This window comes from Rattus norvegicus (genome assembly GCF_036323735.1).
Source record: "Rattus norvegicus strain BN/NHsdMcwi chromosome Y unlocalized genomic scaffold, GRCr8 chrY_unlocalized_23, whole genome shotgun sequence".
NCBI classification, from domain to species: domain Eukaryota; kingdom Metazoa; phylum Chordata; class Mammalia; order Rodentia; family Muridae; genus Rattus; species Rattus norvegicus.
Window position 1 is genome coordinate 446,732 of NW_026947382.1, and position 72,089 is coordinate 518,820.

General features: G+C 37.3%; 2 long non-coding RNA genes across 8 annotated transcripts; one reads left to right on the top strand and one right to left on the bottom strand.

Annotated features, from left to right (window-relative positions):
• Window positions 1–2,292: 2,292 nt before the first annotated feature.
• LOC134484650 (uncharacterized) lies at window positions 2,293–40,988 on the bottom strand. Of its 7 annotated transcripts, XR_010062230.1 has the most exons (7): window positions 40,486–40,980; window positions 40,132–40,196; window positions 35,500–35,559; window positions 33,989–34,119; window positions 21,440–21,553; window positions 14,642–14,829; window positions 2,293–2,449 (listed from the first exon to the last, which is right to left on the bottom strand). It is a non-coding gene; the product is annotated as an uncharacterized LOC134484650 (long non-coding RNA). The 7 variants fall into 7 exon arrangements; XR_010062228.1 differs by lacking the exon at window positions 2,293–2,449 and having other exon boundaries at window positions 14,209–14,829; window positions 40,486–40,974; XR_010062229.1 differs by lacking the exons at window positions 2,293–2,449; window positions 14,642–14,829 and adding an exon at window positions 34,581–34,746 and having other exon boundaries at window positions 18,475–21,553; window positions 40,486–40,985.
• Window positions 34,589–45,288, top strand: LOC134484651 (uncharacterized). Its single transcript, XR_010062233.1, has 3 exons — window positions 34,589–35,324; window positions 37,226–37,296; window positions 44,893–45,288. It is a non-coding gene; the product is annotated as an uncharacterized LOC134484651 (long non-coding RNA).
• The last annotated feature ends 26,801 nt before the right edge of the window (window positions 45,289–72,089 follow it).

The following is a 72,089-nucleotide window of genomic DNA, read 5'->3' on the forward strand; positions in this document are numbered from 1 at the left end:
CACTCTCATGTAGAAGACCAAGGAACTTTCTGTACTTGCATGTATTTGCTCTTGGGAACATGTAAATATAACTTTCAGTTCCAAGAACCAAAACCTGGCTGTCCAATGGGACCCATGTAAACCAAAACCTGGCTGCCATCAGTGAACATTAGCACACTGGTAACAGCGCAGACAATAATATAATGGAATTACCCTGGAATAATAATAATAATAATAATAATAATATATAATGATGATGATTATGACAACAATAATAATATATATTGATGATGATGATGATGATGATGATGATGATGATGATGATGATGATAATAATAATAATAATAATAATAATAATAATAATAATAATAATAATAATGGAATAATCCCCTCAAGGGGTCACAGACTAAGGAAAGTAAATTTTGAGACATGTTTTTCAAGAGTAATTGTATCCATGAAAGCAATTTTCACTAGGATAGACTCCTCATACATGAAAATCACTCAACCTGTCATGGCTTCTCAGAGAGAGTTGAGAACCAGGGTGTTGTTTTCTTAGGACAAGAGAAAGATTTGCCAACCTTCCAAAAAGAAAAGCAATCCAGTCAGTCTGTGTGTGAGGATGGTTAGATTGTGGGTGACTAACACACACACACACACACACACACACATACACACACACACACATACACACACATATGCACACAAACACACACAGACACACACATGTACAAAAAGACACACACAGAGAGACATAGACAGATAGACAGACAGACACACACACAGAGACCCACACACACAGAGACACACATATACACACATATACACAAACACATACACACAGAGAGACACACACAGACACACACACATACAAACATTGACACACAAAAAAATACACACACAGAGAAACACACAGGGACACACACACATACACTTATAGAGACACACACAGAAACACACACATAGAAACACACACATAAAAATATACACACACACAAACACACACACACACACACACACACACACACACACACACACACACACACACATCTCTGTTGTATGCTTCCTAGAGTGTCCAGGTGCAAAAGTGTGAAGAGGCCCCAGGAACTAGTCGGTCAACAGAACATTGGTCAGCCTGCAAGTGAGTTGGGGGTTGCTCCAAGATATTCAGTGTCACAACTCTGTTAGAAGGTATTCAGGGACGCGCTGTGTGCATATATTTTACTCGGGTTGAACAAAGGCTACACAAACCTTGGAGAGCGGGAAGGGGTTTTCGGGTGCATTGATATCGATGGAGGCTTAAGGTACCACGAAGGCCTCGTTTGCTTGAGCCTTTATAATCTCTGTCCCAGCATCGGTCTGTTGTTCAGAGATCTCCATTTGACCTTCTCAGAAACAGGCTCTACTGAATGTGCCCCGTCCCAACCCTGAGGTCGCACTTGCTTGATTTCAAAGGATTGAAGTTTCGAACTCTGCGTTCTCAGTCAAATTAAATCCTCTGGAGTTTGCCCTTTAGATTCCATGAATTAACCAGTGCATCCATCGAGTTTCTGCATTAACCTGTATGTCCCCTAAGTCTGTCCCGTTCTCTCTGTACCGTGCTATCCCTCCATCTTCCCCACCAACATTCCGCTCCTGTCCTCAGTCATCCGCACTCACCCACAGAATCTGTTCCAGTTTTCCTTTCAGAGAGGTCGATGCTTTCCCCCTCACCGGCCTTCTCCTTTTCTGTGTCCTCTCTGCATTTGTAGATTGTAGATAGAATAACATTTATCTCACAGCTGATACCAATCATAGGTAAATGCCCGCCATGTTTGTGTCTCTAGGTCTCAGTTCACTCTTGGGATGGCTTTTTTTTTTTTCTAGTTTCATCTATTTTCCCTGAAGCTTCATGATATCATGATATCATGCCCCTATCCCTATGATATCATGCCCCCACCTCCATTAGGTCATGTCCCACTCTCATAATGTCATGTCCCACCCACACCATGTCATGACCAACACCCATGATGTCACACCCCGTCCCAGTGATGTCATGCCTGTGCCCCCTTGCAAGAATAGTTGCATCTATTCAACAGGTAACATTCTGAATGCTGCCCTGTCACCACACTCCTCCAGGGTCCCACCATTTACAGTCCCTCCTACTAGCCTCTCCCCTTTTTTCTCTGAGAGAGTGGAGGACCCCTCTGGGTACACCCAATCCCCTGGCACATCAAGTCTCTGCAGAACTAGATTCATCGTTTCCCACCAGGTCCTGGAAACGCCCGTGTGGGAAAACAGGATCCACAGACAGGCGACAGGTATAGTGAACCCACGTGAAGACCATTGTGCTCCTCTGCCTCTCTCAGTCCTTCCTTCAGCTCTTTGCTGAGAATCACTGTGCTCCGTCCGATATTTGTCCGTGCGCCTCTGCTTCTGTGTCAGTCGGCTGCTTGGTGGAGCCTTGCAGAGGACAATAACGCTACCATCCCGTCTGCAAACACAAGAAAGGACTATTAATGTCAGTGTTTGTCGTTTGCCATTAGGATAAGGCTCACATCCGGCCACTTATCCTTTGGCCATTCCCTCTTTTCCTGTTCCATTTCTGTCCCTGTGTTTCTTATGGTGGAGGCAATTTCTGGGTCAAAATTTTGGGGGTGGGTTTGGGTCCTTATCCTTCCACCTTGGTTCCTCTCTGGCTACAGAAAGTGACCATTTCAGTATCTGTATCCTCACTTTTAACAGTCTCAGCTAAAGTCACCCTCATGGACGCTGGGGTAGCCTCACACTTTCCAGATTGCAGGAAAATCATAGAGATAGCACCCATTCTGCACAGTCTTTGATTTCAGTTTATTCTCTTGGCCCTCTGTCCCTCTTGCCCGTCTCTCCCAAGAAATGATTCTCAAACCCCATTTCTCTTCCCATCCCCTTAGGCAGACAATCTTTTCCTGCCATCTGCCTCCTCTCATTAGTTTATTCCTCCTTCTGAGTGAAATTCAAGACTTTTTCTTGGCCCTTTCTACTTGTTTATCCTCTTTGGTTCCGTAGATCTTAGTGTGTGAGATCTGTACTTTATGGCTAAAACCCTCTTTTAAGTGAATATCTACATGTTACTTTGGGTCTCAGTAACCTCATTAGGACAATACTTTCTTATTCCATCTACTTGACCGCAGCTTCTCAATGTCCTTATTTTTCATATGTGTGTAGTATTCCATTGTGTAAATGAACCACATTATCTGTAGCCATTGTTTATTTGAGAGGCATCTGGCTTATTTCTATTTTCTGTTCATTGTGAAGAAATCCACTAGTAACATAATGGAGTATATGTCCTTGCCGTATGGCCGAGGTCTTTTCAGATATAAGACCAGGTGTAGTATAGCTGGGTCTTAAGGAAGAATATTCCCCATTTTCTCAGAATCCACTGGATAGATATGGAAAGCATTATAAGGATTTGCTCTTCCCCCAGCAAATGCAATTTGTATCCTGATATTTATCTGCTTCCTCAAAGGACGTTTCCCCCTGACTGGCCCTCTATCAAGAACTCAGGTGATTGTGCTCGCATATGAACCTTCTTCCCATTTTAACTGGTCAGTAGATGCTAGAGCCTATTACTGATAGCCGGAGGGGAAAGATGGTACTGGAGGTTTGACTGTGGGTTTAGGTAGAGAGGCAGAAGAGGGTAAGAGGGGAAGGGAGAGGAGTGAGGAAAAAGAGGATGAAGTAATGATGGAAAGAATCCATATTGCCTGGAGAAAGCACATGTAGCAAGGGGTTTTATGGTTGGGGAATTCATTATGATAGGGTTTGATCTACCCAATACACATTTATAGATTATAATCATACTAACCAGATTGTGTGTTTTCTTTATGGACACATTGGGTTCAGAAATTTCAACAAGCTTTCCTCAACAGTATTTCTGGATCAAATTTTCTGTTAATAGAGATCTCCCCTTGTAGTGGCTCTAACTATTTCTCAATAGTCCAGTAGACACAGCTGTTTCTTCCTCAGTCATGTCTGCTGTATTTTCTATGGATATCTGTCTTCAGTGACCAAGGCCCAGTGTTGCTTTTTCTCGAGGTCTTCAATGATCTCACCCAGAGGAGTTTCAGGTTTCTCAACTCGTTCATTCTAGTTGACCGCAGCTTCAGAATGTCCTTATTTTTCATACCTGCATAGTATTCCACTTCAAATATTTCCTGATAACAGTGAACTGTCGCGAGCAGGCTAAAATTTCCCAAGAAAACATTAAACATTCAGTCTCTAAATCTAGATCTCCTCATCCCATGATACTTGGGCTGACTGGAAGGCGTGGCATGAGCAGTTTGTTCTTACAGATATCAAAGCCATTTCCTTCTCCAGTAATGCCTGCCATCCCTCTGTCAGAGATTTTTACCCTGGTTATTTTCGGTGACTTATGTGATTTAGAAATTGTGACACAATCTGCATGCTAGAAAGCCGGAGATGTTTCAGGTTGACCCTGCTTCCTCAGCCAATGATGTCACATGTGCCCATTGGGCAACCATGTCACACCCAAACAGCAAGATGTCTTCTTTGACTCCACACAAGACTGTAAGATTGCCTTTAGTCCTGCATGCACCTTGGCAACCATGTCACACCTGACTGCAAGATAGCAACTTTGTATCTTCACCCAAAAGTAAGATTGCCTCTTTGATTCTCTTAATTCTACCCATCCGTGAGCAAGGGAGGTCTTTCTGTCTTCTGCTACCTTCCTCAGTTTCTCTCTTCAGAGACTTGGAGTTCACAACAGACATGTTTCTGATGTGCTAGGTTAGAGTTGTTTTATATTTCATATTTTATATTTTATATAAATAAAATATACCCATTGTGATTGGTGTTGCTTCCATAATTTCTTCTCAGCCTCTATGTCATTTGCATGACAGATTATTTTCATTTAATCTGTCCACTTGGCTGAAGGTGTTTTTCATATATAGGTCATTTCTGGTAAAACTTTGGGATCAAATGTGTTCACTATTATATGATGTGTGAATGGCGATACACTGAGTTCTCTATTTCCGATATCATCCCCTCGACTTCCTTTGATTGTCTTTTTGCTCTAGCTGGGAATTTAAGGAATTTACTGAAAGGATGCTGTGAGATTAGAAGTCTGTTCTCATTCTCCAATTTAGTTGAATTGCCTTTTGCTTTTCCCCCCTTATTTTGATATGAACAGTTGCCATGCTATATTGCATTTTGTGTAATATATTTTGGATTTATTTTAGTATTTTATTGCATTAGGTATGTGCCTGACATCCCTGGTCTCCCTGAGACCATAAATAGGGAAGGACGATGGATTCTTTCAAAGGCTTTTCAGCATCTAAAGAGATAGTCTTGCAATTTTTTCCTTGTTTCTTCATTCAGCTCCTTCACACCATTTTGTAATAGTGGATATTAATAATTCATATTAATATATTAATACTTACTATATTAATTTTGACATATTAATGTAATATATCAGTTACAATATTATATCACTATGTATTAATTTAATATAGTAACAATATAATAATATTAATTATATTTAACATATGAATATAATAATTTATGTATAAATACAATATGTTAATATTAATATAATATATTAATATTTGTTATAAATTATGTTAGGATATAACAATTTAATATGTTACTTTACTAAAATATATATGTACAAATTTATATATATACTTGTCATGATAAGCAACTACCACAAAGTTAAATTCAAGGGGCGCTCCCACATAAATGTGAAATGCTGTGGGCAGAATATTTTTTTTCAGTTCAGTTTGTTAATATGGTGGATCACTTTGATGGGTTTTCATAGATTGATCCACTCCTGCATCCTCAGGAAAAAGCCTAGTAGATGGCGCTGGATGGCACATTGATATGTCCTTGGATTTTGTTTTGGTGCATTTTACCTAGTATTTTTTCCACCGATGTTTGTAAGGGAAATTCGTCTGAAATTCTTTCTTTTTTGAGTCGTTTTGTGATATTGGTGTCCGGGCAACTGTGCTGTCATGGAATCAGTTTGGCGATTTTCCTTCTGTTTCTGTGTTTTGGAGTAGGTTGAGAATTCTTTGAAAATCTGGTAGGAGTCTGCACTCAATCAATCTGGTCCTGGGGATTTTTCAGTGAGGAAACTTTTAATTACTGTTTGTGTCTCTCTTGGGGTTGTAGAGCTATTTACATAGTTCATCTTACCTCAGATTACTTGTGGTCAGTGGTATTCATCTACACAATCATCCATTTAGTTCAGAGATTTTAATTTTGTAGACAGCAGGTTTTTGAGACCTAATGATTCTGTGCCTTCCATCAGTGTCAATAGGTTGACTCCCTGTTCATTTCTGATTTTGTTATTTGGATGCTGTCCTACCTTCTATTACATTATCTGTTTAAGGGTTTGTCTGTCTGGTTGATTTTCCCAAGGAATCAGTTATTGTTTTTGTTGATATTTGTATTCTCTTTGTTTCTGATGGATCACTCTCACCCCAAGTCTGATCATTTCTCTCTGTCCCCTCCTTTAATATGTATTTGATTCTTTTTATTCTAGAGCTTTCAGGTGTGCTGGGAAGTTGCTAGTATGGGGTCACTCCGGTTTCTTTATGAAAGTGCTCTCTGCTGCATGTGCACGTTCCTCTTAGCACTGCTTTCCTTATTTGCCTTAAGTTTGGAGACGTTATGCCATCATTTTCACTGAATTCTAAGAACACTTTTTTTTTTCAAGTCTTCTCTGAACTGGTGGTGCTTCAGTTTCCAGCTATTGAATTTCCATGAGTTCATTGACTTTTTGTTATTGTTTTAATCCATGGTGTTCTGAGATGTTTCAATGGTTAGAACAGTCTTTCTGTATCTGCTGTTGCTTGTTCTGTGAGGGAGAACATGTTCAGTTTAGGATAAGGTTCCGTGCAGTACTGAAAAGAAAGTGTGTACTTTTGTGTTCATGTGAAAAAATCTGTAGAAATCGGTGAGGTCAGATTAATTTAAACTCGTGTCAGTTATATCTTTATTTTTATTGTTTTCTTTTTTAGTTTCTGTCTCAATGACCTGCCCTTGTTGAGATGTCACATTGATGTCCCCCACTATTAATGTGTGAGTTTCGATGTGATATTTGAGCTTCAGCAATATTTCTCTCACTAATGTTGCTACTTTTGTCTTTGGGATATAGACACCCAGATTTGAGATGACATTTTGGTGGATTATTCCTCTGATGAATATGAAGTGTCCTTCCCCTTCTCTTTTGATTACTTTTGGTTGAAAGACTGATTTGCTGGATGTTAGAATGGCTACACCATCTTGTTTCTTGTTTCAATTTCTTGGAAAACCTTTTCCAACACCTTAGTCTGAGGCTTTGTCTATCACAATTGCTGGAGTGTTTCTTGAATGCAACAGAATGACAGATCCTGTTTTTAAATCCATTGTGTTATCCTCTGTCCTTTTATTGTTTAATAGAGGACATTAATGGTTAAAGGTATTAGTGACCAGTGATATTTACTTCATGCTATTTTGATGTTGGGGGTGTGGGGTTTTCTTGCTTGCATGTATTTTTGTTTTTGTTTTTGTTTTTGTTTTTTTGTGGGATGCTTGAGTGTGTATGTTAGTATAAAATCTGTTCTGTAGGGTGCATGTTTTTTTTTGTTTACATGCTGTTTTTGCTTTTTTTGGGGGGAGTGGTTTTAGAGTATGCAGGCGAGTATGTGCTCCCTTTCATAGGTTATGCTGTGTAATTTTTAATTTCTAGTGGGATGGTTCAATTTCTGAAAATCCATCAATATAATCTACTATAAAATGAAACTGAAAAAAAAATCACATGATAATCTCACTAGATGCTGAAAAAGCAATTGCAATCCCTCTTTATGCTTAAAGCTTGAAAGTGATAAGGGAGACCAGTCCTATGGAGAAACATAGTAGAAGCAATGGACAGCAAGCCAGTAATGAACATCAAGCTAAATATAAAGAAACTTAAAGTAATTCCATTAAAGTGAAGGACAAGTTAAAGCTGCCCACTCTCCCTATTCAGTATATTATTTCAAATTCTATCCATGGTGAAAGCATTGTTTAAATTTGGTTCTGGCATGGAGTATGGCCAAGGCCTTTGAAGGAGGAATGGCACAGTGTTTTAGAAATCCTGGAGTATGGCCCACTGTTTAGCACTGACTCATTGCACCTTGGTGAGTCATAGAACCAAGGACCAAGTGTACTGAGAACTTCATGAAGTGTTTCATTCGGTTTTTCCCCTCATATCTCTCTAATTCTAAGAAGTACATAAAAATCGTCCCGTAGCTTCCCACCACTCAGGGAGCAAAATCATTGGCATTTGCAATAATAGTGGTGGAGGTCTTTTAGGAGTTTCCTCTGTGGCAGACCAATGCTTCCACCATCACCCAAGGAAATGTAGAATAATGAGCAATGGCCATCACCCATAAAAAAATTTGGAAAAATAAAATTGTTCGTTAAGCTGTCTAACATGATTTAACTACTGGCTCTGATGTAAAAAAAAAAAAAAGAAAAGAAAAAAAAAGAAAAAAAAACAATTTAGGGGACAATTTGAAGTTCGGAAAAGCTGGGACTTTTTAAGATCTGGCATCAAGTACAATGGTGGCACCGGCTAATGGTGTGACTGTCACAGAGGCTGGACTGCTGAGGACAGATTTCTGTCCCAGTTGTACCCTCAGCTTCCTGATAGGACTTAATAAGGTTTGACATTCACAGGTGTGCATTCTGATCATTTAAAGTAGATATGACATTCTTATAAAGATATTTAGATTTGTGCTTTTTAAAAGATTCTTATTAGAGTATATTTAAAGATAAATAATACAATATTAAACCATTTCTCTCTAAATTCAAATTGCTTACTTATGAAGTTACGCTGGCCTTGGGAGTAATTTGTTTTCTTTACGTGTACTATGTAATATTTGTTCTCATACACTATTGGGTATCACTTTTCTCAGCATCAAGGACAAGAAGAAACTAGAACCTGATCACATTTGCAATTTTACATGGATTTAAAGATATCTCTAGGATATCAAAGCTACTTGTTGTGGTTTGCCATGAAGTTATCTGTATTTTGATGCTAATTCCACTACCCTAATGACAGCTGCCTACTCATGTACTCAGAACTCAGGTGACTTCTCCAGAACCACCTCCCATTGAATTTGTAAAGTACAGGTGAAGGTCAGGTACAGGATAGAAGGAGGCCTGCCATTGAAGGAGAAGGAAGGATGGGTGAGAGAGATGTTTGAAGGAGGAGGAGGAGACTAGAGGAAAAAGGAGATATAGGAAGAGAGGGTGAGAAGCCATGGCAGGTGAGGTTACTATTATGCTCTGTGTATGTACAGGTTGTTATTAATATTCCTAAGGGATGGATGGTAAAGTGTTTTGTATATTTAAGTGGGCAATTATATCTTATCAATTGGGTCAAAATGATTGTGTTATGTGTTCTTCTATGTGAGAGTTTGAATATAGAAAAGTGTGTGGCGGCAAGGGAAACTGGACGGACAGGGAGTAGGGATGTGTTTTCACCAAGATATGTACCAGATATATTGGGACACTCCGGTGCTAGTGATAGCAGGGTAAAAAAAACAAGTTTTCTTTTTTCTTTTTTCTTTTTACAACAACAGATGGCAAACCAAGGTGATGGGCAAGAATCCACTAGTAATCATAAAAATAAAATTTTTATTTTCTAAGTAAGAGGACTCTGGTGCCCTATTAATTCTTGATAACTTAAGAGCAGAAAATCAAACAAAGAAATGGGGAAACATCCTGGGCTGACAGGATGTTGGTACCATTCTGTGTAATAAGTAATGGCAGCTCAGAGAGTTAAGATATTAAAGCTGCTTTTTAAATAAAGTTGTTTAGAATGTCTTTCAGGATACTCATTTTCTTTTTAACATGGGATCCACATGGGAATTTTTGGTGGAAATCCTAGTTACACAAGGTTTTACTTCTTTTCAGGTATTATTAACAAGTGATTAAGTTTGTTTTTAGAAAGAAGAGAGTAGAGAGATTACCTGAATTAGGTGGGGATTTTCATCTACTGCTCAGAACTTAGGGAAAAAATTAGGCACTACCAAGTAGAGAGTTGTGATGAAATGTCTGTAACACCAGGGAAAGTGAATGCAGACATATATTGTAGAAGTTATTAAGGGTAAAGAAAAATCTGTGGCTTCCAGTTAGAGAGCTTAACAGATTGAGATATTTTGGGCAAAAGTCCTGGTTTAAAGTGTTCCTTATTGATATTAGAATTGATAGAAGGTATGAATTACCCCACTATATGGCTCGTTGATGAAGTCTAGTGATGGTTTTCGGTTACTTTTGATATTTACGACAATAGCAAGCTCAAATTCTCTTAACATGGGCTCCATGGGAATTTTGGGTTTATTTCCTGATATCACCAAGAACGGATTTATATCAGAATCATTTTTACATAAATTCCTTTTTTAAAAATTGTTTAATCTTTATGATGGGTGTGAATTTGAGTTTTATGCTTATATTATTACTCTGGGAGGGAGTGTAAGATCCAAGCTTCTCTTGTTTCAGATTAAGTAACAGATTATTTTGGGAGAAAGATTTTGTCCTTGTGTTTTTAAAAATTTTGCTTAGGATTCTGGAAACCTCACAGAGTCATACTGATCAGGTTTGATAGTGGTAGACCGCCTGAAAAATATATTCAGGAGAATCAAACAAAAAGATATCTCGATTCTAAACCTTTGTCTTGAGAGTTGTGTTTTGCAGACTGTGACTACTTGGAATCCTGGTCTCAATGACTTTCAGCTGGGACCAGTCAGGACATATCGGCTATTGCATTTGCTTCATTCTTCCTACCCCCTACCCCTAAGGATATCTCAACGCCCATGTACAACTCATTTCCCTGGAATATTTGGGGTGGGGCTGGAAGTGTTTATTCTAAAGTTGTTTTTTATGAAGAATTGAAAAATTGGTTGAAATTTAGCAAGGAGTAATAAGCTAGATTGAGTTATACAGTCATAATCGCCTTTGGTAACTAAGCTTAATCTTTTCTTTGTTTAGGTATAGAAATTATTGGACAGAAAAATTTAAAATTACAAGAGACAGTCCTATTATTGTTTTCATTACAGACTTCTGAGGTGCTTACACCTGTGAGTTAAGATTCAAATAGCGAAGTCATGGCTCTGACTTTGTAAGAGTACTATCAAAACAAAATTAATATATAAAGACAACAGTCCAGATTGTCTTAGATAGATAGATGCTTTTCAAAAATGTCAGAAATCCACAAAATTTGAGATTTAAAGTTATTACTTATCTTTTGTTATTACTTATCTTCTCCTAACTGTTCCCCTTTGGCAGATTTAATGATGAATTTGAACATCTCTACCTCCAAGTGAGGCAATACTTTGTGGCTAGGCAGTCACTGGAAAAAATGCCTGTTTCATCTGCAGATTAATACTATCCAGAAAAGGACAAATTATCCAGAGGATTTGACTGATAAACCCTGCCAATACAGGATAGTGAGCCCTTCCGAGTCTACATTTCAGTAGGCTGTCAGTTGATCTTGTGTCAGAAGGCTGAAGACTAAAACTCACCTGTTGCTAACAGTGGACTGTGCTAGTGGAGATTTGTCTCTACAACCTCTCAGTTCTAGAAGTCCTCTTAGGCTTCCTATGTGTATAGATATTTGGTCATTCTCAGATTTCTGACAGGGTTGGATACTGATTATAGTCTCATTGTTTATCAGGCTGTATAACTCTGACTATACATATTTTATTGGATAGTTATCAGATAGTATACAAGCTAGCCAAGACATACTATAGATTTTAAGCCTTGATGAAGCTGGAATGAAAAACTAAATGTACTTTCTAACTGGTATAGTTTTGGACTGGGTGTTGAGTATATCAAATGCTTTATAAATTGCAGAACGGTAATTATCTTACTCAATTGATATATAAATGACAAGTCTGTTTAACTGGACAAAAAGGGAGAAACGTTGTTTACAGTGAAGTTATCTGTATTTTGATCCTGATCCACTGCTTCAAGGACAGCTGCCTTGTCCTGTACTCAGAACTCAGGTGAATTCCCCAGAACCAATTTCCCATTAAATTTGTGAAGTACAGGTGAGGGGCAGGTACAGGATAGAAGGAGGCCTATCATTGGAGGAAAAGGAAGGATGGGCAGGAAAGAAGTTTGAAGGAAATAGAAGAGACTAGAGGAAAAAGGAGAGACAGGAGGAGAGGTGAGAAGCCATGGCAGGTGAGGTTAGGATTCTGCTCTGGGTATTTACTGGTTGGAATTAATGTTCCTAAGGTATGGATGGTACCAGGTTTTGTATGCTTAAGTAGGGTATTAAATCTTATCAATTGGATCAAAGTTTATTGTGTTGTGTGTTCTTTCATGTGAGGTTTTGAGTGTAAGATCATGTGTGGGACTATGAGACACTGGGCAGCTGAGGAGTGGGGATGTATTCAACCAAGATATTTAGCAGAGACTTGGGAAACTACAGTGCCAGAGATAGCGGAATATAAGACAATTTTTTTTATTTTTATATTTTTGCAACAACACATTCACTTCTGTATTTGACATGCTCTTGGTGTGTCCCTTAGGAAAGATCTATATCTGGTTCCTGACAGAATGTGCTTCTTAAGATCATCAATCTTATCTAGTTTTGGTGGCTGATTATGTCTAGCTACAGGAGGCAGACTCTAGTGGTTCTATCTCTTTGCTGCTTGGTATTTCAACTACCATCATCCCATTAGGTTTATCAGAACCTCTTGCATACCTGGCACCTGTGACTTTTCTGGGGATACCCAAGTTCACCCCCAACCACTTATGTTTATTGTCATTTATTCCACTTTTCCTACAGCTATGAGATTAGATGGAATTTAACATGGACTCTGAGCAGGTATATCAAGAATGTAGAATCCACAAATGGCAATGCCAAATAGACTCGCTCCTGTTCTTATGATACTAATAAAGTTGAGGTTTCATTGGAATTCAAATTCTTCCCTCCCTGGCAATCCTCCTGTATCTTATCTTTGGCCTGAAGAAAGAATCATCTTAAAACATCCAAAATCCTGAAATCTCACCCTTGGAACAAGGGAAGGTAGATTTTACAGAAATGATATCTAATGGGACTACATAGTCCACGCTGTCCTTTTATTTACTCAGGCAGTTATTTTTTTGCATAAAATAAAAATTTGGGAGTTTATCATTTTATGTAGGTACAAAATATTTACACTGTTAAATTCACTTCATAGTTTGGCCATGTTTGTTTCCAAAATCATTGCCAAAAAACTGGAATTTGAAAACAGTATATTTGAGTACACATTCAGGAAAATCTATAAAGTCCCCTTTCAAGGAATGAACAATTAGAAAATGAAATAAAAAATTCACTCAATTAAACATCTGTAGAGAAAAAATAGCCTGTGGGAAACAGGGAAAACCTAGGAAATTGAACTGTTTGTCACAGGAATGGACGTGGGAATAGAATTATTATCCAGAAGAATCTCCTACATCCCATGTTTCTAGATCTTTTCTACTCAATACAAGCCCGTAACTGACTTTCTCCATGTAGATCCTGTAACCACTGATGAAGCAAGAGAAGTTTCCAGCTGTAGAGAGGTGTAGTACATAAATGTTACCACTGTGTCACAGTAGACATTCCTGGAAAAGGCAAACTCGAACCTGGTGAATGTAAAGAAAGCTGTTTAGCAGGTAGGTCATGGCAGTTCTAAGTGACATCGTCATTTGGCCCTCCCTGAAAAATATCTTGTACCCTGGAGAGCCCTAGCTTTTGTGATGTCACAAAAAAAATGCATAACATATATTCCCGCAGTACCTCTAGGGATTACTAAATGGCCTCTATTTCAGTGCAAACAGCCATTTGGGAAAGAGAACAAAGACGATGTACATAACAAAATGAGTAGAAGAATGTTGGCCTTCTGTTTCAGTTTTAAAAAATGAAGAAATATGTGGAAATATTTGGGAAATACATGGGAAAGCGCAGTGAGTGCTGAGCAGGGTTTGTGAGGGTTCACTGAACACACAATCTTGATTTGAGCCTTTCACATATGGCATTGAGGAAGTGGTAGCCTTTTAGTAGCATCTGGATTTCCTTGTTTGTTATGGTTCCTGGAAGTCAGAGATTTTATTATCATTAATTTCATTATTACAAAAGCCAGGTGTTGGGACAGGTACAGTTTTTTTTGTTTGTTTGTTTGTTTTTTTTTGTTTTTGTTTTTGTTTTTTTTTTCTTTCTGAGAGTGCATGGGTTTTATTTTTTCTCCCAGAAGGAAAAAGTCCCAAGGAAAGAGGGAAAGACAAGTATTGTATCCTCAGCTCGTAGTAAACTCCTCCATGTTTTTGATTCCTACATCGCAGTTTGTGTCTGACACAGATATCTGGGAGAGAGAAATACTTCTAGTTGAGAGTTCATCATCTCAGTCTTTCCACTAGTGTTATGCTGACTACCATTCCCTGACAGTGTCCCTCTAGATTTATGAATCAATATGTCTGATTACCTTGCAGTTTTATTTACTTTTATTTCTTTCATTTTTTTTAAATTTTAAGTTAATTTTAATACTTTTTGGATATTTCTATATCTATATTTAAATGTTATTTCCATTCCCAGTTTCCTCTCCGTAAGAGACCTAAATGTTTCCTTTCCTTTACACTTAAACCACCCTTACTACCCGTTGAAATTTCCTTGAACTGGGAGTCAAACCTATGGAGAACCAAGGGCCTCTCCTTCCTTTGGTGTCCAACAATGCCATCCTCTGCCACACATGCAGTTGGAGCAATAGGTCTGTCCATGTACAGTCTTTGAGTATCTTTATAGTACCAGAAGGTTCTTGTTCATTCGCATTATTCTTCTGATGGGGTTGATAATGTCTTCAGCTCTTGTAATCCTTTCTAAAAATTTAACAACAAGAGGTCCGTTACACTTCTCTGGTTTGCCACTAGCATTCACTTCTGTAATTGACATGCTCTAGCTGTGACTCTCAGGGAAGATATATAACCTGTTACTGGCAGCATGCACTTCTTAGCTTTATTAACCTTAATCGTATCTAGTTTTGGTGTCTGATCTATCTATCTATCTATCTATCTATCTATCTATCTATCTCTGTCTCTGTCTCTGTCTCTAGCTCTATCTCTTCTCTATCTCTATATCGATTTATCTATATTATATATATATATATATATATATATATATATATATATATATATATATATATATTTGGTGGCTTATACATCTATGAATTTAGTTGAAATTTTAACATGGATTCTGAGGTCCTAGGTCAAGAATGGAGAATCCACAAATGACAATATCAATCCTGGTCTTATGTACCTATTGAAGTTTAGCTTTTACTGGACCTCAAGCCATTCCTCTCCCTTCCCATCATCCTGTATCTTTAGTATGGCTTGAAGAAAGAATCATGGTAAAACATCCAAAAGCTTGAAGTCTCACCCTTGGAACACAGGAAGGTAGATATTACTGAAATGATATCTAATGGGACTACATAACCGCATTGTATAGTCCATGCTGCCCTTTGATTTACTGATATCAGGTAATTTTTGCATAAAATAAAAATTTGGGAGTTTATCATTTGAAGTAGGTACACAATATTTACACTATTACATTCACTTTTTAGCTTGGCCAGCTTTTTTGCAAAAATCATTGCAAAAAACTAGAATTGCAAAACGGAATTTTTGAGGACACATTCAGGAATATCTATAAAGTCCGCTATCAAGGAATGAACAATTAGAAAATGAAATTCAAAATCCACTCAATTAAATATCTGTAGGGAAACAAAGGCCTTTGGGAAACAGATAGAACTTAGGAAATTGAACTGTTTGTCACAGGAATGGAAATGGGAATAAAATTATAATACAGAAGAATCTCCTACGTCCCATGTTCCTAGATATTTTCTACACATGCCATACCCTTTATAGCTTTCTTCATTCAGAGCATGTAACCACTAATAAAGCAAAGAGAACTCTCTAGCTTTAGAGAGATGTTCTACATAAAGTTTTCCACTGTGTCAAAGGACACACCTGGAACATCACCCTAGAATCTGGTCGATATAAAGAAAGCTCTTTAGGAGGTAGGCCATGGCAGTTCTCAGTGACATGATCATTAGGCCATCCCTGAATAATCTCTTGTATACTGGGGAGCCCTAGCTTCTCCTGTGATGTCACTAGTGTTTTCCTGACTGCAACTTCCTCTCAGACATTCATTCAGTACCTCTAGATTTTATTAATAGGCCTTTATTTCAGTGTAAACAGCTATTTGGGAGGGAGAACAAATAGAATGTAGATATGAGAAATGGGGAGAAGGAAGTTGGCCTAGGGTTTTAGTTTAAAAAACGAAAAATATATGGTACATGGAAAAGCACAGTGAGTGCTGTGTAGGGGTTGTGAGGGTTCACTGAACACATAGACTTGATCTGAGCCTTCCACATATGGGATTCAGAAGGTGGGACCCTCTCAGTAACATCTGGATTTCCTTGATTGTTATGGTTCCTGGAAGTCAGAGATTTTTTATCATTAATTTCTTTATTCCAAAAGTCAGGTATTAGGAAGTGTACAGTTGTTTTTCTGATAGCTCATCGCTTTCATTCTTTTTGCCCAGGATAAAAAGGTCCTAAGGAAGGAGGGATGACAAGTATTGTATCCTCAGCTCAATGTAAACTCCGCCTTGATTTGGATTCCTATACTGCACTTTGTTTCTGACACTGATATTTGGGACAGAGATGTGCATCTAGTTAATATATCGTCATCTCAGTCTTTCCACCTGTATTACTCTGATTACCATTCCCTGATACATACCCTTTAGATTTCTGCATCAATATGTATGATTCATTGATAGTTTTCTTTTCTTTTACTTCTATCATTTTTTTAGGAATTTTTAATGCTTTTTTAATTGGATACTTCTTTAATTACATTTCAAATGTAATTTCCTTACCCAGTTTCCTGTCCATAAGAGCCCTAACCTGTCCCCTTCCCCTTTTTCTATAACCCATCTTACTGTCTCTTTACATTCCGTTGAACTGGGAATCAAACCTAGGGAGGATCAAGGGCCTCTTCTTTCATTGGTGCTCACGAAGGCCATCTTCCGCTTCATATGCAGTTGAAGCCATTGGTCTGTCCATGTGCAGTCTTTGAATATTGATTTAGTACCAGAAAGGTTTCATTCATTGGCATTGTCCTTGTGGGGATTAAAGCCCCATTCAGATCTTGTAATCATTTCCCAACATTTACCACAAGAAGTCCATTTTCATTCAGTTCATGGGTTTGTCACTATCATTTACCTCTGTATTTCACATATTCTAGCTGTGTCTCTCAGGAAATGTCTATATCCGGTTCCTGGCAGAATGCACTTCTTAGCTTCATCAATTTTATATCATTTTGGTGGCAGATGTATATATATACTTTTTGTGGCTCCTACAGCCAGGTGGTTAGTTGGAATGTTAACATAGAATCTGCCCAACTAGGTCAAGAATGTAGAATTCAGAAATGACAATGTCAAATAGACTCCCTCCTGTATTATGAACATATTGAATTTGAGGTTTGACTGATAACCATGCCGTTTTTCTCCCTGCCTATCCTCCGGTATCTAAGGTTTCTACTTAAGAAAGAATAATGATAAAACATCCAAAACCCTTAAGTCTGGCCATAGGGACACAGGAAGATAGGTAGTGCAGAATTGATATCAAATGGGACTATAGAACCGAATTCTGTACCCCATCTTGCCCTTTGCTTTGCTGATGCCTTGTAATTATTACATAAAAGAAGCATTTAGGAGTTTAATATTAGAAGTGAGTACACAGTATTCATACCGTTATGCTCACTCTAAAGATGGGCACACTTTGTTGTCAAAATCATTGCAGAAAATGGAATTGGAAAACAGAATTTTTGAGTACACCTTCAGGAATAATTATGAATTCCCCTGTCAAGGAATGTACAATAAGAAAGTGAAATACAATATTCATTTAATTAAAGGTCTGCACGGAAAATACTGGCCATTGTGATACATAGATAACGAAGAAAATTGAACTCTATGTCTCAGGAATGAACCTGGGAATAAAAATATTATCTAGAATTATCTCCTACACTACATGTTCCTAAATCTTCTACCCATGGCAAGCCCCTGACATACTTTCTCCATCTCAAGTAACAGCTAATAAAGCAAAGAGAAGTCTCTACCTTTAGAGAGAGGGAGTACATAAAGGTTTCCCCTGTGTCACAGGAGACATATGTGGAATGGGCACCTTTGAATCTGGTCAATGTAAGGAAAGCTTTTTAACAGGTAACATCTCAATGACATAATCATGAGGCCCTCCCTGAAACATCTATTGTAACCTGGAGAGGACTAGCTTCTTCAGTGATGTCACAAGTGTTGTTGTTACTGCAACTCCATCCAGATATCCCTTCAGTACCTCTAGTATTTACTAATTAAACTCTAATTCAGAGTATCCATTGTGGAGTGAGAAGAAAGAGGATGAAGAGACCAGAGATGGGAAGGAGGAAGCTGGTCTTCTGTCTTGATATAAAAAAAGGAAGAAATACACGGTCCTTGGGAAAGCTCAGTGAGTCCTTGGTAGGAGTTCAGTAGGATCACTGAAGAGATAGACTTGTTCTGAGCCTTCCACATATGGGAATCAAAAGCTGTGAGCCTCTCACAAACATCTGGACTTCGCAGTTCTTATGGCTCCTGGAAGTGAGAGATTTTATATCATTCATTTCTTTATTCCAAAGTTTTTGGAAGGTCACAGATGTTTTCCTGAGAGCTCATTGCATTTATTCTTTTTGTCAATTATAAAAATGTCCTAAGTAAGAAATGAAAGACAAGTATTGTGTTGTCTGCTCAGAGTAAACTCCTCCATTCTTTGGATACCAATAGTGCAGTTTCACTCTTACACTAATATCCTGGAGAGAGAAGTGCTTCTAGTTGAAACATCATCATCTCAGACTTTCCACAATTATTTCCACTGAATAAAACTTTAGATTTCTGAGTCAATTGGTGAGATAAGCTTGCAGTTTTCCTTTATTTCTTTTCTTTCCTATTCTTTCTTTCTTTTTTTAAATTTTTTAGCAAAACTCTCAAAACTCATCCTTGGTGATGATGTACATTAGACCCATCAGATGAAATGAATTGAAAAACTCTCTAGGGAATGAGAGTGGTAAGGAAATCACATTGATGTATCATAAATGCAGTGCTAAGAGCAATATTCAGACTAGTCTGTGGAGATGCTGCCTTCATCAGAGACCACAGACCTTTAGTGGAGAATGATTCAGAATTAAACTGGGAAGGGAAAATGATGGTTGATATTGTTCTAGTAGATCTCACAACATTAAATAAGTGTTTCTTCCAGATCACTGAATGATTACTGTAAAGCAAATCCCGGAATGAACTTATGAGACCCACCATCAGACTGTGAAATAATTTGTGAAAGAAGAAATCTGTGTCTCTCCAGGGACAAACTGTTGCTTTCAAACCAACAGTAAAGTGTCCATTCTATGAATGATACATAGATATATACATATTATAGCAGGATGGATACAGAGTTTCTTCAGGTCCATGAATGAAGTATTCAGCAATTGTCCTGGCTCAGCAATAAAGGTAATTTTTGCCAACTCTTGAGAACTGAGCTCCTTCACTAGGAGCCCCATGATTGAAGGAAAGAACAAACTTCAGACAACTTGTTTCAGATTTTTATGTAGTTCAGGTTTCCTGGTCTTGGTCCTCAGAAGGAAGGACATCTTGCTTTCCAATTCTTGTTTATCCTATAATCCTTCTCTCTGCTGCACTCATGCAAATAAATTACTGTGCATTTCTTTAATAGGATACAATGCTCTTTTAATTCGGTTGACAAGAACTATAGAATATAAGTAGGACTGTATCAAAGCAGCGTATGAATATCAGACTAAGGGTATGTGGCCATTGGAAATTTGTAACTGAGCTGAAACTCTTGCTAGACTCAAACTGCAGTAAAAGGTCTTCTCTAGATACCTGGTGTAGTAGTTCGTGTTCCCTAAGAGATAGTAAAGGATGAATCTCTCTGTACAGAGCTATCGAACTAGTCACAATTATCACACACTATGGACCACATACTTTAACACTGGCTGACTATTTTTAAAGTCCTAGAATCCATTATTTTATTAGTTCAAAAGGCTAGATGTCACATCTGGTCATTTGTATATGGATACATCTTCAGTATGCAGGTTCTAATGTCTGTGAGTGTTTGGTAGCATTGTTAGTGCAAAAATGAAAAAGTAAATGCTTCTTTCTTCCATGTTTTCTATAGGGATTCAACTAGAATGCATGGTTTAGAATACATTGGGTTTGCCACTCTCAAACAGACCAGTATCTTCAACTGAACATTCTATTCTGGGAAGCTGCACCCTGTCAGCATGGCTCACGTGTATGTGAACTGCAAGATCTAGTCTGAGAAAGCGGTCCTGTTCATCGATCCCACCTGCCCCTATGAAAGAAATACCCAAGACTTCCTCAATCAACTCCTTTGCAAACATGGTCTTCTGGGATTTGAAGACATTACATCTACTAACAACACCAATGCGATTCAAAATTACTTTCAACAGCTGCCTGGAGTGAGATTTGTTCCTTGGGTCTTTATATGTAGAGAAAGACTGCATAGGCAGACACAGTGATCTAATCTACCTGCAACAGAATTAAGAGATGATGATGTGGCTGAAGCAGATTGGAGCTCTGCAGTTATAAAAGGGATGTCAGTAAAAGCCCATGCTGACAGCAGACATTCAGACATCCTGAAACCATGCTGAGAGTTGATGTTTGTCACAGATGATTTCAGTATTTTCTTATGATTGGGATTTTCAACAAATTGGCTTTTATTCTATTCCTCAGTGCAAAAAATCTGTTGCTGTTGGCCTCAAACCATGGGTTAGGGAAACTTAAGAGACAACAGTGGTTTCATTATCCAGTCTTCATGTGCTGACATGTCTCTACCTCTAAGTCCATGTTTCACAATCCAGTGGATTTAAATCTCCAGGGAATCAGTTACTGTTTTTCTACCATGCTGGTCTGCTGAAGTCATTTTATAGAAGTCTACTTCCTAGTAATTATTAAAGTATTGAATATTGTGAAGTTGTTTATGATCTACACACAGGCCTTTCATGATCCAATCATGTACCATCCCACTTCTGCATTTGCAGCTCTCAGCCAGTGTTCTCAACCTATCCATCCAACGACCCACAGAAGTCCACAGTTGCATGAGGATGCTGTTTGAAAAACAGATGAATAGCTTAAGCATAGTTGTTCTTCACTGTAGCCATATTAACACATACCGCAGAGCACTGATTCATTCAGCTCTGTTTGTAGTATTTAATTGCCCATAAAGCCCCAAACAGTTGTGAGTTGATTTTGTCAGAGTACCAGCAAAGTCAAATATGAAATGCAAAATTTCAGAATTCTCCTTCCAAGGCTGTTTGTGAAAGAAGTTGTTTGCAAAACACTGTACTAATAAATTTATTCCATTCTCACTTTGATATTTTGATTTGATATCTTGAAGTGCCATTTAATTATCATTGAAGTGCAGGTTCCGTCTATTGTCTCCTGAGAAGGATTCATTCCTCAAAAGGTAGTATCTGCAGATGCCTGAAAAAATAAATATAAAGACGAGATATTGATGAAGTTCTAGGTTAAAGAAGCAACATCCCACCCCAAAGATCCATATAAGAAATACATTTTACATTGACCTTATATTATGCAGAAATTATTCACATATTCCCTCTATCTCTGGGGTTTAATTAATCTCAGATGAATAGTTGACAACCAAGAGTAGCCCATAGTATCATTTTACCCTCTTCACTAATAATTTTGAGCAAATGGAACACTAAAAGATCACAAAGAAGAAATGGTTATATCAAAAGATACATGTGGGTCAGCTTTAACTCTCATGGTCAAGGTGATTTTGGACACGGTCGTTATGGTCATGGATTGCTCTCATAAGACTCTGCAGAAATTGTTCCTACTGCCTCACTTTAAGCTCAAGGAAGTCCAAGCTCCCAGAGCTGATCAGGTTCCCTTATAATGCACTTGAAAGCCACATACGCTTAAGAACATTTGATGTGCTTTAGCTCTATTTTCAGGATTTTTAAGCCTCTACCAAATAGCAAACTGTCCTTTTTACTCCCTTCTCAACACCTCTAAATCTGCCCTATCTCAATTGCTCAGTTGTCATTAGTCATAGCGCAGCACCCCAAATATGAGCTTATCTTACTGTGTTTCTAACATCCTGCTTGCTACACCAATGGCCACTCCATACTAGATCTCACATGACTGGTAGCTCTTACTCCACCCTTAAATCCTTTCTCCACCCTTGTGTCTACTAGCCTGTTTGCAGGAATACTAGATATCCTCACAACTGGTTGGCCAAGAGCATCTTTATTGAACTATAGAGAATCAATTTGGGAACAGGACCTTCAGTGTTTGCAGGAAGATTCCCGATCTAAGAATCAAAACGTGACCAAACAAGACTCATTCCATGTCTCTGGTTTTGTGTGGGAGATAGAGGAGTTAGAATTTCAGAGTTGAAATTCAAATAATTATAATATACATGTAGTATTAATTATGCCAGGATAAAAGGATCCAAAAAGTGGAAATGGGCAATATGAAAGGCAAGAGAAAAATCCCTAGTACAGCAAACAATGTGGACCTGTTAGAGAGACTGGGCTCTTTCCAGCCATCTGAATTTGTACTTGAAATTCTTCTGACCACTTCTTGATCTCTGCATGTAGAAAAGAACAAAAAGAAAAAGAAAACATAATAAAACAAAAAAAAATCACCAAAATGAAACTAAAAGCAAAAGCAAAAGCGAATCAACCCCAATCCTAAAAGAAGAGGACCAAGTGAAGATTGCTTGAGGTCCTCATTTTTAACTACAACTACAAGCGACCAATAGCTTTCAATTCAAATTTTTTTTCATTATTTTATTTGAAACTTCTCTGTGGGTCAAAGAAACAAGGTTTATAAGCTGCAAAAACAGGAAACAGAAACAAACCATACTGTAGAGCTCACCACTGGTATTACTATGGTGACTGTGGGCAATGCGGAGAATACTGCTGTTTGACAATGGGTCTTTTGGTTTTATATATGCTGACAATATCTATGATTCTGAAATGAATTAGAGTCATCACCGAATCATGACTAAATCAACTGTTCCTTTTCTTTGGATAACAAGATATGGCAAACTGTTGACTGACTATCATTTGTATTTTGGACCTAGCCTCTGTGGTAAAGCTAAGTTTTTTGATGGAAAATCCTCCACCAAAACACTGTTTTGTCAATGGTGCTGCCAGCCAAAAACCATTTCCTGAGGCTAATCTGCAATCTCCAGAAGAGGAGATTTTATTTCTAATAATAATCTTCTACCAGATAAGCTTTCTTCAAATCCCAGACATACTAGAGAGAAAAATTTAAAGCAGGTCCACTACAAGCAGCAAGAAGACAAGAATATACACTGGTTTCACAACTATGTATTACAGTATTTGGAATTTTAGCAGAGGAATATGATAACCGAAGAAGATCCAGGAAATACAAATGAAAAATTAAGAAATCAAAATGTTCTCGTTTGCAGATGTCATGACACCATTTTAAAAACTCTAAAAATGTATCAGTCTCTTAAGACTGAAAAAATACGGTCATAAAATCAGAATATCATACGAACACACAAAATTCCTTAGCCTTCCTTTATTAATTAATCAAAAATTGACATTATTACACTATCTACTTATTCTTAAAACTATAAAAGTTTGATTTATTCAAGTTTTTAAGGTCCTTCAGAACATCAGCTGGAATGTTCTTATATGTTTTCTGGATGGATCATGGTTACTTCGTATGTCTTCTCATAGTATGCTTTATAACTATGCGAATTCAGGGTATTTTGTTATATATTTTAAGAGTGTTTCAAGTGGAATACTTCCCTGATTTCTCTCCCATGGTTTGAAATTGGAAAACAAAAACGATAACGTGTTTTGAGTTTTCACTTTGAATTGTGAATATATTTTCAGCTTTAAGAAACGTAAACTTTTAAAGAACAATTGTCTCTATTCAGGATCACGTCTAGCTAATTCATAGTGGTCTTTGCATTTTTAATATTTTCATCCACAATATTTTATTTTATATATTCAGATTATTGTGAGGGGAATTTGACCCATATTTCCTCAAAGTATGGTTTGGATTGCCATAAAGGAAGGCTAAGGAATTTTGTGTGTTCGTATGATATTCTGCTTTTATGACCGTATTTTTCAGTCTTAAGAGACTGATACATTTTTAGAGTTTTTAAAATGGTGTCATGACATCTGCAAACGAGAACATTTTGATTTCTTAATTTTTCATTTGTATTCCCTGGATCTTCTTCGGTTGTCATATTCCTCCAGCTAAAATTCCAAATACTGTAATACATAGTTGTGAAACCAGTGTATATCCTTGTCTTCTTGTTGCTTGTAGTGGACCTGTTTAAATTTTTCTCTCTTGTATGTGTGGGATTTGAAGAAAGCTTATCTGGTAGAAGATTATTTTTAATGTTGACTTGAATCTGTTCACAAGTATTTTATTGAGAATATGTGTGTATAGGTTTAAATTAGTGTGTAAAATACTCCCTCTTCCTCTCTTTGTGTCATTGGTCCGTACCTCTTTCTCCCTCTCTCATTACCTTCCCTTTTGCCAGATTGTCCCCCTGTCTCACTCTCTCTCCTTATTTTCTCTATCATTGTTAGATAATACCAGATTCAAAATAGAATTTTATTGTATTAAATCCTTTTGTCTACTTTATGAAATAGTCCTAAACACTTTAAATGCTATTTAAATGTATATTCATTTCTTTTCAACTGAATACATGTGAATCTATGATATTTGAGGTGGGAGAAATTAAATACCTGATTCTATGCAATTATTTAGTATAGAGCTGTTTTAATTATACAAAGTGAGCTGATTTAATATTGCTATACCCAATACATCTAGTATATACTCTCACTTCCAACCCCGACCAGCAGGAAAGGAGCAACACCACACGTTCTTCTCAAAGCAGTTTATTCAGGAACCCTTTTGTCTGCAAGCAGGAACAATGCCTTCATCCAGCCCCCGAGGCCACTCCCTTATATCCTCCCTCAACTACCTCACCAGTCTGTGTAACCTCTGTTCATAGGTCCACATCATATAATGTTATGGTGCACCTGCGCAGTTCTCACAATGGGGCATGGGCTTAAGTTCAGGTGCTATTCGTGAGACGTGGCAGCAGTCCCGGACTCCATCTTGGGATTGCCACTACGCCAGCTCCCCACAGTAAATCACGAATGCTTTAAAAAATATTCTAGATTTGGGACTGTAAATCTAAATAATTTGTGTTTTCTCCATGTTTCCTATATTCTCTTTCATTTTATTAATTCAAACCTTTCATTACCTAACATGGCCAGAGGTTATGACGATCTTGTTAATACTTTCCAAGAGTGACCCCTTCCTTTCATTCATTATATAGTTGTCTACATTTTACTGATTTCAGCCATGATGAGTTGGATATACATGTTATACACCTTCCGCAAGGCCAAAAAGCCATTCTGAAACAAGGTGAAAAGAGACTTTAGGTGTAGAAAATTGTGGGAGGGATCAGACATAAAGCGTGTCTTCTGGATACAAGAAGTGTTGCCCTCATGTCACATAGCAGCTGTTGTTTCCTGCACAGCTTCAAACCAGTCAACAGGGAAGAATGCAGGGAAAAGGCCTGAAAACTGCTATACCTATCTGACATACTATGGACAGTTAGTATCTTCAGTTGGAGGATTGAAAATTATTTGTAAGGGTTTATCATAGAGTTATTAAACAGTACTTTAATGTAGAAGATATACACAGGAAGGATTCAAAGAAATAGAGTGATGTGGAAAAAATAAATGGAAAATTATCATCAACATTCATTGGTGGAAATTCTCAAAGAGTAAAATATATAAACTATATTCCTCAGTATAATGTATGTAGAAAATGTTTTATTATATAGGGATATTTCATGAAGCGACCTTATGATTTCAGTTGGTTAAAAAGATCTGCCAATTCTGTGAGTTTAATGAGAGCATTATGTAATTTGATCTTAATGATTTTAAAGTGGCTATTTTCAAAAATAGTAAGCATTATTTCCATGTACATGTTCAAAAACGTGCTTCTATAAATAATATTAGAAAAACTAAAACACTATATATCAAGAAACTAAATTAAATTAGGCTACATATCTAAACAAAATATTCAAAAGTGAAGAAACTCAAGTGACTAAGAATCGAAAGTGAAATATTTATCATCCTTATACAATACAGAAATGCAAAACAAAATTATTCTGAGAATTTTTTCCTCCCTTTCAGAAATTTTAGTTTTATAACACATGAGTCAACTTATGTTTGCTGTGTTATGGAGAGAGGGGAACATTACTATTCTCCTGGTTGGAATGCAAACTTCTACAGCACCTTTTGAAATCAGTATGATGTTTCTTCAGGAATCCGGAAATGGATGCGCCTAAAGATATAACTCGAGGAAAATATATCCAAATTTTGATTCATCCTAGTATAGAGACCCTTGAATAATTAGAAATATTCAAGTTGTTCCTTTACAAATGAATGCATAAAGAAAATGTGGGTCTTTTACAGATTGAAAAAGGAAAGCATGTAATTTTCAGGACAATGAATGGATCTTGTGAAAGTCATCATAGATGAGATAATCCAGATCAAAAAAGAAAAATGGGAGACATTTTCACTTTAATCTGAATGTTAATTCTCCACACTATTTCGGTTTGATTAGTTTAGTGTAAATTCAAGGGATGCGGTCCAGACTGTCCTCACTTTGGGACGTACAAATGAACTTATGGATTGCAGAGGAACACTGTCAAGAACAGGAATGTCAAACGTGAAGAAAGAGGGAAGAGGATGACAATGGAGGGAATATAGAGATGTACAGTTAAGTTGGGAAACATTTGAGGCATGGAAAGGAATCCCAATGCAACAGAAATAAAACATATTTTTTTTGCAGTGGTAACTAAAGATTTATAGCTATAAGGACAGGAGATAAAACATTGATTGGGTGTATCTATGTGATTTTCAATAGTAAGAAACTCACGAAAATTATGGATTTCAACTCTCAACAAACCTATAGTACAGAAAATGAAATATATAGTCCTTAAGGAGACAGATGTGAATATCTCTGTTGTAAACATAAATGTGTTATATTGTACACATTATATGTATAAAATAATATATTTATTTGTTTACATTTCAAATGTCATTTCCCAAACTGGTTTTTCTTTCTTAAATTCCCTAAGCTATTCCGATCCTCATTTTTCTAATATGGTGCTCCCCACTTCGACTTTTGCCCTCTAACATCCCCCTTCTCTTTGATATGACATCTCCACAGGACCAATTGCTTCCCTTCCCAGATATGGCAGTTGAGGCAGTTGTCTTCCCCATATGCTCTGGTATCTATGTAGCAGAAGTCTTGGACTGGCCAAAGCATATACTAGAAGGTGGAAAATTTCCTGAACCTCTGAAGGGTAAGCTTAATTGATACTGTTGTTCTTCATATTGGGTTCCAAATCCCTCCAGATCCTTAAGTCATTCCACTATCTCTTCCTTTGTGGCTGTCAGGTGCTGTCAAATGCTTAGGTGTTTCTGCATCTGTCACGGTCAGGTGATGGCAGAGCCCCACGGAGGACAGACGTATTAGGCTCTTATCTGCCAGCACATCTTGACCTCAGGAATAGTCTGAGGATTTGGAGTCTCTGGATGAAATTGTTCTTCTGGTCGGGTGGTCTCTGGATTGCCTTTCCTTCAGTCTCTGCTCCATTTTTGTATTTACATTTTTTAGATTGGAGATTTATAGGTAAAAAAAATGTGAGCTGTGTGGGCAGCACCACCCCTTCACTGGGGGGCATGTCTAGCTACAGGAGGAAGTCTCTAGTTGTTCTATCTATTTTCCTGCTCGGTATTTAAACTACCACCATCACAGTAAGTTTCTGGGATACACTTGCATCTCTGGCATCTGGGATTTTCCTGGGGATACCCAAGTTCACCACCCACCACTGACGCTTATTGTTATTTACTCCACGTTTCCTCTGAATTTCTCTCCTGTCTCTTTTAATTGGTGCAACTCCCACCACTTTATCCATCATTTTCCACATCTAGCTAGATTCTTCCACTCCACTGCATTCCATGACTATTTTGTTCTCCCTTCTAACTGGGTTCCAAGTATCCGCCATTTGGCCTTCTCACATGTTACCCTTCATGTTATAAAAGATTTGTATAGTGGGTATTCTGTTAGCAGGGCTAACATCTACTAGTCACTAAGTCCATCCCATGTTATGTCCTTTTCGATTTCTGTTATTTCACTATTTTCATGTTCCATCATTTGTCTACAGAGTTCTTGGTGTCCTCATATTTAATACCTAAGTAATGTTCCATTGTTTACATATAGCACACTTTCTGTATTTATTCCTGAGTGGAGATGAGGTATATCATGGTTCTTTCCAGCATTCGACTGTTATAAGTAAGACTGCTGTGAATATCTTCAACCACATGTCCACGTTATGTATGGATCAAGTTTGAGTATATGTGTTGAAGTGAGTGGTAAAGCTGGTTTTCAAGTAAAGCTGTTTGCAATTTTCTCTGGACCTCCACACTGATGATATCCAAGGTGGCTATCAGCTACTAATCCCGCAAGCAGTGGAGGAGTATTCCACTTTCCCTACATCCTAGCCCACTCTGCTACTGCATTAGTTTTTTTGTCTTAGCCAATCTGATTGTTTTAAGGAAGACTCTTATGTTCATTTTGATTTGCCTTTATGTGAACTAAGGATGTTAAACATTTCTCGATATGTTTTTCACCTATTGAGATACCTCAGTTGAGAATTCTTGGTTAGCTCTCTAATCCAGTTTAAAAGTTGGGTTCTTTGTTGTGTGGGAGTTTACCTTTCTAAGTTCTTATATTTTTAATTTTGGCACTCTCTCAAATGTAGGGTTCGTAAAACTCTTTTCCAAATGTGTAGGTTGTTGTTTTCCTATTGGTAGTGTACTTGGCTTTAAAGAAAGTTTTCAGAATGATGGGATTTTGTAAATTGACTGGTGATCTTAGAGCCTTTGGTGTACTGTTCTGAAAATTTTCTCCTGTGCAAATGTGTTCTAGGCACTTTCTGACACTGCCCATTCTATTGGCTTCTGCATATGTGATTGTGTGTGGATTTCCTTGATGTGATTTGACTTGAACTTTGAAGAAGGAGATAGAAATTGTTCAATTGGCACACAGCTATATACAGAACAACAGTTAGGGTAACATCATATCTTAGAACGATTTGGTTTATGTATAACCTACTTAGTCATAAAGGAAATGCAAATCAAAACAACCCTGTGATTCTATCTCACATCAGTCAGAATGGCTAAGATCAAAGACTCAGGTGACAGCAGAGGCTGGAAAGGATGTGGAGAAAGAGGAACACTCCTCCATTGTTGTTGGGATTGCAAACTGGTACAACCTCCCTGAAAATCAGACCTGAGTTTCCTCAAAAATTGGTCATTGCACTTGCTGAAGACCCAACTATACCTCCCCTGGGCATATACCCAAAAGATGCTCCAACATACAACAAAGACAAATGTTAAACTATGTTCATAGCAGCCTTATTCATAATATCCAGAAGCTGGAATTAACCCAGATGTGCTACACGAGAAGAATGGATACAGAAAATGGCCTATATTTACACAATGGACTAGTACTCATTTATCAAAAATAATGAGTTCATGAAATTCATAGGCAAATGGATGCACCTAGAACATATCATCCAGAGGGTGGTTACTCAATTACAGAAAAACAAAGTATGCACTCATTTTTAATTGGATATCAGTGCAAATGCTCAAGTTAACTATGTTACAAGGCACACACCACATGAAACTCAAGAAGGAGGACCAAAATGCAGATGAATTACTCCTTCCTTGAAAGAGTAAATAAAATATCCATAAGAGGGGTAGGGAGATATTGTTCTTTGGAGACTGAAGGAATGACCATTCAGAGTCTGCTGGACATGTGACACACACACACACACACACACACACACACACACACACATATGCACCACAACTATTTTGGATAAAATAAGGCTTTCAGAGTTTATCATTTGAAGGAGGTACACAATATTTACACAGGGAACTAGGAGAATTCAGCTGAAGGACTTTTTTGTTTTCTGGCTGTACTGAGAGCTGAAAACCAGTTGGTAAGAGTGCCTACACACTTGAAGGCAGAGATAAGACCATCTTTTCTGCTCCAAGTTACCTGTTGTTTGGACTCAAGGACACAATGAGAAGATCGAGTGTTAGAATAAGAAGTATAAAAGAGAGTGAAGAATCCCAACTTATAGGGCCAGTAAATATCTTCAAAAAAATTTGAAGAAATCTTCCCCAACCTAAAGACAGAGATGCCGAAAAACATGCCAGAAGCCAAAAGAGCTCTAAGTAGATCTTACCAGAAAAGAAATTCCTCACATCGCATGATAGTCAAAACACTAAATGCACAAAATAAAGAAAGAAGTTTAAAGGCAATAAGGGAAAAAGGTCAAGTAACATATAAAGTCAGACCTATGAGAATTACACAATGTTTCTCACCAGATACTATGAAAGTCAGAAGATCCTGCAATGATATACTCTAGACCATAAAAGAACACAAAAGCCATTCCAGTCTACTATTGCCAGGAAAATTCTCAATTAACACATATGGAATAACGAAGATATTCCATGACAGAACGAAATTTATACAGTATCTTTCTACAAATCCAGCCCTACGAAAGATAATAGGTAGAAAACTCTAACACAAGGAGGGAGACTACACACTATAAAAAGCAACAAACTAATCTTGCTATGAAACCAAAAGAAAAGAGACACACAAACATGATTCTACCTCTAACAACAAAAATGACAGAAGCAACAATCACTATTCCTTAATATATTTTAACAACAATGGAGTGAATTCCCCAATAGAAAGACGTAGACTAAATGAATGGATACATAAAGAGTACCCAGCATTTTGTTGCATGTAAAAAGCACAACTTAGAGACAAAGACAGACACTACCTGAGAGTATTAGGCTAGAAAACAAATTTTGAAGCAAATGGTCTGATAGACGGAAGCTGGATTTGCCATTCTACTATGGAATATAATTGATTATCAACCAAAAGTTTTCCAAACAGGTGAGGAAGGAAATTTCATATTTATCAAAAGATTATCACAGCAATAGGAACTCTCACTCCTAAATATTTTTGCTCCAAATACATGGGCAACTGCATTCCTAAAGGATACCTTACTAAAGCTCAAAGCACCCAATGTTCCTCACATAATAAGAGTGGGAGATTTCAACACCACGTTCTCTTCAATGGACAGATCATGGAAATAGAAATTAAACAAAGATCTAGACAAACTAAGAGAAGTTGTGAACAAAATGGACATTACAGATATTTATATAATATTTCATCCTAAAACAAAATAATATGCCTTCTTCCCAGCATCTCATAGTATTTTTTCCAAAACTAATCATATAACAAGTCACAAAACAGGCCTCAACAGATCTAAGAAAACTGAAATATGTCCATTTATCCAATCAAACCGTGACAAAAAAAGGCTGATCTTCAATATCCACAAAACATCAGCGAGCCCACACATACCTGTAAGTTGAACAGTGCTCCACTCAAAGATAACTTGTCAAGCAAGAAATAAAGAAAGATTAAAGACTTTTTAGAATTTAATAAAAGTGATGGCACAACATACATATGCTGTACTCAACAATAAAAGAACCTCTGGGAGAATCACCATTCCTTACCTCAAGCAGTATTACAGGGCAATAGTGATTAAAAAAAATCAATGACAAAAAAAAAGTTGTATTTGTACAGATCTAGGAATGTTGATAAGTGGAATAGAATTGAAGACCCCAAGACAAACACACACATCAATGGTCACTTGATATTTGACAAAGAGGCCAAAACCATCCAATGAAAAAAAAATTAGGATTTTCAACAAGTGGAGGGCAGCATGTAGAAGCATGTAGAAGTATGCAAATCGATTCATTTTTATTGGTCTAATCAAACCTTAAGTCTGAGTGGATCAAAAACCTCTACATCAAACCCAATAAACTGAAACTATAAGTAGAGAAGAATCTTGATCACATGGGCACTGGGAAAAATTTCCTGAACTAAACACCACTGGTTTGTACTGTAAGATCAAGAATCAGAAATGAGACTTCATAAAACTGCAAAGATTCTGTAAGTCAAAGGACACTGTTATTAGGAGAAAACAGCAAACAAATGATTGGGAAAAGATCTTTATCAATCCTACACCTGATACAGATCTAATATCCAAAATATACAAATAACTCAAGAAGTTAGACACCAGAGAGCCAAATAATCCTATGAAAAATGGGGTGCAGAGCTAAACAGAGAATTCTCAACTAAGGAATAACAAATAGCTGAGAAGTGTGTCAAGAAATGTTCAACATCCTTAGTCATCAAGGAAATAAAAATAAAAATAGTCCCGAGGTTCCACCTCACGGCAGTCAGAATGGCTAAGATCAAAAACTCAGGTGAAAACAGATGTTGGTGAGGTTATGGAGAAAGAGGAACACTGCTCCATTATTGGAGGGATTGCAAACCTGTATGATAACTCTGGAAATCATTCTGAAGTTTCCTGAGAAAATTGGATAATGCCCTAACTGAGGACCCAGCTGTACCTGTACTCTGCATACACACAAAAGATGGTGCAACATACAACAAAGACACATGCTCCACTATGCTCACAGCAGTATTATTTATAATAGCCAGGAACTGGAAAGAATCAAGATGCTCTTCAACTGATGAATGGATACATAAAATGTGATACATCTGTACAATGTTCTACTACTCCACATTAAAATCAATGAATTCATGAAACTCATAAGAAAATGGATTGACCTAGAAAGCGTCACCCTTAGTGAGGTAACCCAATCACAGAAAAGGACACATAGTATGCACTCTCTGATAAGTGCATTTTAGCCCAAAAGTTCGAATTCGGCAAGATATAATCCACAGACCACATGATGTTCAAGAAGAATGATCAAATTATGCAAGCTTCACTCCTTCTTAAACGGCGGAACAAAAAACATTCACGGGAGTTTATGTGGAGGCAAAGGTAGAAGTAGAGACTGAAGGAATTCATGCCCCACCTGTGGGTCATATACATATATACAGTCACCAAAAGTATATAAGATTATTGACGCTAAGAAGTGCATGCTGACTGGAACTGGATATAGATGTCCCTGAGAGACACAGCGAGAGCAGGTCAAATTCATAGTTGAATGCTAGCAGCAAAACATTAATCTGAAAATGGAACACCAGTTGCAGGAATTAGAGAAGCGGTTGAAAGACCTGAAGGGGCTTGCAACCTCATAGGACAACAATGCCCAACAACGAAAGGCCCCAGGGAGTAAAGCATCACCCAAAGTATATACATGGATTGACTCATGGCTGTAGATGTATATGTAGCACAAGATGGCCTTTTTGGGCAACAAGGGGAGGAAAAGCTCTTAATCCTTCCAAATGTGGACTCTTAATATAAGGAAGGTGAGAAAGATTAGACGGGTGGATGATGTGGATGGGAACACCATTATCGAAGAAGGAGTGAGAGCAGATAGATGACGTATGAACAGGAAACCAGGAAATGGTATATTTGAAACTTAAATTAAAAAATCATATAAATGAAAAGAGGATCCTCAGATTCCTTTGAATAGGTGGAGGAATATCTAATTTCCCTGTGTGCAGAAGAGGAATTTTTGCTGTCCCTCCAGGAAAAGGTGATAGATTTTTGATGTTTTAAAGTATAAGGGTGAAATAGGATCTCCCCTGGACTGTATGGAATGTGCATAGCTTCTCTTCCTCTTATGTCTGGAGTACTATTGAGCAGAAGTTGAAGGTTGATTGATACCTTGGAAATTATAGAACATTCCAGCCACACACTACTTCAGCAACTCCAAACTGAAAATCACAGTAAAGAATACACACCTGAATATCCATGGTAGGCAGTCAACAGTCTTAGAAGTCTTGTACGAGGCTCTAATGCAGTAGTCTTAGGTTCAGTATCTTATTCAAATATATGTCCATCTACACATTCCTCTGCATGTGAAAGGACACCTCTGTGTAAGGGAACACAATGAAGATAGTAGTCTGATTTGTGCTGGCTTTTAGACTCTTGTTTGAGAACTCAGTCCAGATTTCTCTGAGATCTCTTCGTCAGAACAGTGTTTCTCAGGACAATAAACTTAGAAATTTTAGAGAGGAAATGGATTTGGCATATGGGGAATGTGTCGTAATTCCTTGGCCTTCTGGAGTCCTCTTAATTGTATAAGTCTAAATCTTACTCAGTAAGATGGTGGAGGTAGGGAACTTGCACAGAAGTAGGACTGTTGTGTCAGTCATCAAAAAGGTAATATACCAGACTTCATGGGAAAAAGTTGTTATTGCACCGTGGACATCACCGGGATTTCTGAGAAAATGTGCAAAGGAGATATTGTATACCGGTTTGTTAGAAGTTTAAAATCTCTGGCTACTTCTAAAATTATAAAAAAACATTTTATTCTGGAGAAAATGTTAGTACCTCGTGGAGCAGAGGAAGATCCAGTATTGCTTGATCAGCTTCCTATTCTTTATCAGTATTTAGAATGTCCATATATTTTCATGGCATTTGAAAGTCCAGGTAGCAATTCTTCCATCAGTCCTATAGGTTGCATTTCATTCCAGCAGTTGTCTTTGGGCTTTGAAGACTTTTGTCAGACAAGAAAAGATCAACACCCCTTCCTTCCATGGAGGAATGTCTCAGAATACATGTAGCAGAAATAAGTTTGTATGTAATCCTAAACAGTTGGGATATAGCAGGCTCACAAAATCAAGAGAAGAAGTGCTAATGATGGCCACAAGAGAGTGCAGGCATGAGTACGCCTTGGGCAAAAGAAGATATTTCAGGCCAATGTGGGCCTTTGGTGAAAGTGCTCTTGTCCACTATACAGAGAAAAAAGGTGAAATACTTGTGAGTAGATGTGGAGTGTTGATGCTCCCATAGGGAAAGGAGAGACACTGAAGTTCTTCTATGAAACGGTGACATTACAGACCCCATGGACAGAAGATGTGAATTTGAGAACAACTGGAGCAAAAGGTATCATTCTGATGTCCCTCCTAGAGGAAGTTTTGAATGTGAGACACAGTTAAGTGTTAATTTTGTGACATCTTTCATCAAAAGTAGCATGGTTCAGAATCATTCTTTGTCAAATAGGTTAGCTGCTGAGGACCTTTTTGAGTGGAAGTGGAGTTTGAGACCTGGGTGCCAGAGATGACTTCAGGAATTGTAAGTCTTATAAGACAGATATCGGACACTCTTATATACAGAATGTACATTTGATATATACTGGACATAAATCGATGATCTAAAGTAATGACTTTTAAGAGTAGAATATTAAAGAAACGTAGAATCTGCTTAAAGTGACAAACCTATTTAAGGATAATGGAGTGTTCAAGCCTACCTTGAGCAGGCAAGCTAGGGCTACTTCACATATCGTATCTTCAGTTACACCATGGGAGGCCTGTCAGGGATCCAAGCATTAGTATTATTCAGCAGTCATGATTTTCAGTCTCTAAATCCTCTTGAAGTTAATCATCGACAATGGTTATAAGCATGAAGGATGGTATATAGGACAAATAATGAAAGTTTCACAATTTACTAACATAGATCATAATTAAGTGAAGTGCCTTTGGTCACATCTGTATTTTCTTAGTGGCCATAATTAGATGGACATGATCTAAAGCTCCCTATTAGAGGGTTACCTTTGATCTAAACATCCCTATTAGAAGGTTGAGTATGCTCTAAGGACTCTTTAATCTTGGTCCTCTTGGGCAAAAAAAAAAAATTCTGAGATCTCAATAGTAAACTATAGTCATTCTTATAACTGATCTTGGACAGAAGGGGATGGTGTAAGGTATTATTTGTCAAAGAATAAAAACCTGAAGGCTACCAATCAAAGTGAAGTGCTGATTTCCCTTCATCTAAAGTGGATGGTGTTGAGATGGCTTGGAAATAGGTGCAGTTTGAGTAACCTGTGTTCATAACTGCAACTTATGGGGTCATACTGAACTGTTTTGCTAAACAAGAAAGTGCCTGGCCATTTTTAACCAATTACCAAGATCCAGTCACCTAACTGTGAAGAATGAAAAATTCTAGCTCACCTTTGGTGGTGGGAAAACATATGGTATTGCATAATTCTTCCAATTATTCTTTCCAGCTTCCATTAGTCAGCATGCTCTTCTATCAGGGTGATTGTCTGAACTGTGATGCTCCATTGATACACACACACACACACACACACACACACACACACACACACATGTGTGTGTGTATGTGTATCTGTACGTGTACGTATATGCATATGTATATGTATATGTATATATAAGATGTATACATGTATATATATATATCATATATGTATGTATATGTGATATATATATGTATACCTATGATGTATATATATATAATGTATATATACATATATACATATATGTGATGTATATATGTATATATGATGTATATATTTATAAGTGTACATGTGTACACATCCATAAATGAGAGATGGAAAAATTGCATTTCTGAGAACCTTCTGTAGTAAGGTTGCATATATTTTAATTTTAGCTATCTGTACTCTGCCCTCTGATCTACACCAAGAATCTTATGATGTCCCACTGGGAAATTGGAATTATGATTGCCTGGCAATCTTGGTCAAGTTTGGCAATTAAGAAAAATGAAGTTAAATCAGGTATAAGATGTCCTTGTAATTAAGTGATGCTCTTGGGGCATCCAGAGCTAGAGGCTACAACTGAAACTCCTCACAAATATAGATGGAATCAATGAGACTTGCCCATAGGAGCCAAACCTGAGATTTCTCTGTGAGCATCAATCCATACCAATACTCCCTTGGCCAGGAACTGGATGTCTATAGTTTTTGTGGATGAAGATCCCATTTTGTACTACATTGAACTGCATGTTATTGAATCTGATTCTGGCTTCTACAGAGGTATGCCATGAGACCATGGGGCCTCTTTAGTCAGAAGTGAAGTGAATTGAGCCCACTTTCAAATAATCAAAGTTTGGGGGTCTTTCCTTTATATGAGTACTTGAGAGGACATAAGGCAACCAGGGAATGTGTAGAGTAGGCTCAGTTGTAGGAGGGAGGTCTGACATTCTGTTCAGTGACTTAGGTAATTGATGGAAAAAGGAAGATCTTGACGCCTTTAAGAAAGAGAAAACTTTGAGATCTGATTGTGCAAAGGTATGTGTTAGAAAATCCTTGGAGTTGGTGTTGGTAATATGAAACATCCTGTGAAACATGAATGTCATTATTACCTGATTTGGTAAAGGATTTTCCCCAACAATGCCGTTCAATTTCTATACTTCTTTAGTTGGTAGGAATTTTACATCTTGTATTTAATATGGGGAAGTGCAGGTAACATCCCAGGCCTTTTTTAAACAGCCTGCATGACTGTCTCTGGATCTTTTGCTCATTCAGTTTGTCTTAATATGTCCATATATTGGCAGCAACAAAGGGTGCTCTTGATTTCTAGTGATTGGATTGATTCCATCAATCAATGATTCTATATATAGGAACTGGGACCTCAAACCCGAGTGGAAGAACATATTTCTCTACCCACCATGGTAAAAGGTAAAAGCCTTGAATTTCTATTATTTAGAGTATATCCATGTGAGGTAATTCAAATTCGTGAGGGACTGCTTTAGAATACAAGTTATGGCATACTATTTTTTGGAAAAGCATGTCTCATGTCACCTTGTGAATAAAGGAATGTGTGAATTTCCTTTGGTCAAAGGAAGTGTACTCCATCAAGAGGTGAGAAAGATCCAAGGCCACACTGATGGGGAAGGAGTCACATCATCATTCAGGGTGGTTCTCATGGCCTCGTCAAAGAGGAATGAGTCTAGGACGTATATCAGAACAGTAGAGTTCTGAGAAGAGATTCACAGAATGGGAAGTTCTGAGAAGATCTTTAGCAAAAGTGAAGTCCTGAATGTATTGGTTCAGAATGTGGAGGTCCCTAGTCATATTTTGAAGAAAAGAAGTATCCACTTCACCCATGGTCAGCAGGGGAAGGTTATCGGCTACACTGGGTCTTGGAGAAATGTTCTGCCTCTATCTCAGTAACTTCTAAGTATGTTCTCTATATGTATACCCTATATATCTTTTAGTCCAGGCAATGGTCACAACAACAGTATAAGTGGTTCAGGAAGCGGTGATGTTTCTTCATGGATGTGTTCAGCTACACACATATGTGAATAAAATATAGGAATGGTGTATATTTTGATGACCTACTTTAAGGCACATAGTATAAGAGTCAATTTAGCTTTGTGTCTTCTGAACTAGGATTTAGAAGCAGAGAAATATAAGATACCATTGTTTGCATATGTGTTGTATGAATACCTTGAATAAAGAGGTTAGTTTTAAGCAAACTTTCTTAATAGCTGTGTTCTGTGGCATAGGACGAAGGGCAGCTCTAGTGATTCTTTAGTTCCACAGGTACTCCAAAATTCCCATAGTACACAGGGAGGAGGTCTGAGACAATTGATGTGCACTGGGAATAATTTTTAGAGCCCTTTCAATAGAATTTGATTTCCCAAGCCCCAATTTGCAGAAGCTGAGGGTCTAAAATCTACTGGGTGGATTGAAGTAGAAAATTGACCCACAATCCTACTGGAAAGACAGGGAATGTTAGATGATCATTCATGTAGGATGCGTGGTATAACACTCCCTCGGTCTGGCAGCTCTTTAAGGAGAAAAGACAACACCACTTGATGGGAATAGGAATATAAAAGGGCCATGTAAGTCTTCAAGCAGGTTTTAAGCCTCTTTACCTAAAGGATCTAGGGCAATGCTGTACTTTGGCGAGTACTGACATGCTCTACAATATAAGAAGAAGGAGTAGGTTAACACTGGGTAAAGTGAACCCCATGTAAGAGAGGAAAACTCTAAAGCACTATTGAAAATGAAGAGAAATTTCTTCAGGCATAGTGTATATAGGTGCCATACACACTTCTGTCAACAGAAAAGGTCCCTGGTACCTTATACCAGGATAAAGTTTCCAGCAGTAATCATAAGTTTCAAATTCTCATTCAGAGTTTTATATATTCATAATTTCTGTTAATGCAAGAGAAAAGACAGGAACATATTTCTTCTGCCAAAGGCTTTGGATAATTGTTTCTGGCTATGTTAATCCTTCTGGTTCGTTCAGCTGTTAAGATCTAAGCAGAAATGTTGAAATTATTACATTTCTATTGATTTGCCTGATTGCAGTTTGCAAGGGTTATATACTCTGATTCCAAACTTCGACTCTGGGACTTCAAAACGGAGTAGAGTCGGGTCCCTGAATTATAGAAGGAGTCACTTTTGAAAATATGTCTGATCAGTTAGGTATACAACTACTTTGTTGGAAATTCAAGGGCCCAATATTCAGAGAGAACATTTAGGAGGACTGGAAAGAGCGAAAAGGTCACAGAATCCTTCAGGCAAAGTTTTACCTTGGGTACTGGAAGAAGAGAGTCAAGTGCAACTGTTTTCACAGTCCAGAATAACCATTTGTCTGGGGACTATGAGGCGTACTTGCCAGAAATTAGGGAATTTGCTCTTACATATTGGGTGGTAATCTCTGGATTTATCTTTTCCTCAAGCTGTTAAGCAGCAGGATAATCATGGACAACAAAGATGAAACTGCTCCATTTTATGTTACAAACCTTAAAGGCAGAACGTAGGTTAGGGCTCAGATTTGCACTGACATGTCTGAGGACATCATGTCCATGTGGTCTGCCATTCCTTCAAACATTTATGTATGCCTGGCCACCCAGGTCAGAAGGAAACATTAAGACCTCTTAGAAGAATAGAACTGAGATTCTCTGGATAGAGGTGGATTCTCGGAAGAAACCATTGTCAGGGGATATTAATTTAAAGTTTCCTTAAGAAAAAATAAACATCTGTATGAGAATTCATTTCATTTGCTTCTCTGTATGTTCTTTATCAGAAGAATTTGTATTAAGCCACGTTCAACTTTAAGGGTATGTCTAGATTTTCTTATTCAAAGAAAGGGGAATATATTCATCTTACTTTGAAGAATATGCTTGTCAGGGGCTCTTCATTGCATCCCAAGTGAACCTCCAGTCTACCTTGAACTGACAGAGAAACCAGGGAAAAATTAGGAAACATATCTGTGGCACAGTCCATAATATCAAGAAATAGTGTGGGTTTCCTCACCCTAAATTAATATCTAAACTTCCTTTGGACAAACTAGAATGATATGAAGTAACCTTTCTTTCAGGGATAACATATGACACCTCCTTAATCAAAGAAAGAATAGATGAGTACCCCCGAGTAAAGAAGAGTTGCTGATGTCCCTGTGACAGGAAATTGTTTTGAGTATTCAAATTCCCCTAGTATTTGAGAAAAAATTAAATTGCTTACAATAGCTCAAGAGGTCCTACATTGCTTCATCTTCTAATGGTACTTCACAGTCTAGCATATACACATCTTTAGCTGAATCTGCAAGAGACTGAATATAGATTCCATGATTCAAGAAAAGTTGGGGGTGTCCTAAGCCTGATTGCCTCCTAAAAACTATATTCAACCAAAAAGAAATGAGCACCAGACTGATGACTTCACAACATATCATGTGACCTTACACAAGGAAGTAGCATGAGATTCCAGGATTTGCTCCCTCCTTTTGGATTTCAGTGAACCTTCAACAGAGGGATCAATGCTCCATGGTCTGAGGTAAAATATTCCATGGGCCCCAAGCAAAAGGGATGGTTCTGAGAGACCATTTGGTCAAATGAGTAACTCTAAGGCCTAATCATCCTGAGCAGAAAAAAATACCAATGTTTTTGAAAGGAGAAAGTTCTTAAACCAGTTTGAAAGTAAGGGACTATTCCTGATTACCTTCTATAGAAGACTATGGTCCCAGCACTCCAGGGCTCCATATTTTCAGAGAACTCAAGAAAATTCTTATCTCCAAGGCCTCCACTACAGACTTGACAGCAATCTGAGGTTTATTCTGAAATCTTGTGTCAAAGTCACTGGATCTAAACCCTATTTAAACTTACTATAAGCCGCACAGGTATGGGTGTGAGGGATATTGGCCTTTCTGGTGAGAATCTTAGATAAGTGGCCTTGGATCCAGGCTGGAATTTTTATTCATTGGCCAAGGGACCTCAATCCATTGTTCTTGAAGATTTTTTGGTGGTCAGAGTTGTATTGACTATGCAATAAGGTTTGAGGAACAAGTTCTGGTCAGCCACAAACAAAGTGAGAATCTTCTATGGATTCTTGTTCACAAGGATTCAGTTTCAGGTACACTACAGCAGAGGCTGAATGTTTGAGACACTCCTCAGTCACAAGGTCAATTCTAGATTTTGGTCCATCAGATGGCCAAGTCTCTGACCCCTCCATTGCAGACAGAGGAAGAATAAAGTGTTTTTATTCCAGGGCAGTTGACTTCTAGTGTTTGTCGTTTTATAGGTATTTGAGTCCTTTGATGTTTAATGATATCGGAAAATGATTGGTTTTGTCTATTATTTTTCTTGTTAAATGTCGAATTATGTTTCTGTGGCTACCTACTTTATCTTTTTTTTGTGTTTTTTAAAAGTAGATTGTGTTCTTTCTTTTTCTGGGTGTAGTTTCCTGCCTTGTACTGGAATTTTCCATCTATCATCTTTTGTAGGACTGGATTTGTGGAAAGATATTGTGTAAATTTGCTCATGACATGGCATATCTTGGAATCTCCATCTATGGTAGTTGAGAGGTTTTACAGTAGCCTGGGCTGACATTTTTTTTCATTTAGGATCTGTGTGATATATGCCCAGGATTGCTAGCTTTCACAGTCTATTTTAAGAAGTGTGGAATACTGATTGGTCTCCCTTTTTATGTTACTCGACCTTTTTCCCTTACTGCGTTTAACATTTTTTTCTTTGTTTTGTGCACTTTATATTTTAACTATTATGTGATGGAAGAAATTTCTTTTCTGCTCCAATTTTTTTGGAATTCTTTTTGCTTTTTGTACGTGCAAGGTTGTCTCTTTCTTTAGGATAGGGAAGATTTCTAGTATAATTTTGTAGAAGATATTTACTGACCCTTCAAAGTGGGAGTTTCATTCTCTTCTATACCTATTATCCTTAGGTTTTATCTTCTCATTTTGTCTATGATTTCCTGGATGTTTTGGGTTAGGAGTTTTTTGTTTTGTATTTTTGGACAATTGTGTAACTGTTTTCTATGGTATCTTCTGCCCCTGAGATTCTTTTCTATATTTTATATTCTGTTGGTTGATGCTTGCGTTTATGACTCCTAATATCTTTCCCAGGTTTTCTATATTCAGAGTTTTCATCTTTGTGTGGTTTGCTGTTGTTGTTGTTGTTGTTGTTTTTGTTGTTGTTGTTGTTGTTTTCTGTTTCCATTTTTACTTCCTGATGGATTTTTCAATTCCTCCAGCAGCTTGGTTATGTTGTAATGTAATTCGTTAAGGGATTTTTGGGTTTCCTCTATGAGGTCTTCTATCTCTTTACATCTGTTGTCTTGTATTTCTTTGATGGAGTTATTTATGTCCTTCTTAAAATCCTTTAACCTCATCATGTTCAGTGATTTGAACTACAAACTTTTCTATCTCTTTTCTGGTGTGTCAGGGGTAGACTGGGCTAGCTTTGGTGGGAGAACTGGTTTCTGATGATGTCTAGTAACATCAGTTTATGTTCCTTAGGGAATTATACTTGCCCCTCACCATCTGGAGTTAGCTGGTTTTGCTGTCTCTGAAAGTGGCTTGAATTCTCTCTTAGCCTGTGTGTCAACAGTAATGGGACCGTTGTTCTCTCTTGAATTATCTTGTGTGCCAAGAACTGTGGATAAATTTCAGCTATATGGAATAGATAGAATCAAAAGTATGCTGTAACAGACTGCACCTCTTTTCGTGGGTTCTGAGCACTCCAGGAAGTTACCTCTGAGAAGAAAAAGTCTTTCCTGTGCTCTTGAGTGTGTCAGCACTCCTGGAAGTCCATCTATTTCCTCATTGGATCTGGGGACAGAGAGCTGAGGTACAGGTTCAGCTCTGGGAACACAGCTCTGGGTCCTCTTGGTTTTTAAACTTTCACTGGAACAGCTCACAAAAGAAATTTGACTCCCTGATAAGTAAGTGCCTAGGAATCATCATCTCTCTGTCTCTTCAGAGATGGGACCACAAATATATGGCAGCTGGCATTTTCACATGGATGCTGTGAATTAAACTTAGGAATCTCATTCTTTCATGTCAAATATATTCCCAGCTGAGATAATTGTTCAGTGAACAAAGTATTGTTTTGAATATGACAGAGACTATCTGTGACAAATTAAAATGTTTAGGCAATGTCAACTAGGTCACTGAATTGAAGAACTCACATAATTACTACATGATGGTCTAACCAATGCACGGGATGCATATTCATTAAAATGAAGAATAGTATAAAGTTTATTTATGCAACTTACTGAATCATGTAATAAATAATAAGTCTCCACTAATGTACCATGTCCATAATAGTGTATAGATTAGGAATGAATAGAAAGTATTATGAACTTTCTTTTATAAAGATTGCATTATAGTACAAGAAAAAAGAAAAAAAATGAATGCATAAATCAGTGTGTTGGAGTTGATAGTATGCAAGTAGTTGAAGAATCTATTTTAGAAATAAGGTCATGGAGATTGTCATGAGGAAGTGACATTTAAGTTAAATTAGATGAAAAATAATTGATCTATATTTTGGGCAAAATTACAGTAAATATAAGGATGATAAGAGGACAAAGACCTTGACATATACAAAAAAGTAAATATGAGAGTAGTTTGTATTGATTAAGAGATAGAAGAACGGTCCAAATAAAGCTGAATCTCAGGCAATGTCTCATATGGGAATATAGAAACAATGTTAGACATATAATTTTTATTTACTGAAAATGTCTTAGAAATCATTGAATAGTTTTAAATAAGTTTGTTTAACTCACAATGTATATAGTAAGGGACTCTGGTTACTTATGAATTATGATATGATACAGAGAATGATTTTAAGGATGTTTTTGAAGTCTATCTGGAAGTAGGGTCAATGATAATGAAAAAGAGTCATATCAGAGAGCTATGATGGAAATTGTTGTGTTTGGTAGTAGAATGAGGGTGGGTTGAGTAGGAAGAAAAGAAACCCAATGACTTTTTTTGAGAAAATGAAAAGATGTTGGTGTTATTTACTCTGATGTGGAATGTTTCATGATAAGTGGATTTAGGAGAATTATAAAGGAATTTATTTTAGACCCTTGAAGATGCTTGAAAGAACCTCTAACTCACTAGACATTCCTACTTACTGTTCATGGTTTGTTGATTTAAACCATTACTCAGACCATTATTAGCTGTTATATAAAAAAAAAAACTTACATTACTATCTGTATTTTTTCAAGGTGTATCTGGGAGTACTTATTTAATTAAGAGCAAACCTATGATTATACTACATGCTTATTTAGTATATTCAGACAAATTATTTGCCCATTTACTTACTACAAACATTTTGTATTGCAATTAGAATTTAATCCAAGTTTATTGGTGCTGACACACTGTTTGATTAGAATATAATAGCTCATGAATGTGAATTTCACAGAAAGAAATCATTTGCTCAGATTTTGTAAACTTACAAACCCTAGAAGAGTAAAAACATGTAATAAATTCTATCTCTTCTACTTTTAATCTTTAGTATTTTAGTGTGTTATGATATACATGCAAAAATTCCTAACCCAGATGATTTTAACTATAATATCCAGTACTATTAAACATATCAATAGTATTTTACAAATATGAATAATCTATGCTTTCAGAAAATTTTCATCAAAGGAGCAAGAAATTCTTCATAACTTCAACACAACATGGCCTTTGGGAACAGAATAAAACACAAATAAGGAAAGGCGGAAAATTATTGACACATGCACTGTTCTTGGTTTGAAATTTAACAATCATGCTAGTTATAGGATACAGCTTTGAAATTCGAGTCAATGAGAGGATGAAAAATACTGAGGAAGAGTAGGTAAATTGAATTCTTGCTACATGAACAAAAACACTGGATCTGAAGGTAAGGTACATTTTATATAATGACCCTCGTCTTCTGACACTATTTATTCAATGCTTTGGTATTTGTTCGTATATTATGTTCCAAAAACATATCAATGATTCTGGTTATTCTTAATTAATGAACATGCATTTCAGCTGATTTAATATTCCACATTATCTTAATATTCTTCTGCATTTTTCAGTATGAAAATATAGATAATTATTTTGATTAGAGTAAAATTTTATTTTTTATCTTATGAGAGAAGAAATTATTAATCAAGAATGGATATTTGATATTTTCTAAAAGATGTTAATAGAGGTTGAAACCGTATATATAAGATCAACCATTTATACCTTTTCCAAATGAAACTCATTGAAATGTCAGTACACATGTAGTACATAAATGGAATGATACATAGGAATAAAAACATCCCCTATGCATCCAGAATCATCTGTTATACACATGATGAAAGCCAATATTAGGAAGAGAAGATGGTACAGCCACTTTGCAGGAAAATCAGCTTCATTCAAAATGAAGATTGAGCTGGGAAGTGATTAGACTAAGTGTAGTTAAGAATAATGTAAATGCCCAAAAATTGCAATCTCACTAAGTGGTATTTCCTCGTTGCAGGAGGTATGTTGTTAGGGGTAGGCTTTGAGGTTTCAAAAGACTGAAGCTATTTCAATCTAGTTTTCTCCACCTTCTGCTTATGGTCTGAGATGTAATCTTTCAGCAACCTCTGCCTGTTTATCTTTACTCTGATATCATCCATCACTGACTCTGATATTCTGGATTATAAGCCCAAATAAAGTATTTCTTTTTTAAAGGAAAGAATAATATAAATGAGTTTAATGTTATGAGAAGCAGACCTTGTTTACCTGATATGGTTGCCTTTTCCTTTCTTAGCTTGGGCCATCAAACTTCTGCTATGTTGAATGAGAAATCTCCATATTCTCTACTCTCACATATTGCAGTTTGTCACTTGGCCCTCAGGACCCCCTTATACCTGGGGCAGTATTTTTGTTCTTGGAAGTTAGAAAGTTTGGACTTCCTGACTTTGGAGGCAGGGTTAAAAGTAAATGGGAAGTGAGTGATATACATACCACAACTCTTCTATTTTAGTATGTAAATGGGGGTTATTAGAGGATGGGATTACTGAGGTGAGCATAAAGGAAAGGTGCTGCTTTATTTGAAATGTTTTCTTACCTCATTCTGTGCCCTTGTAAAGGACCAGTCTTATCTCTCAGGCCTGGCCATGTTCCTGTCACTCCTCACCTGCCTATCTCTTGCAGCTCTTAATTCTAGTTACTACTTCTCACTCTAGGTTTCATCTTGACCAGATTTAGTTCATTTTTCAGTGCTCCTGCTCTGAAACGTACACAAGTTCTTTTTCTTTTGTTTTATTTTCAAACTTTCAATGTTTATATTCGTTTTTGTTTTACCTCTTTTATGGAAGCCTTAGAGGAGAATCATTCATGGATGTCTCTTTTGATTGGAATGAGAAAATAATGAAAAAAATCTTTTTTTTAAATTACAGGACATTTTCATGTCTAAGTTTTTCTCTTACATACATGTGCCATGCTAGTTTATCTCCCTGTCTTGTCCTTAGTCCTTTCCTCCCCTTGCTACTTGGATACTGCCTCTTAGGACTTACTGTAGAACCATAAATGCTGGCATACACAAGGGAGGTGTTGATTCTTCATCACTTTTCTAACTTTTTTTCTCCCTTCTCTCTTGATCTGTTTGAATAAATTTGGATCTCTGTACTCAATAGTATATTGCTATAGTGCTTGGGCCATGAAAATATCTGTTATTGTTGCGTTGTCATAGTTTTACAGCTCAGGTTTGGCCTAGTTACACTTTGGGATCTAAGTCCAAGAAGTTTGAGGACTTTAATAAAAACTTGTCAGGAGCTAAAAATACTTTTAAATGATTTCTTAATACATGACGCCTAGAAAACCCTTTCATAAATCATGGATAAAGCAATCTGAGATTCTTGTTTCTGTAAAGTACTTAAAAATATGAAAGGGAGAAAGGCCATGGCTTGCTCACTCTTGTCATTAGATAGGGCGCTCAGATATGAGTTTTCCTGCGATTTCTGCTTAGAACATAAAGATGTCTTTGGTAGTTTGCATTACCAGATTGCTTATATTAATTCCCCCTTTTGCTATTGTTTTCGTTTTCTGTCTTCATTGTTTCCAATAGGACCATTGCTCCCCACTCTGTGTAGATAAAAGGTGGGTCCAATACAGCTGTTATTGTTCTGGCACACAAACTACTTTTTGGGAACAAATGTTCACCATTGTATAGTTGACAGTGGTTTGAAATTCTTTCCTTGTCCTCAGTTTCTTGTAACAACATATTCTTTACATCTTCTTTAATTAATTGTATTGACCTCCCTGTAATCGTATTATGTATCTGTGTGTATGGAAGAAAGATTTTCTTTAAATATTCTGTGGTTTGTGGGTTTATTCTTCCATAAAGTATTTCCCAACACCACATGACCTCAGGCCATTACTAGGAATTACTGTATGCTGGGAACATTGGGGGAGGATAGTGTGAAATTAATCACTGTCCTTTGTTTCAGAGATTTTTATTTTTTAATAAGTAACCAATACTATACAAATAGCTAACTAACTCTTGTGTTCCCCTTCCTGTATGGCTGCTGGTGTAAATAAAATGCATTTTTTCACTGATAAACAATAATAAAATCTCATAAAGGCACAAACATATTTAAAGACAGAAAATATTCACAAAGGAAAATCCATTTAAAATGGAGATAAAATATAAACAAAATGAGATCAAAAGACCCATTCAGAAACATGATATTAAAAATGTCATTGTCAAGTTACAAATTTTTAAGATGAGATAATAATAATATATACTTAAGAAGAGATGAAAACCATTAAATGCACTGTGTGCCCAAAATGTTCACTCAAAATATAGTATATACCAAAGAATGGAATGGAGCTCTCATTCTTGCTACTATAGAGGCAAAATGGAAGAATTACTATTAGGCTAAACCCAACCTAGATTTCATAGTGCCAAACTATCAAGAAAGCTAGTGTTTCAAAAATACCACATTAAGCAAATATCGATAATAAAAACAAATATAAAAATAAGAAAGTATTGAAGACCAGCACTAGTCCATGATAATCTGATAGGGTGCATGGGATTATTTCAATATTCTGGTATCTATATGGACCTGTTTAATGACACAGTATATGGTAAGTTTGGAGAAGTTACTTTTAGGTGCAAAGAAAAAAGGTATATTCTCTAGTTTTAGGATGAAATGTTATTTAAATATCTGCTAAATCCATTTGGATGATTATTTCTGTTATTTTTAATGTATCAGTTTAGTTTCAGTTGCCACAAACGGTCAATTGATGAACTTGGGTATTGAAATCTCCTACTATTATCGTGTTGGCACCAATATATTCTTTGAGGCTTAGTGATTTTCTTTTGGTGAATTTAGGTGCCCTAGCATTTGAAACATAGTTGTTCATAATTGATAGTTCATCTTAGTATTATTTTTTCTTTGACAATTATTTTGTCCTTCCTTATCATTTTTGATATCTTTGGTTGAAAGTCAATTTTATTCAATATAAGAAAGGCTATTTCCGTTTTATTTCTTGGGACCATTTGCTTGGAATTTCTCTCCAGCCTTTTACTTTGAGATAGTGACTGTCTATATAATTAAGGTATATTTCCTGTATGCAGCAAAATGTTTGGTCCACTTTATTTATTCAATCCCTTAGTTTATATATTCTTATTGGAGAATTAAGTCCATTGATGGTAAGAGATATTAAATAAAATTTATTGTTCTTTCCTGCTATTTTTATTGTTAGAAATGGAATTACTTTTGTGTGGCTATCATCTTTTGGGTTTGTTGAAAGATTAATTCCCAAATTTTTCCTAGGGTGTAGTTCCTTTCTTCTGTTGGAAGTGTCCATCTACTATCCCATGTAGGGCTAGATTTGTTGAAAGATGTTTTGTAAATTTGGCTTTGTCATGGAGTATCTTGGTTTCTGCATTCATGGTAAGTGAAAATTTTACCAGATATCCAAGCCTGGAGATCCAGAAATAAATGCAAACACCTACGGTCACTTTATCTTTGACAAATGTTCTAAAACCATTTAATGGAAAAAAGACAGAATTTTCAAAAAATGGTGATGGTTCAACGTGAGGTCAGCATATAGAAAAATCAATTATTTAAACAAACTCACAGGGTGGGGGAACAAATGATCACATTGTTAGATGGTGACAAAAAATGAAAACAATCAATACCTCTTCATGTTAAAAGATTTGGTACATATTATAAATTCAAGGTCCATACATAAACTTAGTAAAAACAATATTACAAAAAGAGTACCCAACATCAACATAAATGGAGAGAACCTTGAAGCAATTCAACAAATATCTGGGAATAGAAAAGGTTGCCCAATCTCCACTTACTTCTTTAATATAGCACTAGAAATCTTATTCACAGAAATTAGACAACCAAAGGAGATAAAGGGAATTCAAGAAGTCAAAATATCATGATTTGTATATGATATGATAGTATATTTTAGTGACCCCAAAAATTCAACCAGAGAACTCCTTCAGCCAATAAACAACTTCTGTAAAATGGCTGGATATAAAATTAACTCAAACAAATCATTACGCTTCCTCTACTTCAAGGATAAACAGGTTGAGAAGAAATTAGGGATATGACAATTTTCACATTAGTCACAAATAATAAAAAATACCTCAGTGTGACTCTAACCAAGCAAGTAAAAGGTCTTTATGACAAGAACTTCAACTCTGTGAAGAAAAAAAAATGAAGAAAATCTCAGATGGAAAGATTTTCCATGCTTATGGATTGGTAGAGTTAATATTACAAAAATGGCAAACTTGGCAAAAGCAATCAACATATTCAAGGCAATCGCTATCACAATTCCAACTCACTGCTTCATAGAGTTAGAAAGAGCAATTTGAAAATTCATTTGAAATAACAAAAACCCCATGACAGAGAAAACTCTCCTCAACAAGAAAAGAACTTCTTTACTTTTTCTTTTTTTTCTGCTTGTAAAGTTTATTCACCACAAGGGCACCCCTAAAGGAAGAAGCAGGAGCTGATATCTGATCTGTGTTCTTCTTGAAAGCCTTGCATCGTAACACAGCATAAGGTTAGCAAAAGGATGGGAAGGTTTGCTTTTCATTTGTGGAACATTCTGTGGCTTCGGGTACCCATCTTTTTATGAGATTTCACTTTGTAGTGTTGGAAGAATTGTTCTGTGATATCATGAGATTGTGCAGTAAACAGTCCTTTTCTTTATTCCTGTAATGAAAGCAAACATTTATTGTTTTCAGTTCCTTCAGAGAGCTTGCTAGGAGACTAGATCAAGGAGGAACTTGGGAAGAGGGACTTAGATATGCAAAATATATTTTTGGTATTGGATTTCTTCTAGGTACTTTAGGGAACTAACTTCATAAGATTTGGAATATAATCAGAAAAGAGCTTGTTAAAGATGTAGAAAAGCACGTGGTGTGGTTGCACAGGCCTTTAATCTTAGTACTAGGGAGCAGAAGCAGGCAGAACTCTAAGTTCAAGGCCAGCTTGGTCTACAGAGAGAGAAAGAGAGAAAAGGTGAGAGAGAGAGAGAGAGAGAGAGTTTTCTGGTACTGCCAGGGATATAAAAGAAACACTGTCAAAAAAATGTTCAAGAATAAGTTCCGTATTATACAAAGAAAAAAATTCTCATTTTATTTTAGTAAGATGTTAATAATTTTTTCTTCATTCTAATGAAATGACTTAGCTATAAAATAATCTGAAGGCACCGAAAATGTAAGAAAAGGTGCTTTACATCACTATTCCCCTTAAACTATAAGTTGAATTTTTATTAAATAAACCTATGTAAATACACTTTGAAGGCTTTTCTGTGATTAGCTAAAGGGCTTTTACATTGTGAATTAAGAATGGTGAATTTCAGGCCAATCTTGAAAGGTCATCACTAAGGTGTAGAAGCATATTAAGCATACAAAATCAAATATAAAATTTTGCACAATAAAGAATGAGAACCTTTAATTGGTTTTCCTCTAATGTAAACACTTTCTTTTTGTTGAGTGAAGATTTTATGATTTGAACTAATTTTATGAGAAATACCACCTGCTTTCAGAAGATAAGAAACAGAGAAAGATGAGGAAAAACATATGCTAAGGAACAATGAACTGGGATAGAGTATTCTAGGTAATATATAGATCAATAAATTTGACCCGTCTGTTACTGGTAAGGTGGGGACTTCATTACGCATATTTATGTACTTAAAAATGTTTTCTTTTCTTCTTAAGTTTGTATGGTTGCTCTGAAAACACTGGGTTTTGTGTTAAGATCTTTGCATATTTAATGATAGTTTTGAAATATTATGTTATAATCAAAAGCCGTGCTTTGTACAAACTTTTTAAGCAACAAAAAAGAGAAGTGTCTGCTTGGGTATTATGAAGAAAGTTACTATGTTAAACATGAATTAGTTTTTCTGACATATACCTTCTCTTCATCTACCATGCTTGTTGATGAAACCTTAGCACATAGGAATGAATAATAACCATCTTAGTATAGTTTCAGGATTTTATTGTTTCTTGTTTGCCATGTGCCTTTCTATTAAAAGGCTCTCTTTTCTAAGTCTCTGAATTTAATTGTAGAGGTTTTCAATAACTTCTAGTCCGTTTTTAATTCATATAATCGGTTTTTGGTGTTGTTATTGAATTTTATGACAGTAACTTCTTAATGTTATTTTGAAGGTTATATATATATACATATATATATCTCCAAAATATTTTATAAAAATATTAAATTTTTAGTGTAAGTAACACTTAGTGATGGACAATTTTATAAGCATTCTCTAAAGTATTGAATATTCTACAATTTTAATTTTTATTAAAACATTATAAATACCACATCCTTTATTAACCTTAATGTACACTGATCTAGTTAACATAACCACAAATTTTTATCTTTGAAATTTTTTTCTTAGTTTGTCAGTAATTAATCTTGACTTCTCTATCTGAGCTTTCTCATCATTATTCACAAAAAATATATTGTTGTTTTATTGAGAATAGTAAGGAATGTTCATTGATATGTAGATACATAAAAATATGACAATATACGAAATGGCATTTCATTAAGCCCTAGGAAAACTAAACTATCATGGTTTCAGGAAAATAAATGTAACTAGAAAATATACCGAGTAAGGTAGCAAAGACTCAGAAAGGCAAATACCATGTGTTCTTTCTCATATAGATCATAGAATCTCCTTCTAATATACTTGTATTTATGTGAAGCTGTGGATGGCTTGAGTTTATTTAACTGATATAGGTCGCAGACATTAGAAAGTTGGGTTTTATACAGTGTGCTATGGAAGATATTGAACATGTGGGATATGGATGTAGATGTAAGAATAATGAAGAGAGACTAGTATAAGTGGTGAGGGACATAGGACAGGAAGGAACAAAGAACTGAAAAATCAAGGATGAGGTTGAATGCCAACAAGAATAAAATAAAACAACCTGTTACTTTATAGGTTAGGTTAAAATAAATATTAAAATTTAAAACTAATACCATTATGTTTTCCAGTATGTCACAGGAGACACTATTGGAAAGGCACCCTCAAATCTTGTCCGTGGGAAAGTTCAGTGAGTCTTGGGTAGGGAATGAGTGGGTTCTCTGAATAAATAGCCTTGATCTGAGCCTTCCACACATTGGAATCATGAGCTGCGATCTTCTCAGAATCATCTGGACTTCCCTGCTTGATATGGTTCTTGTAAGTAAGAGAGTTTATATAATCAATTTATTCATTACAAATGCCAGTTGTTGGGAAGGGCACAGTTGTTCTTCTCAGAGCTTGTGGCTTTTACTCTTTTTGCTCTGAAGAAAAGGTCCAAAGAAACAAAGGAAAGACAAGTATTATCTCCTCAGCTCAGTGTAAATGCCTCCGTGCTTTGGATTCCTATTGTGCAATTTGTTTATGACACTGATTTCTGAAAGAGAAGAGCTTCTAGTTAAGACATCATCATCTCAGTCTTTCCACTAGTATTACTCTGAATACCATTCCCTGACAGTGACTCTTTAGATTTCTGACTCAATAGGTTTGATTAGCTGGCAGATTTCTTTTCTTTTTTTCATTTTTTTAATTTCTTATAAAATTATATTGCTTTTTTAATTGGATATTTCTACATTTGCATTTCAAATGTTATTTCCTTTCCCAGTTTCTTTTCCATAATTGCCCTATCCAATTCTGCTCCCCTTCTTCTATAACCCACCTTACTGCTCCCTGACATTGCCTTGAACTTGGAGTCAAACCCAATGGCTTCTCCTTCCATTGGTGACCCCAAGACCATCCTTTGTCACATATGCAGTTGGAGCCATAGTTCTGTCCATGTACAGTCTTTGAATATTGGTTTAGTACCAGAAATCTCTGTTTTTTTTTTGATTTTTTTTTGCATTGTTGTTATTATGGTGTTGAAAGTACCTTTAGCTCTTCTAATCCTTTCTCAAATCCTACCAACAAGATGTCCATTTTCAGTTCACTGGCAGCATAGACTCCTTAGCTTCATCACTCTTATCTACATTTGATTTCGGAGAGAGAGAGAGAGAGAGAGAGAGAGAGAGAGAGAGAGAGAGAGACAGAGACAGAGAGTGTGTGTATGTGTGTGTGTGTTTGTGTTTGTGTTTGTGTGTGTAGAGCTAAACAATGAATTCTCAACTGAGGAATATCAACATCCTTAGCCATCAGGTAAATGGAAATGAAAAACAAAATCCTGAGTTTCCATAGCACAGCAATCAGAATGACTAGGATATAATTGGTCCCTTGTACAGCTATGGTGTTTGGTGGATTTTTAACATGGATTCTGCGCAACTAAGTTAAGAATTTAGAATCCACAAATGACGAAGCCATATAGACTCCATTCTATTCTTATGAACCTACTGAAGTAGAAGATTCACTTGACTTCAAGCCACTCCTCTCCCAGTCCATGTAATGAACTTTATGTTTGGACTGAATAAAGAATCATGGTAAAACATCCAAAACCCTCAAGTCTGGCCATGGAAACACTGGAAGGTAGATATTAGAGAACTGCTATCTAATGCTACCGCAGAACCACATTATAGTCTATGTTGTCCTTTGCTTTACTAATGTGTGGTAATTTTTGGATAAAATAAGGATTTGGGAGTTTGTCATTTAAGTAGATACAGAATATATACACTGTTATATTCACTTTAGTACTGGGCCCCCTTTTTTTCAAAATCAGAGCAAAAAAATGGAATAGGATAATAGAACATTTGAGTACACATTCAGCAATATATATATAAAGTCCACTATCAAGGAATGTACACTAAGAAAATGTAATAAAATATTAACTCAATTAAAGATCTGTAGGGAAAATACTGGCTATTAGAAAAGAAAGATATCTGAGGAAATTGAATTATAGGCCAGAGGAATGGAACTCGGAATAAAATTATTATCCAGTAGAATCTCCTGCACTCCATATTCCTAGATCTTAGGGACCCATGCCAAGCCCCTGACTAACCTTCTCCATTCAGAGCATGTAACCACTAGTGAAGCAGAGATAAGTCTCTAGCTTAAGAGAGATGGAGTACGTAAAGCTTTCCACTGTGTCACAGGAGACATACCTGGAAAGGACACCCTCGAATCTGGTAAATGTAAGGAAAGCTGTTTAGCAGGTAGGAGATGGCAGTTCTCAGTGACATCATAAATAGGACCTCCATGAAAAATCTGTTGTAACTAGGAGAGCCCTAGCTTCTTCTGTGATGTAACAATTATTGTCCTGACAGGAACTGACTCTCACATATTACCTCATTACCTCTCTGGTTTGCTAATTTGCCACTAATTCAGAGTAAACAGCCATTTGGGAGTGAGAACAAACAGGATGAGGAGATCAGAGATGTGAAGAAGGAACCTGGCCTTCTGTCTTTGTATGAAAAAAATGAAGAAATAAGTGGTATTTTGAAAAGTTCAGAGAGCCCTTGGAAGGGTTGGAGTGGTATCGCTGAAGAGATAGACTTGATCTGAGACTTACACATATGAGAATCAAGAGCTGGAAGCGTCACAGAAGCATCTGGAATTCCCTGTTCTTATGGTTCCTGAATGTCAAAGGGTTTATATCATTCATTTCTTAATTGCAAAGAATAGATTTTGAGAGGGCACAGTTGTTTTTCTGAGAGCTATGGCCTTTATTCTTTTTGCCCAGAAGAAAAAGGTCTTAAGGAAGGAGGTAAAGACAAGTATTGGGTACTTAGCTCAGAGTAAACTCCTCCAAGCTTTGGATACCTATAGTGCATTTTGTGTCTGACACGGATATTTTGGAGAAAGAAGTGCTTCTAGTTGAGACTTCATCATCTTTGTCTTTCCACTAGTATTACTCTGAATACCAATTTAGAGATCTGAGTAAATAAGTGTGATTAGTTGGCAGTTTTCTTTACTTTTAAATCTTTCTTTTTTAAATTTTTATCAAATTATAGTGTTTTTAAACTGGATGAGTCTATATTTACATTTAAAATATTATGTCCTTTCTCAATTTCCTGCCCATAAGATCACTACCTGTTCACAATCCCTTCTTCTCTAACCATAATTCTGCCCCTTGAAATTCCCTTGAACTGGGAGACAAACCTAGGTAGGACCAAGGCTTCTCCTTCCATTGGTGCCCATACTCTGCCACATATGTATTTGGAGCCATAGTTCTATGTTCATTGTTTGAATATTGGTCTAGTACAAGAAAGCACTGGGTCATTGACAATATTGTTCTTTTGGAGTTAACAACACCTTCAACTATTGTAATACTGTCTCAAAAACTACCAACAAGATGTCTGTTTTCAGTTCACTGGTTTGCCACTAACATTCACTTCTGTATTTGACATGCTCTAAATGTGTCTCTCAGGAATTATCTATATCCAGTTCCTGGTAGAATGCACTTCTTAGCTTCATAAATCTTATCTAGTTTTGGTGGCTGATTTCATATATATATATATATATATATATATATATATATATATATATATATACACACATATATATATATATCATATACATATGAAATATATATGATATATATGTATATACTTTTGGTGGCTCCAACAGTTATGAAGTTAGGGGGAATTTTAAAATGGATTCAGTGCAACTAGGTCAAGAATGTAGAGTCCACAAATTGCATTGGCAAATAGATTCCCTCCTGTCCTTATGAAACTATTGAAGTGGGGGTTTCCCTGGTCCTGAAGCCATTCTTATCAATTCCCATCCTTCTCTATCTTATGTTTGGCCTCAAGAAATATTCATGGTAAAACATTCAAAAATCTCAAATCTAACCCAGAGACACTGGAACAGAGATATTGAAGAACCGATATCGAAAGGGACCTGAGAACCAAATTCTGTACGCCATGTGGTCCTATGCTTTACTGATATGTGGAAATTTTTGGATGAAATAGGAATTTGGAGTTTACCACTTGAAGTAGATACACACAATTTACACTGTTATTATCACTCTAGAGCTGGGCGCCTTTGTTGCGAAAATCATTGCAGAAAATAGAAGTGGAAAAGAGAATTTTTGAGTACACATTCAGGAATATGAATAAAGTCACCTATCAAGGAATATATAATAAAAATTGAAATGCACATGCATTCAAATAAATGTCTGTAGGGAAAATACTGGCCTTTGGGGAACAGAGAAAACGAAGAAAATTGTACTGTGTGCCACAGGAATGAACCTGAGAATGAAAATATTATCTAGAAGAATCTTCTACACACCTGTTCCTAAATCTCATCGACCCATGCCAAGACCCTGACTAACTTTGTCCTTTCAGAGCATGTTACCATTAAAGAAGCAAAGAGAAGTCACTAGCTTTAGAGAGATGGAGTATGTAAACATTTCCACTATGTTACAGAAGACATACATGGAAAGGGCACCCTCAAATCTAGTCAATGTAAGAAAAATTCTTTAGCAGATAGGCCATGGCAGGTCTTAGAGACATCATCATTAGTTCATTCATGAAAAATCTCTGGTATCCTGGAGAGCCAAAACTTCTTCTGTGATGTCACAAGTTTTGCTGTGACTGCAACTGATCTTCAGATGTTCCTTCATTACCTCTAGGGTTTACTAATTGTCCTCTATTTCAGAGTAAACAGTCATTTGGGAGTGAGAAAAAAGAAGATGAAGAGATATGAGAAGGGGATTAAGTTGGCTTTTTGTCTTTGTATGAAAAAAAAGAAAGATCTATGTGGTCCTTGGAAAGCTCAGTGAGTCCAAGATAGGAGTTGTGTGGGATCGCTAAAGAGATAGTCTTTATCTGAACCTTCCACATATGAGAATCATGAGCTGCGAGTCTCTCAGAAGCATCTCAACTTCCCTCTTCTTATGGTTCCTAAAATTCAGAGAGTTTATACCATTCATTTCTTTATTACAAAATCCAAGTGTTGTGAAGAGCACAATTGATTCCCTGAGCTCCTGACCTTTACTGTTTTTCTCAAGAAGACAGGAACTAACGAAGAAGGGAAGTACAAATATTGTGTTGCTATCTCGGAGTAAACACCATGCTTTGGACACCTATAGTGATTTTTTTGTCTGACACTAATATTACAGACACAGAATTGCTTCTAGTTGAGATTTCATCATCTCAGTCTTTCCACTAGTATTACTCGACCACATCAGATTTACGAGTAAATATGTGTGATTACTTGGCAACTTTTACTGTCTTTTACATCTTACTTTTTTTTATTTTTTAGCAAATTATATTGTTTTTTTTTAACTGGATGTTTCTATATTTAAATTTCCAATATTATTTCCTTTCCCTGTTTCCTGCACATAAGATCCCTACACATTCCCATTTCCTTCTTCTCTAACCAGCCTTTCTCCTGAATGACATTCCCTTGAAGTGAAAGATGTACAAGGGAGGACAAAGGCTTCTCTTTCCTATGTTGCCCAAAAATTCCATCCATTGCCACATATGCATTTGGAGCCATTCCTCAGTCCATGTACTTTCTTTCTATATTGGTATAGTATGAGAAAGCCCTGGTTCATTGGCATTGTTGTTCTTAAAATGTTATACAATGGTTTTAATTCATAATTAGGTAATTTTAAATGACATCTGACCCAATTAATATCTCCTAGTAATTTTTCAAATTTTCAAAATCATTAAGAGTCTTAAGATTATCTTTCCTCAATTCAACCTTCTGGGGGATAATGTTATAAGGACTTAGTTTTGCTCTTAAATAATTTACAAAATTGCCCTTTCGTACCTTTTCTGGGGCAGTAATCAAATCCCCTACCTTCTAGCAATTTAAATAAATTTCTATATACTAAATCTAAAATCTCTTCATTCTTTGCAGTTAAAAGGATACCATCTGTAAAATGGGGTGCAGGAAACTTCTGTCTTATTGGGGCAATGGCATTGCCCACAAATGTTGACACATAGAAGGCTATTGGCCATACCTTTTGGTAAAACTACCCATTTACAGGAAGAAATTGAAATACAATATTCATTCAATTTAAGGTTGTAGAGAAAATACTTGCCTTTGGGAAAGAAAGAAAACACAGAAAATTGAACTTCATGTCACAGGAATGAACTTGGGAATAAAAATATTATCTAGAAGTATGTCATACACTCCATGTTCCTAAATTTTTTCTACCCATGCTAAGCTCCTGGCTAACTTTCTACATTCAGAGCATGTAACGACTAGTTAAGCAGAGAGAAGTCTCTACTTTAGAGTGATGTAGTACATGCAGGTTTCAACAGTGTTTCCGGAGATATACCTGGTAAGGACACTCTAGAATCTGGTCAATGTAAGGAAAAGTGTTCAGCATGTAGACCACAGTAGTTCTCAGTGACATTATCATTAGGACCTCCCTGAAAACTCTCTTACAACCTGGTGAGTCCTAGCTCCTTCTGTTGTAGTTACTGCAACTGCCGCTCAGATTTTCCTTCAATAACTCTAAGGTTTACTAATGGGCCTAATTCAGAGACAACTTTGGAGTGAGAAAAAAGAGGATGAAGGATATGAGATGGGGAGAAGGAAGCTGGCCTTCTGTCTTGGTATAAAAACAAGGAAGAAATATTTGGTGCTTGGGAAAGCTTAGTGTGTACTTGTTAGGTGTTGAGGCGTATCTCTGAAGAGATAGCCTTTAACTTTGCCTTCCACATAAGGGAATCAGGAGCCAGGAGCCTCTCAGGAGCATCTGAACTTCCCTGTTCTTTTGCTTTCTGGAAGTCAGAGAGTTTATATGATTCATTTCTTTATTCCAAAAGTCAAGTGTTTTGAATGGCACAGTTGTATCCCTGACAGGTCATGGACTTTATACTTTTTGTCAGAAAGAGAAAGTTACTAAGGAAGATGGGATGGAGAAGTATTATGTCCTCAGCTCAGAGTAAACTCTTCAATGTTTTGGGTACCTATTGTGCAGTTTCTGTCTGATACTTCTATCTGGGAGAGAGAAGTGCTCTAGTTCAGATTTCATCATCTTAGTCTTTCCACTAGTATTACTCTGACTATCATTGTAGATTTCCAAGTCAATAGGTATGATTAGTTGGCAATTATCTTTTCTTTAATATCTTTCATTTTTAGCAAATATTATTGCTTTTTTTAACTGGATGTTTCTATATTTACATTTAAAATGTTATTTCCTTTCCCAGTTTCCTGCCCATAAGATCCCTAACTGGTCCCCCTCCTCTTCTATAACCCTCCATACTACCCCTTGACATTCCTTTGAACTTGGAGTCAAACCTAGGGAGGACCAAGGACTTCTCCTTCCATTGTGCTCACCAAGTCCATCCTCTTCCACATAGGCAGTTGGAGCCATAGCTCTGTCCATGTACATTCTTTGAATATTGTTCTAGTATCAGAAAGCTCCGGTTCATTGGCATTGTTGTTCTTATACTGTTAAAGCCCCTTCAGCTCTTGTAATCTTTCCTCAAAATCTACAAACAAGAAGTCCATTTCCACTTTACTGGTTTGCCACTAGCATTCACTTCTGTATTTGTATAATCTAGCTGTGTCTCTCAGGAAATATTTATATCTGACAGAATGCACTTCTTACCTTCATAAATCTTGTGCAGTTTCAGAAGCTGATGTATATATATGTACTTTTGGTGGCTCCTGAAGCTATAATTTTAGCTGGAATTTTAACATGAATTCTGTGCATCTAGGTCAAGACTGTAGAATTCACAAATGGCAACACCAAGTAGACCCCATCCTGTTCTTTTGAAACTACTGATATTGAGGTTTCACTGGTCCTCAAGTCATTCCACTCGCTGCCCAGCCTCCTATATCTTATGTTTGGCCTTAATAAAAATCATGGTAAAATATCCAAAACCCTCATGTGTGGCAATGAAACACAGGAAGGCAGATATTGCAGAAATAATATCAAGTGGGAATAGAGAAACAAATTATATAGTCAATGTGGTACTTTCCTTTATTAATGTCTGGTAATTTTTGAATAAAATAAGGATTTGGTAGTGTGTCATTTGAACTATGTACACAGTATTTACACTGTTATGCTTACACTGTAGATGGGCCCCCTTTGTTGCCAAAATCATTGCAGAAAATGGAATTGGAAAAAAGAATTTTTGAGTACACATTCAGGAATATTATAAAGTCCCCTATCATAGAATGTACAATAAGAAAATATAATGTAATATTCATTCCATTAAAGGAGTATAGGGAAAATCGTAGTGTTTGGGAAACATATTTCTGAAAAAATTGAACTATAGGCCATAGGAATGGATCTGGGAATAAAAGTATTATCCAGATTAATCTCCTCCATGCTAGGTTCCTAAATTTTTTCTACCCATGCCAAGCCCCTAACTATCTTTCTCCATTCAGAGCATGTAATCAATAATGAAGCCAAGAGAATTCCTTCGCTTTAGAGAGATATAGTAGGTAAAGTTTTCCACTCTGTAAAGTGCAACCTTTTATCTAGTCAATGTTAGTAAAGCAGTTCAGCATGTAGTCCATGGCAATTCTCAGTGATATCATCATTAGTCCCTCCTTGAAAAAACTCTTGCGTCCTGGAGAGCCCTAGCATCATCTGTGATGTCATAAGTATTGTCATGTCTTGAACTGCACCTCGGATATTCCTTCAGTACCTCTAGGATTTACCAATTAGCCTTCTATTCAGAGTAAACAGCCATTTGTGAGGAAGAACAAAGAGGATGAAGATATCAGAGATGGGGAGAAGGAAGCTGGCCTTCTGTCTTGGCATAAAAAAAAAAAGAAAAAATATGTGGATCTTGGGAAAACATCCTGGGAAGATAGCTTTAGTTATTTTGTTCTATGGGTTCACCAAGCTCATGGAGAAGTTGCTGAACATCCTAAAGACATTTTGGCAGATGGTAAAGTTTCTAGATACACCTTATTAAATTTGATGGTCCTGGGGACTGTATGACTGATTGTAAATGTTTCCCAGAATGAGTGCTAGAACCAGATTGATGTTTAGATGCTTTAGAAGACATGAAATTTTTCTGATATACTTGGGCTAATGGAACAAGTTCTAAATGATTTTTTTTTCGATGTGGAGTTTCCCTCAGACCTTTGTAAATATAAAAAAAGTTTTGTATATTTGAAATCTAATTTGCACAATGACAAATCCCTTTGAGCATGGAGAACACTTTCTGGAGCACTAGAGAGTGGTGATGAAATTCCCTGAAACCCTAGGGCAGATGGTGAACATGCCTTTTCGGTTGAAGGAGGTGTTACTTGAGCATCTTGGGACAATATGGAATGTCCAGCATGCCCTTGTAAGGATTGGCACATTTCCACAATACCTTCGTCATTTTTGGAAAATTCCACGTCCCTTTGTACAGAAGGAGAAGGTGTCGGACTCACCTGAGGAGTAATTGTAGCTTTTGGTGTCTCTTGGGCAGCAGAAGATGGCACAAGATCCCTTTTGGCCGAAGGGGGAAGGTTGAAACTGGCTTCCTTAGAGGAGAAATTTCTAAAGACTCCATCAGAATGATCAAAACTTAACACTTTGTTTCTAGAAACTGGGTGCCTGTGGTCCACTCTGGTAGAGGGAGAATGTCAACTATTTCTCCCCAGAGTGGACATGTGAAATAAATCTACTTGGGTAGATGGGGATAGTTGTAAAGCATGCTGTTCAGATGCAGTAGATCCTAAGACATCCTTCTCAGATGAGGAAGGTCTTAATGTATCGTGTATTTTTGTGGAAATCCTGACTGTGATGTCAGAATGGGGGGAAGGTATTAGAGCTGACTATGAAGATGTCACCTCTCCATGAGCAACATGGTCATATGTGAGAGGTCTGAGAGCCTCATGAGCAGATAAGGATGTTTCTAGACAGCGTTGTGTAATTGTGGAAGTTCCAAGAAAAATTTCTTCTGCTGAAAAAATGGAAAGAGAATTTCGTATTGAAGAATTGAAGTGTCATGTTCCGTAGCCTGCTTGATAGGCAAAACAGGGTCCAAGGCCCCTTCAGAAGATAAGGTAAAATCCATATCCTGTGAGGTATTTGGCAGATTTTCTGGGCCCGCTTGTGGGTATAAAGAAGGACTGGAACCGCATTGTGCATGTTTGGAAGGGTGTGGAACATCTTCTGTAGTTGGGGAAGATGGCTGATCTTGAGGAGATTAAGAAGTTCCTATAGCCAACTGTGAAGTTTGCGGAGGTCATATCCATTCTTTTGCACAAATGGAATCCAAGTAATCCCTTTCCTCAGATGTCGAGGATGCTACAGACGCTGGTGTTTGCATATCATGTTCCCCTACTCCTCGTTCATGTATGGTTGCATCCATAACCTTCTCTACAGATGGAAAATGTCCTAGAACATCTTTTGTACATGTGTCACATCTACAAGCTATTTCTACATATGTGGCTGTTGGTAGATCTCCTTTTGTAGATGTTATCCCACAGTCTGTTTATGAGATAGAGTACTACTCAGAGAATCCTGCTCAGTTTTGGGAAATTCTAGCATCTCTGATGTATGTGTGGAAAATTTTGGAGTCCCTCTTTTCAGGACAGAATGACCTAGAGTCCCCTGAGGAGGAAGGGTATGTTTTATCTTCTCTGTACATTGTATCAATATGATGTCTGGATGGCTCATTGAGTGTGTGTTCTGATAACCTTGTCTCTTTTGGGCCTCATGACAAGTCAGGAGGGTCCTCTTTGTTGGTAGAGAATATTTGAATAATTCTCTGTTGTATAAGGGACATTGGAAGTACTGGTGGAGATAGTGAGGGTACTAGATCATATTTTTTATGTTCAGAAGGCACAAGAGTTCCTTGGGTGGACTCAGAATTTTCTAACACATCTTGTGTGGGTGTGGACTCTGAAGTGCCCCTTCTGAAACTGGCAATCGTTCTTGATCTAATGGTGTACAAGCAGAAAGTTTTTTCTCTGCTTGTGCTGTTATGTGTGTTATGAGGTTCACTTGGGGATTTGTGACTGTATTTTGTTCCCGTTGGATCATAAGTGATGATTTAAGCCCATTTTTAATAGTGGAGGACTTTGAAGTTCCACTTGGTTTAATAAGGAATTTCTGAAATCCTCTTTGTCAGCAGAATCAGTTTGCAACTCATTTTACCCGAAGCAGATTGCATAAGGCACTTGGGTGGAGATGTGGGACATCTTTGAGTGTCTTTGTGAGTGGACATAGCTCTCTGCCAAGATTTGGCAGTTGGCGAAGGTATTAAAGTCTCATGTTGAGAGGGGGCAGGACTTAATCCATTTGTGGAATATGGAAATCACTGAGATTACCTTTAAGAGAAGAAGATTTGCAGACCTCTTTGTTTGGTGGGGCCTGTTGTACCTCCCCTTGACCAGAGGCGTCTTCTCCAACACATCTGGTGGAGAATTGGAAAGATGGAGACAGGTAGGTTTGGGAATGAAAATTTGAAACTCCTTTGGAAACTCTGTGGGACAGAAGAGTGGGCAATACTGAGAACTCAGGGAAGGAGAGACTGCGACCTCCGCCCACCTGTTCCCACATCCCTAGCCCAAGAGGAAACTGCATAGTGCCTCTGGACACACACATATATATATAGGAGCATTTAAGCTGCAGGAGACCTGCAGTCCAAACTGCACCTGGATCTGAACTGGTCCAAACAGCATCCTATACCCAAATCTCGTGTGGGGTGGGTCAGTCTGAGACAATCAGAGGGACGGAAACCCCTGAGAACTCTGCTCACATTCCTGACTTAAGAAAAAAAAAAACACATAGCTCCATCTGGGCCTCCTGTGCATATGGATATAGGAGTAGTAGGGGCTGGACGTTTCTGGTTGTGCCTCTCATAAAGAGCTGAAAGTCACCCTGATTGTACCGTATTGGCTGTAAACAAATAAGTTTCTGTGCCTTGGAGAGGGTTTAAAATATTTTCCTTAACTTTTGATATGATATTAGTTAGGACTTTGAGAAAAGGGGGCAGAAAGACCCTAGAACATATGTTTTTAAAATTCTTTTGCTTTCTAGAGTCTAACTTCTTAAGTATTCCAAATGAATTTCCAAATTGCTCTTTCCACCTCTATTAAAGCAGTGAGTAGGAATTTTGATGGAGATTGCATTGAATGTGTACATTGCTTTTGGCAAAATGGTCATCTTTGTTATATTAATCCTGTCAATCCATGAGCATGGAAGCTGTTTCCATCTTCTGAGATCTTCCTCAATTTCTTTCTTCAGATACTTGAACTTCTTGTCATACATATCATTCACCTGCTTGGTTAATCTCACACCAAGATATTTTATATTATTTGGGACTCTTGTGAAGTGTGTGGGTTCATTATTTTCTTTCTCAGCCTGTTTATCCATGGAGGAGAGGATTGCTCCTGGTATATTTGAGTTAATTTTATATCCTGATATTTTGCTGAAGTTATTCATCACGTTAAGAAGTTCCATGGTGGAACTTTTGGGTCACTTAAGTGTATACTATCCTATCATCTGCAAATAGTGATATTTTGATATCTTCCCTTCCAATTTGTATCCCTTTGACCTCCTTTTGTTGTCTGTTTTCTCTGGCTATGACATGGAGTCCTGTTTTGAATAAGTAGGGAGAGAGTGGGCAGCCTTGTCTAGTCCTGATTTTAGTGAGATTGCTTCAAGTTGCTCTCCATTTAGTTTGGTATTGGCTAGCAGCTTGATGTACATTTCTTTTACTATGTTTAGAAATGGGCCTTCAATTCCTGATCTTTCTTTATTCTGAAGTTTCACGCCCACCTCGTCTGGCATGGAGACACAACAAGGTCGCATTCTTCTCTACAGCCTTTATGGCAGGACCACCTCTTTGTTGATACAGGGACCTTGATTGCCAAAATCACTTGCCTTATATACACAACAGGCTGTGGTTATGCTAATTGTCCTTCAGTGATTGGTCGAGCATGAATCACCCCACTATCACACCTGCTACTTTTCCTTCAGGGATTGGTGGCACATGAATTCCTCATTACCTTATTACCATCCCTTCGAACTGATGCAGGTGGAAAAAACGCTCATGTGCAGTATCGTTGATCACCACAGGAGGGCCCCGGTTCACCTCATTATCCTACAGCCACCCTGGCAAGGGGAAAAGGCTGTGCATGTGCAATAAATCATTTACTACCAGACAGGACTGGATGTCGGCACCATTTATGTTTTACCTCAACGCTCCCTACACTGAAATGTTGTTGAATTTTGTCAAATGCTTTCTCAGCATCTAATGAAATGACCATGTGTCCTTATATTTGTGTTTGTTTAGATGTTGGATAACATTGATGGTTTTCTGTATATTAAAACATCCCTGTATCCCTGATCATGATGGATGATTGATTTTTAGATTCGGTTCATAAAAATTATATTGAGTATTTTTGTGTCAATATTCATAAAGGGAATTGGTCTGAAGTTCTCTTTCTTTTTTGGGTCTTTGTGTTTTTTAGGCAGTTGACATGATCTACCTGTGTCTCTCAGGAAATATCTATGTCTGGTTGCTTGCAGAATTTACTTTTTAGCTACATCAATCTTATCTAGTTTTGGTGGCAGATATATATATATATATATATATATATATATATATATATATATATATATATATATATATACTTTTGATGGCTCCTACAGCTATGTGGTTAGGTGGAATTGTAACATGGATTCTGCACAACTAGTTCAAGAATATAGAGTACAGAAATGACAATGCCAAATAGAATCCCTCTTGTCTTATGAACCTATTGAAATTGAGGTTATACTGGTCCTCAAGCCATTCTTCTTTCTACCCATCTTCCGGTATCTTATGTTTGGGCTTCAGAGACAATCTTGGTAAAACATCCGACCCTCAAGTCTATTGAAGGGGACACAGGACGATAGATAGTGTAGTACTGATTCCAAAAAGGACTAAATAAGTGAATTCTATAGTCATTTTGTCCTTTGCTTTGATGAAAATGGAATTAGAAACAGAATTTTTGAGTACACATACAGGAATATTAATAAAGTCTCTTATCAAGGAATGTACAATGAGAAAGTGAAATACAATATTCATTCAATTAAGGTCTGTAGGCAAAATACTAGCCTTTGGGAAATAGAGAAAACCTGGGATATTGAACTGTAAGTCACAGGAATGAACCTGGGAATAAAATATTATCTGGAAGAGTCTTCTCCACTCTATGTTCCTAAATCTTTTCTAGCCATGCTAAGCACCTGACTAACTTTGTCCATTCAGAGCATGTAACCACTAATGAAGCAAAGAGAAGTCTCTACCTTTAGAGAGATATAGTATGTAAAGGTTTCCACTGTATCACAGGAGAAACTCCTGGAAATGGCACCCTCAAATCTGGTCAATGTAAGGGAAGCTGTTTAGTAGGTAGGCTATGGCAATTCTCAGTGACATCATCATTAGTCCTCCCTGAAAAATCTCTTGTATCCTGGAGAGCCCAAGCTTCTTCTGTGATGTCACAAGTGTTGTCATGACTGCAACTGCCTCTCAGATATTCCTTCAGTACCTCTAGGGTTTACTTATTGGCCTCTATTGCAGGGTAAACAGCCATTTGGGAGGAAGAACACAGAGGATGAAGTGATCAGATACGGGGAGTAGGAAGCTGGCCTTATGTCTTGGTATAAAAAAAAGAAGAAATATGTGGTCAATGGGAAAGCTCCTTGAGTCTTGTGTAGGGGTTGAGTAGGTTGACTGAAGAGATAGCCTTTATCTTAGCTTTTCACATATGGGAATCAGGAGCATTTGGACTTTCCTGCTTGTTATTTTTCTTGGGAGTCAGATAGTTTTTGTATTTCATTTCTTTATCCCAAATGTCAGGTTTTGGTAGGGCACTCTATTTTTTCCAAGGAGCTCTTAGCTTTTATCCTTTTGCCAAGAAGGAAAAGGTCCTAAAGAAGAAAGGTAAGGCAAGTATTGTGTTCTCAGCAAAGAGTAAGCTCCTCCATGCATTGGATTCTATAGTCCATGCTCTCCTTTGCTTTAATGATGTCTTGTAATGTTTGGATTAAATAACTGATTGGGAGTTTATCATTTGAAGAAGGTACACAGTATTTACAATGGTATACTCACTCTATAGCTGTGCCCCCTTTGTTGACAAAATAATTGCAAAAAATTGAATTGGAAAACTGAATTTTTGAGTACACATTCAGGAATATGTATAACGTCCCCTCTCAAGGAATGCAGACAAAATAATTAATACAATATTTATTCAATTGAAGGTCTGTAGGGAAAATACTTGCCTTGGAGATACAGAGAAATCCTAGGAAATTCAAGTGTATGTCACAGGTTTGGACCTGGGAATAAAATTATTATCCAGAAGAATCTCCTCCACTCCATGTTCCTAAATCTTTTCTTCCAATGCCAAGTCCCTAACTAACTTTCTCCATTCAGAGAATGTAACCACAAATGAAACAATAGAAGTACTTAGCAGTGGAGAGAAGTAGTATGTAAAGGTTTCCACTGTGTCACAGGAGACACTCATGGAAAGGACACCCTCGAAATTGGTCAATGTAAGGAAAGCTGTTTAGCAGGTAGGCCATGGAAGTTCTCAGTGACATCATCATTAGGTCCTGCCAGAAATATTCTTGTATCCTGGAGAGCCCTAACTTGTTCTGTGATGTTTCTAGTGTTGTCCTGACAGCAACTGCCTCTCGGATATTCCTTCAGTACCTCTAGGGTTTACTAATCGGTCTCTAATTCAGAGTTAACAGCCATTTGGGAGGGAGAAGAAAGAGGTCAAGAGAATAGAGATATGAATGAGCTGGCCTTAAGTCTTGGCATAAAAGAAAAGAAAAAACTATGTGGTTCTTGGGAAAACACCCTGGGAAGATGGCTTTAGTTCTTTCGTTCTGTGGGTTAACCAAGCTCATGGAGAAGTTGCTGAACATCCTAAAGACCTTTGGCAGATGGTAAATATTCTAGATACCCCTTTTTAGATTTTGATGGTCCTGGGGATACTATGGCTGATGGTAAATGTTTCCCAGGAAGAGTGCTAGAACCAGATTGATTTTTTGATGCTTTAGAAGACATGATATTTTTCTGATATAGTTGGGCTAATGGCAAAAGGTCTAAATGATTTTTTTTTCGATGTGGACTTTCCATCAGACCTTTCAAAATATAAAAAGTTGTTTTTTATTTTGGAGTCTAATTTTCACAATGACAAATTACTTTGAGGATGGGAGAACACTTTCTGGAGCTCTAGAGAGGGGTGAAGAAATTCCCTGAAATCCTAGGGTAGACGGTGAACATGCCTTTTTGGTAGAAGGAGGAGGTACTTGAGCATCTTGGGACAATATGGTATATCCAGCATTCTCTTGTAAGGATTGGCAACTTTCCACAATTCCTTCATCATTTATGGAAAATTTCAAGGCCCTTTGGACAGATGGAGAATGTGTGGGACTGACCTGTGGAAGAATTGTAGCTTTTGGTGTCTCTTTGTCAGCCGAAGATGGCAAAGGATACCTTTTGGCAGAAGGGGTAAGGTTGAAACTCTCTTCCTTCGAGGAGAAATTTCTCAAGTCCATCAGAAGGGTCAAAACTTAACCCTTTGTTTCTAGAAACTGGATGCCTGTGGTCCATTTTGGTAGAGGGAGAATGTCGACTATTTCTCCCCAGAGTGGACATGTGAAATCTACTTGGGTAGATGGGGATAGTTGTAAAGCATGCTGTTCAGATGCAGTAGATCCTACGACTTCCTTCTCAGATGAGGAAGGTCTTAATGTACCATGTATATGTTTTGAAATCCTGACTGTGACATCAGAATGGGGGGTAGGTATTAGAGCTACCTCAGAAGATGTGACCTCTCCTAGAGCATCATGGACATATGTGAGAGGGCTGAGAGCCTCATGAGCAGATAAGGATGTTTCTAGATATTGTTTTGTAATTGAGGAAGTTCCAAAAAATTTTCTTCTGCTGGAAAAGTGGAAACAGACTTTTGTGTAGAAGTGTCAGGTTCCATAGCCTGCTTGATAGGCAAAACAGGATCCAAGGCCCCTTCAGAATATAAGGTAAAAATCCAAAGTCTTTGATGTATTTTGCAGATGTTATGGGACCGCTTGTGGGTATAAAGAAGGACTGGAAAACCTTTGTGCATATTTGGAAGAGTGTGTAGCATCTTCTGTATTTGGGGAAGATGGCCTGATCTTGAGGATATATGGATTTTCAAATAGCCCCCTGTGAATTTTGCAGAGGTCATATGCATTCTTTTGCACAAATTAAAACGAGGAATCCCTTTCCTCAATGTCAAGGATGGTACAGACACTGGTGTTTGCATATCATGTTCCCCCACTCCTCATTAACATATGGTTGGATCCATAACCTTCTCTAAGATGGAAAATGTCCTAGAACATGTTTTTTACTTGTGTCACATCCGCAAACCATTTCTAAAGATTTGGCTGTGGATAGATATCCTTTTGTGGATGTTTCTTGTCCTACAGTCTCTTTATGAGATAGAGTACTATTCAGAGAGTCCTGCTCAGTTTTGGGAAATTCTAGCATCTCTGATGTATATGTGGAAAATTTTGGAGCCTCTCCTTTCAGGACAGAATGACCTAGAGTTCTCTGAGGATGTAGGGGATGTTTTATCTTCTCTTTACATCGTATAAATATGGACTGTTCATCTCTCATTGACTGTGTATTGCGATAAACTTGGGTCGTTTTGGGCCTGATGACAAGTCAAGAGGGTCCTTTTCGGTGGTAGAGTATATTTGAATAATTTTCTGTATAGTGACAGTAGAAGTACTGGGGGAGATGTAGAGTACGCTAATGATATTTTTATGTACAGAATGCACAGGAGTCCCTTGGGTGGACTCAGAATTTTCTACCACATCTTCCTTGGGTATGGAACTCTCAAGAGCCCCTTCTGAAGCTGGCAATTGTACTTGATCTAAAGGTGTACATGCAGAAAATTTTGTCTCTGCTAGGGCTGGTATGTGTGTTGTGAGGTTCACTTGGGGCTTTGTGACTGTATTTTGGCCCCTTGTAACATAAGTGATGATTTAAGAACATTTTTAATAGTGGAGGACGTGTAAGGTCCTCTAGGTTTAATAGGGAAGTTCTGAAATGCCTTTTGTCAGCAGAGTCAGGTTTCAAACTCATTTTACCCAATGCAGATTGCATATCACACTTTGGTGCAGATGGGGGACACATTTGACTGTCTTTGTGATTGGACATAGCTCTCTGCCCTGCTTTGGCAGAAGGTGAAGGTATTAAAGTCTTGTGTTGAGAGGGGGCAGGACTTAATCCATTTGTGGAATATGAGAAATCACTGAGATTACCTTTAAGAGAAGAAGTTTAAAGCCCTCTTTGTATGATGGGGCCTGTTTTACCTCCCGTTGAACAGAGAGGTCTTCTGCAACACATTTGGAGGAGAAATGGAAAGACTGGAGACCTGTAGGATAGGGAATAAACATTTGAAACTCCTTTTGAAACACCGTGGGACAGAGTAGAGTGGGCAATACTGAGACCTCAGGGAAGGAGAGACTGACACTTCTGCCCACCTGTGCCCACATCCCTAGGCCAAGAAAAAACTGCATAGTGCCTCTGGACACATGAATATAGGAGCAGTTAAGCTGCAGGAGCCCTGTAGTCCAAACTGCACCTGGGTCTGAACTGGTCCAAACAGCATCCTACTACCAATTCTTATGTGGGGTGGGGAAGACTTAGTCTGTCTGAGAGGCAGAAACCCCTGAGAACTCTGCTCACATTCTGACTCAAAAAAAAAAAAAACACCTAGCTCAATCTGGGCATCCTGTGAATAGGGACCTAGGTGCAGTTGGGGCAAGACATTTCTCGTCGAGGCTCTCATAGAGAGCTGAAAGTCAGCCCGAGAAGCAACTTCAGTCCTCAGACCAAAGGTCAATTCAAGTTTTTTGCTCTAAGTGACCTGACTGGGGTACTCAGGACAAGCAAAGTCACAACTTCTCTGGGACCAGGCCCTTCCAGTTCCTAACAGGCTCCTGAACCTTGCTTATCCCATCCCAGAGCTCCCTGCTCCTAGACTGTGGGAGAGAGAGATGATCACCCAGGAGTGTGGGAAAACTGAGCGTACAAGGCACAGAGACTGCCATGTCTGCCCACCCATACTCTCAACTCTGGCCCAAGAAAAAACTGCATAGTGCCTCTGGACCCAAAAATATAGGAGGAGTAAAACTGCAGGAGCACCATGTTCCAGAGTGTACTGGTCAAACAGCATCCTGCTCACAAATCCTGAGGTTGGGTGAACCTGACCTTCAGAGAAGCGACACTCCTGGGAAAACAGAGGACACTATTCTCTGCCCAGATTCTTGACTAAAGAGGAAAACACCTTGTGCCTTCTGTGTCATCTCCCCACTCAGAAGGACGTAGGAGAAGTATAGGAAGTTCCTTCTGGCTCCTGCCCAAAGGGAGAGATGAAAGCCAGTAGACATGAGCAACTGGACGCATGAGAGCAGAATACTCTGTTCCCATGACTGGGGAAAAAAAAGTAAAACTGGTCTACAGCAGTCCTGACACATGAGCCTACAGGACGGTTAAGCCAC